The sequence below is a fragment of the Hetaerina americana genome, unplaced genomic scaffold (assembly GCF_022747635.1).
Source record: "Hetaerina americana unplaced genomic scaffold, ioHetAmer1.1.p SCAF_1, whole genome shotgun sequence".
Taxonomy (NCBI): Eukaryota; Metazoa; Arthropoda; class Insecta; order Odonata; family Calopterygidae; genus Hetaerina; species Hetaerina americana.
In genome coordinates, this window is record NW_027286069.1 from 2,873,360 (window position 1) to 2,945,448 (window position 72,089).

The 72,089-nt window shown below is 37.1% G+C and overlaps 1 protein-coding gene across 1 annotated transcript; it reads right to left on the bottom strand.

The window, feature by feature from the left end:
* Positions 1–10,427: 10,427 nt before the first annotated feature.
* AlaRS (alanine--tRNA ligase, cytoplasmic) lies at positions 10,428–56,288 on the bottom strand. The gene is made up of 22 exons (XM_071584779.1): positions 56,187–56,288; positions 55,819–55,980; positions 55,519–55,707; positions 53,039–53,184; positions 50,969–51,160; positions 50,334–50,478; positions 47,842–47,987; positions 45,577–45,703; positions 45,083–45,224; positions 43,806–43,930; positions 43,497–43,653; positions 43,108–43,277; positions 37,600–37,860; positions 36,453–36,706; positions 33,242–33,350; positions 31,142–31,312; positions 30,869–31,039; positions 29,935–30,048; positions 27,275–27,473; positions 15,552–15,694; positions 13,001–13,254; positions 10,428–10,752 (listed from the first exon to the last, which is right to left on the bottom strand). The coding sequence occupies exons 2-22, from the start codon at positions 55,960–55,962 to the stop codon at positions 10,569–10,571; spliced, it is 3,543 nt and encodes a 1,180-aa protein (XP_071440880.1). The 5' UTR covers positions 55,963–55,980; positions 56,187–56,288; the 3' UTR covers positions 10,428–10,568.
* Positions 56,289–72,089: the final 15,801 nt, after the last annotated feature.

A 72,089-nucleotide genomic window follows, 5' to 3' on the forward strand; every position in this document is an offset into this window, starting at 1 on the left:
ACCAGGAATGTTGTTTAACAATTATTGTTTGCATGTATTGCTATGAGTTGATTCAGTATTTGTATTTATGCTGTACATCTTGTGATATAGTTATTCATTAACTAGGCAACTAATATATTGTATTTCTGTTAGTCCCAAGATATTGCATGTCCATCATGTTAATCTTGGGAATGATAATTGAGGTGGTTTCCCGTTGCCGTCCTCAATAGTGTTTTTAACGTGACACCATCACTTACTGGCCGCCCCACTGGGGTCAGATGCCATCGTAGCCGCCTCACTGAGGAACAGACGCTGCGTGGACTAACTTTCGTCTGGCTCTTAACCTTCGACCTATCTGGCATGGGTGACCCTACCAGGAGCAATTATTATTACTCCCGCCAGCACAGCTCTAGATTAATTTCAATTCTATTCATGTGTAATTTGTGTAATTTATCCGTATGTTCAATATTGTAAATGTGTGAATAAGGGTTGGGTGGTAGAAGAGTCTAGTCTAGTCATAATCTCATTCTCGCCCAAAAATAAATACGACTATCTATCTATCTATTTATCTATCACTGGAGGAGATATGTTTCATAATGTGAAAACTCCTAGGAAAAGATGGCAACTGAAAGGTGAACGAGAAGAGGGGGTCTATACCATAGCGTGAAAAGTGGCGTATTTTTGATAAAAGTCGCGAAGAATAGTGGATGGAGTGGTCCATGTATGTAATTGCGTGGGGTTCCTGAAATATCGAAAAGTCAAAGAGGCTATCGACAGTGGAAAAGATCAAAATCAAGAAAATTCAGAGAGCTGTTAGCTCCTTCTTCAAAAGTAAATTGAGAGTTTGTGTTCGTTAAATTCAATTCAGTTCGTATTTGGGGCAATACCTTTCATGAGAACTAGCTCAGATCATCTTGAAAATGGCGAAACCGGAGGTTTTAAATAAATGAAAAGGATAGAATTTTAGTGTTGTTTTTTACCCTTGTGCAGAGATCCTGCCAAATTTCGCCGTCAGAGTTTATTTGATCAGAAAGAATGCTCCATTGACAGAATATATTATTAAATAATATGGGGACGAATCTGTAATCAAAGCCTGAATTCTATGATATGTAAATCAAATATTCAGTTCTGAATACTGAAAAATTGAAAAAAAGTTCTCTCGATGTTTTAGTTACTGGTAATGCAATAGCTTATAAACCAAATATTTTTGTTCAATATTACCAAATTATACATAACACATCTCCCCTTTACCATTGAGGATCCCACAGCGAATGCCATCCAAACTTTAAGAAAAAACCCTTACTAATTTGTTACACAGATATGCAAAATGTTAATACTTCCGTGTGGATCTAAAAAAAATATCGCTATGTTTTATGATCGTAACACTCCACATTGAGTGATTAGGTCAGATTTCTACAATCGTACTTTTTGCGGGCAGATTTGTACTAGATTAGAATAACGTAAAATGTCTACAGACCAAACCGTAAAATACACAGTGAGTGGTGGTATGGAAGTGAGTTTTAAGGGAAATGAAACCATTTACCGTTCAAGAATATCGTTATCAAACAGAGGTATAGTGGAAGATATCTGTGATTGAAGAAATTTTAGGATATTTTATCTCTTGAATTGACGTCAAAATCACAACGGGCATTATTGAGGCGCGTCATGATAGAAGAAGTGTAAAAGATGCAAAGCTTAAAGCTCACCGATTCGCTCAAGCGGGAACTAATTTCACTTAGGTTAAACAGATGTTATCATATAAAAATTAAACGGAAACTCTAGAAAGAAGTATACAAAAGGCTAGAGTCCTGTATGGTTCAGAGGGATGGAAAAGTAGTAATAGGGCAAAGGAAATGATAAATGCCTTTGGAATGCAGAGTTGGAGAAGATTAGAATGTACCTCTTCATTGAATGAAGTGAGTAATTCAGATGTCCTAGAGAGAAATAAGAAAGTAATGAAGGGCAGTAAAAAAGAAAAGGGAACTAGAATGGACCCATTTTTACACAATTTAGACATCAATTCATTAAAAGGAACAAAAGAAAGCAAGGTTAAATTAGAACAAGACAATGGTGAAGGATTTTGAAGTTAAACGTAAATACTGGCAAAAAGATTGGCGAACCGAGAGGAATGTAAGGCAAAAATCGGGGGTGGAAATCAAAGATAAGATTGGCAAGAAGAAGGAGAAGAATTTGATGAGGATTAAATTCGAAAAAAAAACACATGGATAAAATCATAAAAATGGGTGATAATCATTTTAAGAATATGTGGCCATTAGAATCGACATAATTATATCAAGTTAAACCTGCAATGATGTCCTTCTACCAGGAGTGTCATCTAGTCCTATAATGGAGAATGGTATCAGTGAGTTCCATAAACAGGGAGTTTCGGGTTGAAGTCCTACTGACCAAAGACAAAAGCGCAACGCTCGACCGACTGTAAGGTTTAAGTTATAATTATTTTGGGTGCATTGCATTTTCCTCTAGCTCTATTCCATATTTTTGCACCTAACACATTGGAATGGATCATCTTAGGGTAAATGTGTTGTAGGTACCGTGACATTTTAATAGTAATATACTGGATTTCATCATTCCAATTTTTATTTTATGTTCAAAATTCTACTTGGCCTGTAGCAAAAAAATCTCCATCTGATTCAAAATATTCATTGAACAAAGAGGTGTGAACTATTGGCTGTGGGTTTCTAAGGTGACAATCCCATTGCCAATATAGTTATCAATATCGTCCACAGAACCTGACAAAATCAAACTATAAATGACTGAAAAAAAATCGGAGTTAAAATATACTATATTGAGTATTTATCGATTATTTCACTCAACCAAGTAACATTAAATCCCAAGCCAAAATAATAATACAATTATCTCATCTGCGTTTGTATCAGATAATGACTCCAGCGGGACATAAATAGAGCATTAAAAAAATGAAATAACAAGAAATTCACTTCATTTATGTGTTCAAATGCAATTACGTTTAGTGGAACAGGTCCTTGCCTTGGGAATAATTTCCTGCAAATCATGCTCGTATGCCCATTTCACGCTCTCAAGGGTCACTGGAGTATTTTTATGTAGGTCAGCGTTATCTTAGTTTACAAAAATCTATTTGCTGTTCACTTTGGTAACGCGTGGGTGTTTGAGACTCGGGCCTTCCACTCACCCCACTTCCTCGCACCCATTAAGGGTACTGCCACGGGGGTCATCCCATTTATTTATTTATTCCTTCGTATACTTACACTCTGTGCGAAATTCGAACCTGCGGATCCCGAACTTCTCTTTCAAAGTCTGCTAACACTTTAAAACCCTCGCTGAAAAATACCGAAAAGAACCCTTTCGCCATACTTAATGCTGCAAATGAGGAACGGCGAAGCGAGCCCCCTGATGCGGAATGAAAATGGGAGGAAACCCTAAGGATGAGGGGGTGGGGGAGGATCGGAAACGGATTTATTATTTCGACTTTTCTGGAAACGTCATTCCTTGAGGGAGCAGGAGAAATGAGGTGACGCATGCATGAAACGGGGGAGTATGAAAGCAAAGAGCAGAGGGCAGAGAAAGAGAGAGAGAAAGGCAGGGCGATGGAATTTTAGGAGTAATTAGGAGGGAGAGGCCGAAGGATCCCTTAGCCCACGTAACCAGCAGCCAAGTCACGTCGTCAAGGTGTACGGCGACGCGCGGAATGGAGCGGAGGGAAAAGAAGGGAGCAGCTTATTCTTTCGTTCCACGGCATTTATTTCCGAAAGAAAATACGGAGGAGGAGGAGGGGCTCTAGCCAGAAGAGAATGCCTCCCTAATGAGCGTATACGGCCGCCTTCTCTCTCCTTCTCTTACACTCGCATCATTTCCGTCTCTTCGCGTTTGAAGCCCAGCCGCCCACGCGGGGGAGACAGCGCCTCATTCCCAACCCCTGCCGATCTCTCCCACCGGCGCGCTAATTGAGCGATCCTTCAGAGGTAGAGAGAGGGAACTCCCCACCCTCCCCCTCCCTCTAAGGGAAAAATGACGAGGGAAGAAGAGAAAATATTAGGTAGTAAGTTCCCCCGTATGGGCATCTGAATTTATTCCTGGAGAGGGGAAGAAAGGGCGTGAGACATCATACCACAGTGTGTGTGTACGCCTCCCCCCCCCCCAGAGTGTTCAAATTCATTGCTAAACAAAAAAAAATAATGTTTGGGGGAAGGATTCCCAAAGTTTCCCACTCCCTTATCCTCCCTCCCTCTCTCTCTCTTCGGAAATGAAAGGAGGTTAGTTTGTTAAAAGAAGTATTTGGGGAAGGTGAGCGTCAATCCCGCTCATTTTCCGAGTTTGTCTCTTTTTCACGGGCAATGATGAAGTTAAGTAGGCATCCGATTCTATAAATGAGGAGAGCGTGGGGGGAGGGGGAAGGGAGTATTCCAGGAATAGGCTTGCCTCTTTCGAAAACATTCCTCCCAACGGAGAAAGAGGTCGGGAGCTCTATAGGACTGCGAGACTACATATAAGTCCTTGGCATCGCGGAAAAAAACTTCGCATCCCGGCATGAATTTGAATACTTAAAAATCACGACTCACAAAGGATGAATATTAAATAATATTAAAATGTTTTTCATTTCTCGCAAAACCGGTCCCATTTCATTTAGATGAAACTTAAGTATAGATATAGAGAATATAAAGTACGCCATTAAAGCGCCGACATAAAAAATTAAAAGGATTGGTGAAAAAAATAAACATTCTTTCGATTCAATATGCTAACAACCGAAATAACTCCTAGTTTAGATTAATTTATAAAGGTAAAATCAATTCATGCTGTGGTTTTTGGTCTTATTTTCCCTAATCAATTTATGCTCTGGTCTCTGGTCTTTTTTCCCACCCTTTCTCCTTTCTTAACGTTAAGAGACTCGTATTCATGTGATTGCCACAGTCAGCTTGTTGCTCTTCGACATTCATAGTTTAATATCGCTGAAATACTGCGGTCAAGAAATCCTTCACGGTTGTAAGATTGGGTAATAAATACGTACGTTTGGTGATGAAGTGTCGCAAAGCAAGACACCAGGTGTCCATTGGCGAGAACTGGGAGAAAGCACAGCAAAGCAAGCGAGGGCGGAAAGAGGAGAATCAGGGCAAAACTGGCGTGCTATTATATTGAGGGAAAATTTTCTCTAAAGCAATTAAAGAGAGCGGAGGGAGGATATACTACCTTGATCAAAAAGTTCCCGGAATAACCACCGTGTGGCGCTCCCATCGTTCCGATTTGAGTTCTGTTTTTTTTGTTAAATTGGTACATCTGTTGTTGATATTCCCTTTAAATCTTAGTGTCATAACTTGACATTTGCAAAAGTTACGGTCGGTTTTCGATATGTCCATCAGTGCTTCCTGCGATTTTTCCATTACTTCCTCTCGGCTGCTAAAACGCGTTCCCCGTAATGGTTTTTTAACTCGATTGAACAGAAAGAAGTCACAGGGAGCCAAATCAGGTGAATTCGGTGGCTGTTGGATGGTATTTGTTGCATTTTTCGTCAAAAAATTACGAATAATGATAGCACTGTGCGACGGTGCGTTATCATGGTGCAAAATCCACGAGTTTTCTGCCCACATTTCTGGTCTCTTTCGGCGAATTGCTTCACGCAAACGTCTCATAACGCCCAAATAATACTCTTTGTTTACTGTCTGGCCTTCTGGCAAAAATTCATGATGCACTACACCGTTGTAATCCATGAAAACCGTCAGCATTGCCTTCTTTTTTGACTGAAAACGACGTGGTTTTTTTGGTCTCGGCTCATTTGGTGAACGCCATTCACTTGCCTGATGTCTGGATTGCGTGTCGTACTCATAAACCCACGTCTCGTCTCCAGTAATGATCCTTTTGATGAATGTGGGATCGGATTCAGCCTCGCAAATCATGTCTTTTGCGACGTCAACACGGTCTCTTTTTTGCATGAAATTGAGGTCTTTTGGCACCAACTTTGCTGCTACACGACGGAAACCCAAATCATTAACCACAATGTCTTGGGCGGATCCATAGGCAATGTTCAAGTCCTCCGCTATTTCTCTGATGGTTAATTTGCGGTTATTGACCAACATTTCTTTTACTTTATCAATTTTTTCACCGACTTTCGATGTCGATGGTCTGCCACTGCGTTCATCATCTTCGATTGACTCACGACCACTTCTGAACCACTCGTGCCACTGGTAAACGACCGTTTTTTTTAGAGAATCGTTGCCGAAACACTTTTCCAACATTTCCCACGTCCGTGCGCCACTAAATCCGTTTTTTACGCAAAATTTAATACAAGTTCGTTGTTGCAAATTTAAATCCATTTCTGCAATTGTAAAAAATCGCCAACACACACAGAGATAGATGTACTCTTGGCTACGTAACTTTTGCAAATGTCAAGTTATGACACTAAGATTTAAAGGGAATATCAACAACAGATGTACCAATTTAACAAAAAAAACAGAACTCAAATCGGAACGATGGGAGCGCCACACGGTGGTTATTCCGGGAACTTTTTGTTCAAGGTAGTAGAGGGGGCTAATATGCAGGGTTGTCTGTCGCGTGATTTTACTTTGCTTTAAGAAATCGTGAGAGATGAGAGAGGAGGATGATGATAAGATGCAAGTACATAAGAAGGCCCAGAAGTACCTGACCTGAACTAGAGATGGTGGTAGTTGTTTGAAAAATATCACCGTATTAGAAAGTATGCAATCTGTAAAACATACGTTTTAAGTTTAAAGACGCTACGTTGTTTAGTATTTGTTTGGCAGCCATCAATAGTGAACGTTTTCAGTGAATTTGTGAAAATGGAGAAAATTGGTCATCGTTATGTGATACAATACTTTAATTTGAAAGGCCTCAGTCTAACCAATATAAAAGCTGAATTGGATTCTACTCTGGGCGAGTCTGCTCCTTCGTTTACAGCAGTAAAATGTTGAGGAGCAGAGTTTAAACGAGGCCATACGAGCTGTCAAGATGAGCATCGCATTGGTCGACCAAATGAGGTGACGACTCCAGAAACGGTGAGGAAAATCCACAACAGGGATTATTGAACATCGGTGGGAAAAGTGAATAGAGCTGAAAGGAGATTATGTTGAAAAATGAATACGTTTTTTTCCTAAATTTTTATGTTTTCTTTGTTGGGTCTGGTACTTCTGGAATTACCCTCGTATGCATAGGGGAACTGGTGAAGTCGGTTTGGTGTACGATTGATCAAGCTGCAGCTTACCTAGGGATTAATGTCATTATTGAGCGCCTCATAGGATCAATATGATAAATACCAGATAAAGGTAAATCAAAAGATGACGATTGCAATGAAGTGATGAGATTAAATTAATTAATGATTTGAGAATCAAAATAGGAGGGCATAAATTATAGCACGTGGAAGAATATCAGTATTTGGGCAGTATTTTCTAGCAAATAAATCTTTCACAAAATAAACTTGTTTACTAAGACACCAGGGAAAGAGATAAAGAAAATATAATTGGTGTCTTTGATATGGATCATAGATTTATACCGTTCAGAAATTTTGGTCTTTGTAGGAAAGGGATTACTGTGAATCAGAGAAATTGGATATTCGGGATTAAAGAAATATGGTGACACTTAGCTGAGAGGAAAATGAAAAGCCCTGTTTAGGTATAGTTTCCATCCAACCTTCTCTTCTACCCCAAAATGCCCAGTACTTCGTTTTTTTCCTGTCCGTCCATTTCTATCCTTCTTATCTCTTCCCTTCTCCTCAACCAAATCTCAAAAGCTTTCAATCTATGCCTATCATTTTGCTTTTATGGTCATTTTTTCCACGCTGTATAAAACTACGATCCATGTCAAAACATCCCCTAGTCTTTTCTTAATATCGTAAATCAACATCCAAGGCATCAATTCCTTTCTCTTTGCGAAACCTTCTTCGCCTAATGCAATTCTTCTGCCTGCATCCCGATCACATAAGCCATCAAGGCCCATAACACTTTCAAGCCAGGTAAATGGCTCTGCCTGCTCTAGTTTATACCCTACAATTTTTTACATTTAATTCAGCCTTCCTCTTTCTCAAAAACGTCACAACCTTTGCTTTGTTTGCATTGATTCTCATCCTATCCTGATCTACCTGATATACTGACCAATCTACTGATTTTCAAATGTGCTCAGCAATGAATATCTAAGCGGCCAGCAAAGTTAGTCAACCCCTTGATTGACTGGCTAACTAATGCTTCATCATCCGCAAACCTAACTGATTTATAAATTCCCCACTGACTTTTATTCCTATCTATTATAGTTTCTCATGTGCCATTGTCACCATTTCCTCTACATGTAAATTAAAAGGCATGGATGATAGCTAATCGACACCTGTCTTAATTCTCTTCCTAACACTGCTCAATCCCACTATTTATACTTCACATGCACCTGAGTAATCTGAGACATGTGGATAAGCCATATATACGAGTACCTCCAATTTTCTGCAATACAGTCATTAACTTTATCAAAATCACTCCATTGGATAAATTTTCAAAATCTATGAAATAAACAAATATATCCCAATTGTACCTATGTTCCTTTCTATTAATGACCTTCTTACTGCTATGGCATCAAACGTTACTCTCCATCACTATCAAATATTTCCTGCCAGGGACACACACAAGTAATAAGTTAACCCCCACTGTATGCCCTGCCTATTTCTTCCTCCCTATGACTAGTTGTTGGCATGCATGTCTTAACAATCACCTAATTCGTTGGTTCAGATTTTATATATAATAACTGTATTCTACCTTTTGCCTCAGTAATGTTTAATACACTTCTTCTCACCACTGTGTTCAATACTATTACCAATTCTCAATGACTTTCTCCCCCCCACCCTCTGTAAATTACCCTAAAATTATCAATCCTATAATCCTTGATATCCTTCTGTCTTACTTCAAAAAGCCCTAACATTTTCTATCTCCCAGTTCCTGTTTTATAACTTCCTAGTCATTAGAATTGCCTTAACATTCCAAGTTTCTATTCTAACTGATTTGGTGTTCTTCCATCTTCTTCGCTACTGCTGAGGTCAACTCCACTTTGAAGAGTTTCTTGGAATGATGACCTTGGAAGACATACCTCTCCCCCTTCCAGGTCAGGGCCCCAGGGAGACTCATTTTCATATTGGGTTCAGTCATTATTTCCAAGGGTAAATAAATGAGCCGGCTTTTCTTTCCATTCCTCTGTAGAGTTTTTAACATGAAACCATCATTTAAATGGTTGCCCCACTGGGGTCAGATGCCTTTGAAGCTACCTCACCGAGGAACTGACGAGGCATAGACAACATTTTATCCGGCCCCTAACCTTTGACCTATCCACTACAGGTAACCCCACCAGGAGCAATTATCATTGCTCCAACCAGTAGAGCCCAAGGGGTCATCATGGCCATAATATAGTGTACTGTATTAGGTTCAAACTCCGCAAGGGTGATTATTTCATGTTGCATCGCATTCACAAAATGGTGAAAAAGAAACTGTATTGCATATTTACAAATGTTATGCATTTAAATTTTACTTGTATCTTAACCTTACATTTTTGCAGTGAATACCGAAAAACATTTCACAACCGAACTGGAAGGAACTCTTTCTTCTATGGATTCAACAATGGGGAACTCAATAGAAAAATAAAGAAGAGGTTTATACTTGCAAGGGGACTTTAAATTATGTAAAGAGCATGTACATCCAATTTAAGGTGAAAGGTTACTTGTAAACTTTGTTAACCCGATGCATCATCAGAGTTCCTTCTCTTGCATACCTGAAGCAGTGTGGCCAGTTAAGTCAGTCCATTAGCAGTGGATTTCCATTTTCAAACAGGAAATTCAGGCACACACATTCATTTATTGTGATTGAGAAATGGTAGTAAATTTACTTATTTTTCCTTCCTTATTTTGACAAAAAAATGTAAATGGAGAAGAAAGTAGAAAAGAATATGGGAGACTTAGGTAATGATGAATTCAGAAGAGAAACAGATAAGGCCAAATAAAAATGGATGAGTGACAAGTGCAGTGAGATAGAGCAATTAGATAAGGAAGGAACATGTAATGTGATCTATAAGGAAGCAAGAGACCTAACATTTACAGGGAAAGTAAGAAGTAGCTTTGAGATAAAAGACAAAGATGGGAAAGCTATTAGTGAACCAGAGGAGGTAATGAACAGGTGGAAGGAATACACTGTCTGAAATATCCATGAAGAGTGAATTGAAACAAGAGTAAGAAAACAAGATGGTAAATGGTGAAAAAGGGTGTGACATACTTAAAAGTGAAGCTGAAATAACTAAAAAAAGATGAGAAACAGGAAAGTAACGGGGCTTGATGGAATTCCAATTGAAATATGTGATAATCTATTTCGATGAAAAAATCTGTGATAATACTATTTTGTTTACCAGACAGCATATTATCACTTAAATTTGACAATTGCTCTAAAAATATTAAATATTTTTTGAAATTCTCAAATAGTATTTATTTACTTTTCATTCATCAGTACAAAATCGTTTAAATGAAAGTTTTGCCGTCAGTGTCAGAAAAAACATAACAATAATATTAATCCAACAGGAATCGTCAGTAAGGAATTAGCTTCAGCTCAGATATGACACTAATTTCTATGTCACAGAGCATGAAGGACTCTTTTTGCCATTTTATTGCTTTGGACAAAACTAAACCACCTCGTAAGATTTTTAAATGGACGTACAACATAAACAACTTCATATTTTGGGTCCTTCACCAATGGAATGAGAGAGCTGAAAAGAGCTAGGTCTGCAAGTGAAATCCATTTGCCACAAAAGTGCAACCTGGAAAAGAGAAATTTGGTATGCATAAAGCAAGAGAATGAAATATATACAACTTATGTGAAATTCTCACAGATTTGAATAATAATGTATACCAAGATAGCTTTTGTGAACAAAAACAAACACACAAAAATAAAAAATGTCCAATATTAAAGGCACGGCATAGTTGGCTTTTCAGAAGGTAAACTACATTGCTTACATTGCTGGAAGTACATGAGGAGTCGGGAATTGGTGAGAGAGTTAAAAAATGGGTTGGAGAGGGATGTGATTTGGGTTTTGAAAATAGGACATATTTTGCATCTAAGTTTATTGCAGAGAATGGGAGTGGCTTTGGGATGGGGTGGGAATTTAAGGAGTGGATTAGTTGATTTGAGGAGACCTGATAACTTGGACAGGGAACCACATCCCTAAATATTAGAATAAATAACCAACTCATACAAGAATTCTTCCCTGATTGGGATGCTCCCAATCCCAAAACATGCCTCGGAACATAACACTCCCTTTGATAAATGGAAAGACTCCATTCTAGCATTCCTCCTACTCCCTGACCCTCCGCTCACACTCAAAACAAAAGAACATGCACATATCCGGCTCCTTGAATCCTGGAATAAATCAGGTATAAATATTATACACTAATTACCCCATCTCCAGATATTTTCAACCCCCCCTCCACTACCAAAACCTTGCATATTAATCCCACACTAACGAAAATTACCCTCCCAAATCTTCCCCTTGCAAACCTTTCCCTTCCATTCAGAGTCCCCAGCCTTCACTGCTAAAACTTTCTTCTCAGCCCCTTCTCTCCCTCAAAAAAGGTGGCAGTGCCACTGAAAAGTTGAATTTGTGTGAGTTTCTTTTTTGTGTGTTTCTGTGTTTTTGTTCCCTAGCGCTATGAATACATAAACATATCCCAAACATAGCCCAATCAACCCGAAGGTCAATTCGGTAGGTGATGGTAGAGTTCACCCAGTACTAAGCCTACAGCATGTGAAATTCACACATCAGGTTGGGGGGGGGGGGGGCAGATACTTTCACTGTGCCGGCTATGGTTTTGCAGCTATTTGATCTGGTACTGAGAAATCAGGGCTGAGAATGCTCAGAGAGGCTTGCCTGGAAATCAAAGCCACAGTCCCTACACATGCCTTACAATCAGTAGTCCAATATGTTAAAATGAAATGCATTTCCACTGGTGTCAAATTTGTCCTACGAAAAAAGCTGCCAGAGCAATCTGAAATGCAACATCTAGAGATCACTATAAACCACTGAACATTCCAATATCATTCTCATATGAATATTTAAAAGTTAAAAATTAATGTCAAAAATGAAAAAATTGAAATTGTCAAAGTTTTTGCATTAATACACAACATTCTCAACCCATTCCAAGAAGTAATCCATAACCCATAGCCAATGACATACCATATTCATGATATCAAAGTAATGTACATAGTCACCGAGATTGACTCACAAAAATTTATATGCATATTATTACAGCATGACAACGTATGCTATGGATTTCCCTTGAAGTTATAATAATTCATGATAAATTATTCTCCAAAGTTTCTTGGTTGACGCCCCTTTACCTGTAATAAAATGTCTACACTGTTGAATATAATATCATGAAGAATCATAGATATTACTTAATATGTGATTATTAAATCACCCATATTAAATAAATCAACTGGTAATAAAGAGAACGCAATATAGTGAACAATTTTGTTGGCATTGTGACCTCTCATTATATTGAGTCTACACTCTATTTTGAATCCACATCATCTTATGTTACGTAACACACACCTTCAACTTCCATTGCTGAAGGGAATGAAGAAGTTGAAACAAAAGCAGAGAAAAACAATTACTCAATGGAATTTGGAATGCGTTGAAGTAAATTAAACAATCTCCATCTGAGCACACTCTCACAAGGCCAAAGTGGGGTATTTCATTTAAATTTTGAATTAAACTTACATTCCCCTTTTCATATAATCTGAATTTATGTACCGGGGAAATGATAGTTTTTAAATTTTGACAGAACCTTGCAAAAGTCTTTGCTTTATTTACTGAAGGAAAGGCTTTTAGCAAATCTCTCCAGATTAATTCTAGAGAGAGTTGTAATTTGAACGTCCAAGCTAGAAAATAACACTTATATCCCCAAAATGTTTTTCACTGTTTTTCATGCACTGCATTTAAAATATTTTTAGAAATTTGTGAGGGACAAAATTCATGCATCACTGTCACCTTGCAGAAAGAAACCAACCTTTTCTCAAGAACTAGAGAAAGTCGCTGGATGGATTTTTTGATGATCTGCTCCGTACTTTGTTGGCCATTGGTAACATTTAGGACGTATGGAAAAAGGTGATTATCTGCATAAAACACCCACTGGAGGACCTCAGCATTTACAGGACCTAATGCTTCTCCAATGAGATATACGGCAATCGCCACGGGACCCCGCAAGACAGGGACACCGTCCTTATACAAGGTGACCCCTGATGATGGGGATGCTCCATTAATCTAAGAAAGAGATGAGGAGTCAAGCAGCAAAGTAATTATTTTGGTGCCATGGCAATAAACCATTCAAGGATTAGATGGCAATTTCAATTTTTCAAAGAAAACATACCACTGTATAAAGGCATGAGAAAAACTGTGATATAATTCTGTTTTTGTGTTCATATTATCTAAAACCAACAAGTAAAAGGGTGCTAGCACATGATAAAATGAACAAAACATGAAACTTTAGGAATACATATTTTCCACTTAATTAAAAAGTGTCAAAAATGTAATTATCATGGAAATCTGAGCCATCTTTTAATATTTAAACTATTTACATATATTGCTTATATGCTCCTTATGATATGTGTGAACTCAGTCACATGCTTGGAAAACACATTAATCAAAAGAGCGACATATGTTTACAAAACTCACTGAATTTCATGAAAGCATATCATATCATACAAAATTTTAATACAGAGAAATTTGAAATACACTTAAATCTTGATTTCAGGCATAAATTTCTGTTTTTTCCACAATTTCTCTTTTCACGAAAAAACTGATGCATAAAAATTACAGGAAGGAAAAAATGAAATGGTAGGCACTTCATAAAAAGAAATAGCAAATTGCTGTCGAACGTACTTGTTAAGTACGCCAATGTCTGCCTTAGCATAGGCTGTGATGCTCAGCCAACTTATATTTAAATTTCAATTCATCCACTAGTGAATTAATATGACATTCACTCTTATATCCATTTTTAATGCATGTGCTGTCTATAAAAACTATCATAATTTTGCTAATAGTGACAAAGGGCTTTGCAGAGAGCGAAAGACCTCAAATAATACTTTTAACTAAAATAAAACTTGGAAGAGTGATATAACCTACGATAACAATGCTGATACTGATTCATTTAAGATATTTTACCTATTAAAGGTAGGCTTTGGATGTTCCTCACGACTATTTATATCTATTTATAGTGGAAATTTCTATTTTTTGACCTACATTATTTCTTTCCTCATATCTTTTTAATTTTTTCAGCCTTAATGTTTCCTATAACTCTTCTATTCCTTACTTTATCTCACTTACCCAACATGATGGCCTTGGCCTTCAATAACCCATTACCAATAAATATTTCCTCCAACTACTATTTCTGCCTTTATATGATTTCCATCAGCTACTTTCTCTCCTTATCCATCCTATTTAAAACTTCAACGTTTGTCTTCTTAACTTATTTTCTCCAATGTCAGCCACACCCACATCCCAAATGTTCCTTTCTACTAATTTTCTTATCACTACAATGGCATTATGAGTTCTCCTCCCCTTTCTAAAACCAAAGTGATCTCCACCAAGGTAGTTTTTTGCAATATTTTGTAATCTTCCATTGGTGATTCTTAGAACTAATTTTATTGCATGTGAAATTAAACTTACCATCCTCTATTCCTCACATACAGCTGCTTTAAATTTTTTGGATGAGGACCAAAACTGACATAAGTGCATAGGACTAATGGCTAACTTCCTTCCCCAAAAATACTGGAATATAAATTCAAAGAATCCCTTTCTTCCATTTTCATTTTGCCTAAAACTCTTTCATAATTCTATGAAGATATTATCTATTTCTACTGCCTTGTTTGACTCTATCTCCACTTTTTCTATCTCATTTTACATACTATAATTAGCATTCCTGGATCAAATCGAAAAATTGTGATTGGAAAGGATTTTTTCAATCTTTCAAGCAAAACAAAATAGACGGTCTGAACAGATCATAATTAGAAGATTTAATTCGTTCGCTGGATTTTAGTTATCCATTCAGAAGTTGTAGTTCAACTCATATTTGAAAGATCTAAAGAACATAGTTCTCCACAAAAAGCTTTTGATTTTCGATTACATATTCCTAATGGAGAACAATCTTTCCTGAGTTTGAACTCATTTTCCACATTTTTGTCCATGATTGATAGGAATATCCCCTGAGTGTCAAGCTGGAGTACAATGGCCAGGAATTTCAGTGAGTGTGTCAGTCAGGATGTATCTTTGTATATTAATTTTCAAGCTGTGCATTAATACATTTTAGCACCCTACCTTAATAAAATTTTTAATATTGAATTATTTTTGTTTTGATGCACATTTTAAAATATAATGATTTACTCTGAAGTCTTGTAAACACAGCCGTGAAAGCTATTGTTTATTGAATAATAATATGCTCTGTTATTCACACCACATCTAAACATTATCCTATAACTCCATCGGTTAAATTTGCGTGCATCCATAAGTATTTATGACTTTTAGGGAGCATGACATTTTAACCTTGAACAAAAAGGCTTTACCTCAAGGGATTTTCCTGAGAAGGATGCAGCCAGCTGAGGTAATAATGCCCGATTCTTCCAACCCTCTGAGAAATGTAGAGCTAAAGATGAGGACGGCTTAACTTCCTTTGGAAGAGGGGCTGCCTTAGAGGAGTCTGTACCAGCTGCAAATAAGTAAAATAAACACATAAATTTTTTAAGTTTGATTGAAGTCTTAAAAAATTGGCTTCAAAGTTAATTTTTTTAACCGCATTGTGCATTCTACAAGTTTTAGTAATTTTTTTAGGCATGTAAGAACAGGGGACATATGCATTACTAATAAAAGTTGGTCAATCAGGATATAATCAGTTTCAGGAACATGAGTAGGACAAGATACGTGAAGAAAAACCAGGCTACGGGATTAGTCTCACCTGAGTATGAAGTACATTTCACGTTAAGTGTTTTCTACCTTCTTGCATTTAGGGTAATGATTGACCCTAAAAGAATTCTATCTAAAGGGTAAACCCTAAGCCTAAGACATGGGAAGTTTACACACCGCCAACTAAAGAACCAGGTCTATTTAAACATCAAGTCTCCTGAGGGGAAAAATGAGCCAGTCACCGCCATTATTAAGACTGAACACATCCTGCATTGCATCCAAACTATTATCGGTTGAAGTAAGACATTAATCACATGAATTTTTTTTACATAGACTGAGATATGTTCACATTTTAATTTTTTCAGCAAAGTTTTCAGACTGACTTGGATACCATAGTATATAAGAAATGCCAGCTTCAAAAAATTATACATTTGGGTGTTACCCTACAGATTTCAAAGACCAAGTACATGTAAGTCTATATCTATGAAGGCACAAGTATATCGTGAGTGTTTCCACCAAGGGACCATCTTAAGCATCAAAAGTATTTAAGGCAATGCAGTGTTAACTCCATTGCAACTCAATTAATATCAATGAGTAGTCAGTTGCAAACTTCCATCATTCCACAGTTAATAAAAATCTTTTGATTTTTTGTGAAAGCGTAGGGACAAAGAATGAATATGATTAAGATGAGAAAAATAAATTGGGAGCCTGTATTCACAGTCTATTTCTGAGTATAAGTTAGTTTCAATACATGTCAGCTCAAACTATTGCTTTAATTTCTGGCTGGTATACATATACCAAACTCATTGACAAGAAGACGAGTAAGAGTAAGGTTCGAAATTTACAACAAAAATGCATGCAAAAATAAAGTAGGATTGAAATAACTAATACGTTTAGAAAGAAATTAAAAAAAGCATAACTTAGAAAGAAGTACTAGCAGTATCACGTAAAAAGCAAAACTGTTCATTTTTGTCTAGCAGTAAGCTAAACTACAAGCTAAAAAAAGTCACCTAAATTTGTTATGTGGCCAGAAGTTGACATTTGGCTTTCACCTGTATTTGAAAAAGCAAAACATTTTTCATGTTTTTAATCTAAAATTATAGTAAGTAAGCTTTGAAAATCATGTCCACCTGGAGAAGACCATCGCATCTTAACAGATACACAATCAATGATGTCCTCCTATTCATTCGTGATTCTATTAACCCATATCACCTTTATCATTCATCAGTGTCATTATATTTCAAAGGCTTCAATTTTCTTTCAATATCCTGTTGGAATGTTCCTTGTTTCACCCGCATGCAGCTCTACAGTCCAAATATACAGTCTCAATAATTTATTTCTTATTGTCACACAAGTGTTTCTTGAGGTTAGTAAGCTTTCCTTCATATACAATACTTTCTTAGCTTGTTGGAATTGACTTTTACTGCCCTTTCTGCTCCTCTCATCCTTTATTATTTTACTCCCTTATAAGAATATTTTGAAACATTCCTCATTTAATGTCCTACCATTCCTGTCCCTCTTTTTCCATCTCCTCTGATCACCATCACATTTGTTTTTTGCCCATTTTCATGTAACCTACTATGCATAACCTCTTTGTAATCGCCAATGTCATATCTGGATCCTTTTCATTGCTTGATATCTACACTACATCATTTTCAAAGAACAGCATATCTATTTTTCTTCCCCATATTTTTACCTGAGATGGTATGATAGGTCAGTGGGCTACTTACCAGAGGCCCTGTTTCGACTACAGGTGGTGCCTCTGGACCTCAACTTAAGGTAGGTACCAAATCTTACTGAGTTGGTAGTCCAGGGGTAGAGCATTGGGCTACTGACTGGAGGGCCTAAGATTGAATCCTGAACATGCTATGCTTCACTCAAGCTGTGTGATTTTTTGGGTACCAGATCTCCCCGTGAAATCACGGGAAAAGGATCTGGTCCCACTACCCAAATGTGTGATTTTATATATACATACATATTTTTTCCCTAGTAATGAAAATATTCCTGACTGAACTGAACAATCAACTCAAGCCATTGCAACTCTCGAGTTTGATACTTTATTCACACACACAGTGGTAAGTGTTGGATTTGATCCCCAGGAGCCAAATCAACAGATGAAATCACACCCTGACAACCCTTTTTCAAATTATCAGTGCAATCACATGAAGACATGCATGATAACCTGAAGATATTAGCAAACCAGCAGTCAAGAATCAAACTTTATCATTTACTTCATTATTAATGGCAAGATCATCTAGAATCTGACAAAAATCATCAAATCAGTTTTCTTTTACAAAACCCCAGGCATGTTTAGCTTTGTATTGCATTGAATAGAATAATAGCAAAGAACAAAAAAATGTTATTCAGTGATTTTTCTGTAATTCCCTGAATTTCCTAAGTTTCCCAGATTTGCCAGGTAGGTGGCAGCCCTGCCCGGTGAAGTAGTTTATAAAAAAAGTAGAGCTACTATTATTAACAAACATAATTGATTGTCATCTCCTCTCTAGTTTCTCATGTAATTTTATTCTTTGCAATAGACATGAGCATTGTTAGCCATGAGAACTTTTAGCTTTTTAATTGATAAGAAAAAACTTTAGTGCCTAAATGCATTGCAGAAAATAAATCAAAGGCATGCATCATAATCAACATGCATGGACTTTCTGAGAAAATTGCCAAACATGTTTATACGATGAAAAATTTGGTCTACAAAATAATATTTTTCTAAAGGCCATATTTGGAAGGTGTTTACCTATTGATTCAGCATATAAGTTTAATGATACTAAAATATTTTACGCAATGTTCTATTTGCTAGCCATTACTTCAAATGATAAAGCACCCATTTTAGAGCAATTATGTATATAAGGTATGACTTTTCAACAGTATTACTCTTCTAAGGATCTCGCTACAATAGCTTACATATGCCAAGTGAGTTCAGGATGACTGATACAATCAATGAAACAATATTTTATATGCAACAATAATTCCCTGCAATATGAACATTAGGACAATGTAATTTGAAATGAAAAATGCAGATATCCCTGAATTTAAATCCCAGGCTCATCATAGACACAAAGATTTTCATGTGCAATTCATTAATTTGGATCCTGTTCAGTAAGAGCACATTCCTTTGCCTTCAATAATTTACAAGATGCCATGGGTAAAATATGCTGTGTAACTTCCAATTAGGGGGGAGGTTTTATTTTTTTGCATCTATCAAAGCTGGGCTTTGTGAGGTGGTGATAAGCCATTAGCTGATGGGGAAGTCGAGGGTAATAAATCCTAGGTAAAGTTCCACGGGCATGTAGTTGTAAATCTTACCTTAAAAAGTTTTTAGCTATTCCTGCATGAATATTTTCTGTGCTATTATTATTGTATGGCACAACAAAGCCATATTCAATTTGATAACCAATGCAACAATTTCAGAGTGCAAAAATCCACATTAGCGGATGACTCCGTTAAAAGTTACTGTTGCGGCATCTCCCGCAGTTTTCTTTGGAATTTGATAACCAATAGTGATGTACATAGGTCCAGGACATGAGGGTGTAATGACTTCAGGATAACTACTCACAACTCAGCTGTTTGTTATGGACCTTTGCTATGCTTAAGTCAAATTCCTGAAAGCATTACCTAGAAAACTAAGGTAAATAGAAAATGTATTGTCATTTAAATCTAAACTTTATCTGTTCCTGCATCAACATCGATTCTATAATGAGGACGAATTCATCTCTCTCTGTAGTTAATAATTTTATTCTTATGTAAGATGTTACTGCTCTTGTCCACTATTTTTTCTTTTTTATTTGTGACCATCATTTGTATTCAAACTCCAATTGCATTTGTGTTTGTCTGGAATATTTACAAGTGTTCCATACATGTCTTTTAAGAATCAATCATCAGGTTAAAAGTCAACCATGCACCAAAATTCTCAAAGCAGAGAGACCTTTGCTCTAATTTTATGCAGCCAGGTTGGGGGACAAAGAACTCTTTTACATCTCCAAACCACCTAGAGTCAATCGATCACCCCTTCCCCTTGGTGACTCCCCTTACATTGCTTCACAAGGCGATGCGTTTCTTTGAGCCGGTGGTATCCTTCCGACTATGTTTAGAAATGTGAAGAGTTCATCTCCAATAACCAGATGATAGTTTTAATAATAGACCCAAGTCTTGAGTTTCAGAAAAGTGCAATGCCTCCATCAATCCATGTGCAGTGTTAACAAGTCCCGGGAAAAGAATTTCCTCTTACAAATGAATATGTCAGTGCTCAGATATTTTGTTCTCCTAGAATTCCACAAAGATAGTATTCCAATTCGGACAATGGTTTCTAATGTTTCAGCCCCAAACCACCTTTGGTCTAGAAAGCTTATTAAGACAACATTTGAAGTTCTCGCGTAAGTATGGAATAAAAACCTACATGAACTAGAGAAGATACTTCCAGGAAAAATGTTGCCCCCCAAGTTCATCATGGTATCATTTGATGTCACTAATGTATTTCCCAGTATTCCCTATCAGAAGCTTTAAATTTAGCCAAAATTAACTTAGTTAAAGCTAAAGTTCCAGCCCCAGTTATAAGTGAAATGTGTTCTTCCTCAAAAGTGTTTGGAACAAAAGAGTTCTGTTTCCAATGACATTATACACCACCAACAGGATGGCTAAGATATGGGATGTCCACTTTCTCTGCTACTGGTGGATGATTATGTGGACAATTTTGAACATCTAATTTTTGCTTCTAAACACCCCCTTGTATGGAATATTCTCCACTGGTATAAATATGTAGATGTTTTCTGTGTTTGGACGGGAACACCTAGGGAGTTCTTAATGTTTTGCATTCCCGGGATAAGGATTTGAAATTTACCAGAAAAATAGAATCAGGTAGATCCCTTAATTTTTTAGATCTAATCATCTTGGTGGCTCATAATAGCTAAAGGATAGGTTTGATTTTTCTGTGTTTAGGAAAAAGGCTACACAGACTTGGTAATTCCCAACAACTAACTGAGCACTATAAAAATGATTGCCAGGAATAATGGCTATGGTGAAGGTTTAGTTTAATTTGACAAACTCTACAGGGGAAAATTGCCCAGGCTATCCAAGCTATTCAAGTCAGCCATTCATGGCAGTTCCATAAAAAAAATCCCAGTGGAGGAAATTCCCTTTCTTAGGACAAGGACAAGGTGAAACCAGCCTTGTACAGCAGGACTAACCTAAAAAGCCTTCTTTACCATACCAAAGATAAGTTTAACACACTACACAGGAGTGGAGTACATAAACTGCACTGTGGTGACCGTAATGGGGTATACATAGGCAAAACGGGAAGAAAGATAAAGACAAGAGTAAAAGAACACCAAGCCTGGCAAAGGAAGAATGATTCCTCATCTCTCTTCGCCAAACATCTCATTGATTGTGGCCAAGGAAGTGACTTCTCCCCAGTCATTCTACATGTGATGAGGAAGGGATGCCACCTGAATGCTCTTGAACAGCTAGAGACCTTACACCATGCCAATTCGGGAAAGGATGTTTTAATCAATGAATTTTTATATCCCTCTTACTCCCCATTGTTGCATTTCCCAATTACCTGCCCTTTAATCCCCCCCACCCAACCAGCCCATCACCAATCCACGATACATCAATGGTCTCGTGTAGTTCTCCACCTAATTACCATGCCACCAACTGGTAGACCATCCTATGACATTCATCAAGCCTTCATCCCTTCACTCCTTTCTCTTCCCCCCCCCCGAGACCCAGCCTTTTTTCCCCAACTCTACCCAATTACCCTTTGGTTGTTGTCCTCCTCCCCTCCCCTCTTCCCGAGCATTTGTGTATATGTGTGTTCAAAAATTTTCCAAATTACCTATAGATGTTATGCTATAACAAAACCTAGGTCTCAAGAAAACAATTCTTTGTGGAAAAGGAAGTGACTCCTTTCATCATTAAGGATTTCTACCATGATATGCCTGAAACTGTGTCACTTATTATCATTCCATGAATTAGGGGAACCTTGCACCTTCATATACAAGGGTAGTTTGTAAGGTTCTCATAATCACTACCAGATGCCAGCGCTAGCGCAACAAGTTTCCCACATAGTAATAGGGAATCCTTCATGAGTAATGTGTCAGTACTCTGGGAAGAGATCTCAAGTGCCCATGCCTCTGTTTCAGTTCGGTGATTTGCCTCTGTTGCGGTGATTTGTGAAGATGAAAAAAATTGAAATTTGAGCAGTGATTAAATATTTTGTAAAGAAAGGTATGAAATGAAAGGAAATTCATATAGACTTTCAGAACACTCTGGGGGACTCAGCTCCTTCATATTTAACTGCTTCCATGTGGACAAATGAGTTTAAGGCTGGTCAGGTCAGCTTAGATGATGATCTGAGTAGTGGTCAGCCACAATGTGCCACTACCCCATAAATTATTGTAAAAGTGCATAATATGGTCATGGAGGATCACCTACGGAAAGTGCAAGAAATCACTGAAGCGGTAGGGATGCCATCTGAAAGATCATATTGTAGTCTAACAGTGGAATTGGATATGAAAAAATTATCTGCTAGAAGGGTGCCGGGAGGATCACAAACACACCAGAATGGAAATTTCTAAACAATGTTTGACCTGTTTTAAGAAGAACCAACAAGGTTTTTGCACCACAGATTAAACTTGGGTCCACTACTATTCTCCAGACACAAAACAGCAGTCAAAGCAGTAAAAATACATTGATTCACCACCACCAAAGAAAGCAAAGGCGATATGAATAATCAGAAAGGTGATAGCTTTAGATTTCTGGGATACAAAAGTGATTCTGCAGATAGATTATCTTCTGACCGGTCAAACAATTACTGGAGAATACTACGCTAACCTCCTGGATCAACTACAGCAAAAGATACATGAAAAGAGGACAGGTTTGGCAAGGAAGAAAGCCATCTCTCATCAAGACAATGCACTCCCACACAGGGGTCATTACCATGGCAAAAATACGTGAACTAAGATACAAATAGTGCCACACCTGATTTGGATCCAACAGATTTCTATCTCATCCCCAAGCTCAACATTTTCCTAAGTGGACGGAGATTCTGTTCAAGTAGTAGTAGTAGTTTTTAGGGGAGGCGACCGACAGCTAAGGTCATTTGCGCCATAGGGGATGGACAGGAAAGGATGAAGGGTGGAGAGAAACCCGGCGTCGGCATTAGCCTACTCTTTACGAAAGGCGCCAAGGGGTCCGCAGCTTAACGTCCCATCCGACGGACGCCGTACTCACTCAAAGTGCCCTCCACAAAGCACCTCAAGTAGGGATCGAGATACCTCTGAAAAATATTCAACACCGCCGGGATTTGAACCCGCGCCCTCAGGGTGGGAAGCCAGTACGTTAGCCCCCGCACCATCTCGATCCCCGATTCTGTTCAAATAAAGAACTGAAAGCCAAAGTATTCGGGTATTTTATAGGTTTGAATTTTGAGATGGGATTAAGACATTGGAACATCACTGGACCAAGCGCATGAGTGTGCAGGGAGACTACATTGAAAAGTAATAAAGTTTCACCAGGGTAAGTCATTTATTTCTATTCCATTCCGAGAACTTTTCAAATTACCCTCTCATAGCTGACAATTGATGAGCTAATTAACATTACATCAATGCAACAAAATTGTTGAGTCAACAGAAATAGTGTAGAAGACGAGCCAAATGTCAATCTGGACGAAAGGTGTTAACCTCAAAACGAGGAGAGAACTCACTGCATAACCTTAGCTAAACTCATGTCTACCCTATTCTTCAGCACCAGTGACAATTAACTTTCTCTCTACCCTGCATGTTTCATGGGCATATGAAGCAAAATATTTCACCCAACACACCAGATTTCAAGGGCATGTAGATATTTCATCAATGAGGGATGATTCGGTGACAGACTTAACACATTTCACAGCCTGATTGAAATGAGGTTCGTAAAAAGATAAATTTTCTTTAATAAAAATGAACTGGCATCAAGAATTTCTCTGGCTCACGATTAATCCCCTTTTTATCATTCTCGATTACTTGCATGGTGATACACACAACAAAGAATAATTAATATTTACAATGACTGCAATGGATTACATTTTCTGTCACTTCTTACATAATGGGAGCAGAAAGTGCCTTTTCTGCCCGGTGACATTGGCCCATTAGTATTTACATCTTAACATATATATAATATTATAGCTTGTAAAAATACCATTCCTGCCCTGGACACCTATGAAAACCTTCAGAGTTCGAGTTCCGTGTCTCAAAACCTGCTAGTACTCCCCTTGATGATGTAAAAACCATTCCAGCATTATTTAGTTTTGAATGTTTTCAGCATGTTTCATGGACATTTTTACCTTCCTTAATTTAGTCTTCCAGCTCCATCCAATCTTCATTCTTCAATTCATTTGCATCACATGGTAATAATTCAAAATTACTTATTTCCAAAATTGATTCTCTCATCATGCTCATTTCGAATAGTTAATTTATTATGTTTTACTTTTCAAATCCCAATGTTCTGGATTATAACGAAGAATATTAATACCAAGTGACTGTGGATCAGTGCATCTGAAGATTTGTTTCGAATGTCAATAAGCAGGAGCATTCACATTTTCACCAATGTGTAAGATCAATGGCATAAATCCAATTCCTATTATGGCTGCTGCATGTGCCAGATATCAGGGAATGATGCTATCACATGCTGCGAATGATGAAAGAAAGGCAGGTTGGAGTTAACATAAGGCATCCTTCCGTCATCATTCATGAGTCACCCAATTTGGTGTAACTAGGTGGCAAACCTACCAATTCATTCAATGCCATAAAAACCAAATCGATTGGGAAATGCCGCAATTATGAAAATTATACACTTTTGGGAAGTTGATGATGCTGGCTGTTCCCGTCTGCCATTACACTCCAATAAAAAAAAAATTGATGCAAATCAAGTTGCCATTCCATGGCAAAACCAAAATCAATTAATTGTAAAAGATGGCAATGATAAATCATCCACTTATCATAAAAATGCAGTAAATTAAGTGGGTAAAAATCAATGGAAGGTAATATTTGAGAATATGGATAGGGGTTTATAGGGAAAATATTTGCAAATTTGTAATTTCCAACATGAATGTCAATTCATTGCATTCAATTCATACACTCTCAAGCTACCACAGAAGGATACTCATTACTAACTATTCCAAGCAATCAACAAAGCACTATTGTAGCAAACTAATCTTTTCCTACATTCATGCATTTGTTTAAATAAAAAAACTTTTGGTACTATTACAATCAGATAAGCAAAGAAAACCGAGTTCAAAATCATTAAAACATAATAGCAAACAAATCAATTAAGATGCAACACTTACAATATTAATACACTTAAAATTGATTTAAAAATCTATTATTGTTTCATGCTAACTTTAAAATGCCCTTTAAGCATTCAACTGTAAGTTTTCAAACTGAAGAAAAACATCAGCAAGGAACAAAGATAAGGTATATATTTACTGAGGTTGAAGAATGAGGAGTTCTGAAGGAGGCGTACACACACCGAGCATAATTGTCACTTATATCTTCATTTTTTTTAATGGTGTGGTAACATAAATGCACAGGAACACATGCCAGTGAATGCAGCAAATTAAAACACTAAGAGGCAATCTTGTAGACTACCCAAAGCATAATTTACAATTGCTGAGAAGGGATACCTCATTGAACCAGTTAGAAAACTTATTCGGATAACGATGGGCACCATTATCTTGTTCGGAATCTGTGGCTTATCTGAGACCTCCACTCATTTTAATAATTTAATGCGAATTGAGAAAAATATAAAAATCACAAAAGGAAAGAAAAAAGAGAGACAATCTTGAGGAAAGTAGTGAAGAAATTTGATTATAAAGTGCTATTAATTGGGCATCAAAGGGTTATAAAGTGAGCATCAATTGACAGCTGCAATCCAAGTGGAATAGATTTATAGCGAGAGATAACCTAATAGATACATCAACCTACGAGTCAAAACATGAACCAAATAAGAATCTTATTTAAAAAATATTTCTTAGCACTTATATGTCCATTGTTTTAAAATAAATCTTAGCACTTATATGTCCATTGTTTTAAAATAAAGTCTTTATATGAGAGCTTTCTGACTGATGATAATATATGCAACATCTGTTCTCTCTCATAAATGTTGACAGAATATTAGACTAAATAAATAAATATCAAGATGCAATGCAAGCAGCTTTAGGTTCCTCACCCATTAAAATCTAGTCTACAAAAATTCTAAGAGGTTTCTAGCAGAAGCATACCATATTTCCCCGCCCATAAGATGCACCAGGTGAGAATTCATGAAATATTTCAGGTGAGAATTCATGAAAAATACCATATGGATCGGATAGATAAGATCAAAGTAATTCAGCGTTAACGCTTAATATGAAGAAAATGGAATGGTTACATTAAAAAATTAGCAGCTACACGTATATCAAATATTACTCATCATAGAATCCCATAAATCGTTCATCTCTGGACAAAATTCGTCTTTTCTGGGCTCTGAACTGTAATTCACAAATTAAAGTTTAAATTCTATACTGTACGACAATCTTCTATCTTAAAATCCCATTAAGTTATTGTCATTTTAACTTTTTGCCTGACACATAATTTATGTTTCTATTTTGATACTATAGGCCTTTTTATTAAAAGCAAACATTTTCTATGTCTCTACGACAATCTAATAAAACCTAACTCTAGGTTTAACTTTTTAACAAAATAGTAGCACTCTGTTTCTTACTACTGGCTTGAAACATTGGTACTATCGAAATTTGTGATCAAGGAAACCATTTTTATGACCAATGTAGGGAAAAATACTATTTATAATACAATTTTTACAGCAAATTGGCTGGCCCTTATAGGTCAAAGTTCTATTCATGTACCCCCAGCCCATAAGATGCAGACAGATTTTATGGCAAATTTTGGAGTTAAAAAATTACCAGTATTTATACATGTACAGCTTTTCTCTCACATATGTTTGGACAATATTAGACTAAATAAATATTGAAATGAAATGCATATCAACTTTAGGAGCCTGACACAATAAAGTCTGGTCTAAAAAATTGTGCACGCCAACATAAAAATAATTACATGCATTCAGAGAAGGAAACTAGACAAAACCAGAGTAATGAATTTCCCTATTTAAAGAAGATTAAGTAATTGCCACTACTGTGATGGTAAAGCATAATTAAACACTGGCCCAGTATTTTGATATATCAAGTAAAGTAAATATGCAAAAAAATTTTGATCAATGTAAACTTATATTCATGTGAATGTTGGGTATCAAAATAAATTATCATGAACATAAATTTGAATAGTGTTTGACGTTCACAGAGTTAGAAAAACAACCATGCATATCCCTAGAGGATATCACCAAGTCTAACATTTTATCTCAGTGGATGGCTGTGAGCTTGTTAGATGAGTTTTAGCAAAAGATAGGGCAGTCTCCATGGCTTCTGCAAGAGCATTGACGTTTGGGCCGGATGCCTGGGCAGACTCAGGTTTTCCTCCTCCCCTTCCGCCAAGAAGACCCGTAACAGAGCCAACCCACTCCGTGGCCTTCAATCCATTCTTCACGGCAGACTGCAGGGGGGAAAAAATGGACTCACTGAGAATCACATTGATTATATTTTGAATGAAAGATCAACAAACAAAACATTTTACAAAACCACTTCCATCATTTTTATCTTTTACTTTGCCTTCCGATTAATGTAAAATTTTAATTTTCCTTTAAACCCTAGAGGTCTTTTGTCATTTTAGTATTAGAAGTATCAAAGAGTAAGAAAAAGTTTTAAAATATCTAATGTTGGGCTTCATCATGCTAGAATATTTGAATATCTGTTAACATTCATTAATTAGCCTAGAAAAGTGGCTTTTATCATGATAATTAATGACTCTTCTAAGCTGATGAAATACATTAGCTCAACTTCACTTAACTACATGTTAAGCTCCAAAATACATTGCTCCCTGGTTGGACTGCAAGGTTTAAGGAGCCAGGTTAAGATCTACAGCATAAGAGGACCTTGCAATAATCAATGATGACAATTTCTCTGAAAATTATAAATTTTCTGCAAGTCTTACCTATACATACTATATATACATACATATATAAACATAAATATATATACATACATATATATAAATATATTATTATTATTAGGTAATCTACCGGTTAAGGTAGGTTTTTGGATGGACATAATTACCAATTAAATAATTTGTGACCCCTAGCAAACACAACATCCTACTCTACATCAGGTCCCTTTTCAGCTCTGGATACTTTCTTCCTCCCTTCATCCTGTCCAACATCCCTATCCTGTTCCTTCCCTTTCCTCGTTTGCCTAAAATTCTCCCCTCAATTACAGCCTTCAACATCCCGCTGCCGGTCAATACCCCCTTCAGCCACTTTTCCTGCCTCCATAGGATGGCTCCCAACAAACCCCTCTCTTCGCCCACCATACCAAGTACTTCCTCATTTGTTTTCTTCTCTGTCCATTTAACCTTCTTCATTCTTCTCCACACCCACATTTTAAAAGCCTCCAGTCTACATCTATCCTCCTGCTTCAATGACCACGTTTCCGCGCCGTACATAGCTACGCTCCATATCAAAGTTTTTACGAGTCTTTTCTTAACATCCTTACTCAAGGTCCCCGTCATCAACTCCCTCCTCCTTGTGAAAGCCTCTTTGCCTAGCGCAATTCTTCTCCTTACGTCCCTACTACTTTGACCCTGTTGGTCCAAAACACTACCGAGATACGTAAACTGTTCTACCTGCTCTAGTTTTTGCCCTCCTATTTTAATGTTAAGCTTGGCCTTTTCCTTTCTAGAGAATCGCATAACCTTTGTTTTATATATATATATAAAACAAAGGTTATATATATATATATATATATATATATATATATATATATATATATATATATATATATATATATATATATATATATATATATACGTATATACATACAAACACACATTAAATGCATTGCATTACCCAAATAACATCACAGCACATCTACACCGTGTATCGTACAGGGAAGCGATTTGCATTATATTTTTTCCATGACAGCAAAAACAAACTAAGATGATAGAAAAACTGGGTTAGCACATACTAGTTCTAGCAGGTAACTAAAAAAACAAAGCAAGGTGAACGCATGACTACTGTACTGCAATTAACACAACTGAAAGAAATTCTCAACAATGCACTTCAATATGAGCAACTTCTCTTTTTGTACTTTCCACAAGTTCATTCTTCTTGGCTTACTGCTCTCTCACTTACAGATCAGCCTTTTTCTTTCATTGCCTTTTAAAACCATTTCAGCAGCAGCTTCCTTATCTGCAAGAGCTTCCTTACACATGACATACACGTATGGTTTCCAAAAGATATGAATCAATTTCTCACACACCCATTCCCTGAGTCACAAAAGCCTTGATTTACACAAAATTACACGCACATAAGTGGCCTGACTGTTGAAGAAGATACTATTATGCTTTCGCTGTTTTCAAAAACCAGAACAAAAAACACTTCACTGTGCCTACATTAGCTGTTCCTTACAATGCGCAAATCTGGTGAAATATCAGGATGAAGAAAAAAAAACAAGAGAGGTTTTGAAAACAACTGTCTCAAGTTTGTGGATATCACAGGGTTTTTGACGAAGGATTGTGACCAAGTGTCATCAAGTTGTTGAGCTTATTATGGCCCTTGACCTTAAAGAGGAAGTAGAAAGCAGACAGCAGCTTTGATTGCATAAACCTTTGTGCCATGCACACCTTTCTTCAAAGATATTGCCCCACTTACAAAGAGGGCGGACGCCTTATGGCAATTCAAATCCCTCACTCTTACCTCTCTTCCAAGCCACTGGGGTGGAAGAGACAACTCCTCGTATGAATACCATACTACTTCCTATTCCTATGACTACCAGACCCTTATGGCACAGCTTGAGATAGGAGGAGAGTTTTGCTTGTTTGCTTGAGCAGAAGAGCATTCGCAAATGTAAAGTGTGAGTAGTTTGGACCAGAAATATGATTACAATAAATTATGATATACCTTTGGAACAGCACTAAGGCACATGATTTTTCCAGCATCATGGTCCACAGAGAAGAATAATGCAGCAGTCTCAGGTGAGACAGTCTTCACCTGTTTCAGAGCACCATCCAGAGCCTGGAATTGACACAAAGCACGGAATCACAGTGCGCACATAATAACTTCTTTCAAAAATGGAGCCACACAAGTTACGTGGAAACTGCAAACTGGATAGGCGGGATCAATAAATAGGTATAGATAAGCACGGGGGAGGAAACACTGAAGGAAGAGTATTAGATATGAGAAAGAGGTAGAAAAAGAATAAAGGCATTTTAGAATGACATCCATCCTGAGTATGGAGGTATCTTCCAGTTTCTGTAAACCTCTGCTTCTCAAAGCAGGGTATATTAATCTCTTTCCAGGTCAACCAAATGAACATTAACCTAGTTTGTCCCCAGCCAAAAGAATTCCTGAATGGCATGCACCCAAGATGCGATAAAATCATGAATATGTGCAATGCATTCATGTTAGACTAAAATGAGTAGATTTTTTCAAAATTGGGTTATCAGGAAAAAGTAAAAGAGAATACCTTTTTGCTGTCTTCTGCTTGTGAAAAAGATATCAAATATCAGGACACCAATGATTATGGAAATAGTTTCACTCCCTAATAAGACAAAGTCATGGTAGCAAATGAACAGAAAACAACCCAAAAGTTAAAGTATCACAGGACATTATAAAAACATTTTAGGATCCTTGACATCACTACTACAAATATTCAGGAAAATTTAAAGAAAAAACTAGGAGAAATGAGAACTATTTAACCACAACCTTTGCTCATTCTTTGCCAGCTTCACATGACACTTATTGAAGAACTTTATCACTCAACAGCTTATCATAAAGACGATGGCCTATTTCAAAACTACAAAAAAAAACACATTCAAATGCTGATATAACAAACCTTTCCTGAAGACTTTGCAGGCAATTCAGCCACCAAAAATGGAGCACCTTTCTGTGCTTCTGCCATCTCCTTGGCTTTGGCAGCAACCTTTGAGGCCATTGCAGCCATGGTTGATCTTTCCTGCTCATCCAACTTCCTTTTCAAGTCACCAAGAGTGGTGCGCAACTGGTGCTGTAAAATGATGGAGAGCCACCAACATTATTACAACAACATATACTCCAACAACTGCGTTTAATGTTACAGCAGAGTCCTTGCTTTGGATAGCACACCTACCTTGTTCCAGTAAGGGATTGGAGCACGAGAGACATCTTCATTGAGGTCGACAATGCTGCGTAAAATATTGCCCCGCCCACTTCCTTCTCCACGACCACCCTGAGCAAATTCTTCTGATCTGGCCTCCAACTCTTTAACTGCCAGCTCCAGTTGACTGCTTTTCCTGAGGGCCTAAAAAAAACCCAATTATACACTATCACATCCAAACTTGAGCAATAAATTAAGCAGTGATCACACCCGTGGCACGATTGACTATGGACTAAAGCTATATCATTCGCAACTCTGTCTTATTAGGTTCCCTATTTACCTTCACTCATATCCTAGGACTTCCCCATGCATCACTTCAAATTTCCATTTTTGCACAATTTAAGGGTGCTTAACTTGTTTTTTGTATCGTGCCTATTAATTTACATCAACACATTCACAGTAAATTTAATTTTGGAAAGTAAAGTTCCTGCAATATTTAAAATTTATAGTTTATTATTGATTGTAAAGCTTCTTTGTCTTTCTCTTTGCACCATCCAACATTTTTGTGCCGAGTGTAATCAAATTTATACAAATCTGCAATTCAAGATTTTCCACTTTTTGTGCAATATTATTCCTGAATTTAGAATGCATTTACTGAGATGATTAACCCTTTAAGTGCACTGGGCCGAAAAATGGGCTCAAACGTAAGCTATTCTTCACGATTTGTACACTATATCAATTATTTTGTAAGATGATGCAAAATTCATTCATAAATATTACTGATATAATATATTAATTGATATCTTTATAAATGGCTTCAAAAATAATTTTTCCCTCAGATGATAAATTTGATTAAATTACCCTCAGCACTTTCTGCTAGCACCCCTGTTGCAGGATGCAGTACTGAGGGGGTTAAATATTTTCCTATTAATGGCACCATCAAAATTTCAATTTCCCTGAATTTTATGACAGTGATGAAAAGAAAGACTGAGAAAACCATACTATTCACGACTTAAAAGAGTGTTGTTTGTGGTTCACAGCAACAAACCAATTACATTGTCACAGTGATTAAACTTATTATTGCAATTTGGAATACATGTGTGCAGGGTTATATAAAAAACACATTTCAATATTTGATGGTGAGGCAGCAAATTTAAGTAAATCCTGTTACATCAGAAGTGGGATTGATCTTTATTCAAGTGAAAAAAATATAACTATTACTTTCATTTTAAGGTAAAATTACATTTTGGGAAATTCCCTAGAATTTCCTACATTTGGTAGGGTGGTTTGGTTATCTACTTGAATTTGAAGTGTTGGCTTTTGCCAGAGAATATGATGAAACATGCTCACCTTTTTGGCTCCATGAAAATCCATTATAATTATAATAGATGTTATCAGTGTTATGTAGCCAAATCTTGATTCTGACTACATATCAAATTTTATCTTTGAAACCATATTAACAATGCAATACTCAATATTATACACATCAATGGGGAAAATACTATTATAAGTTTGGTTTTGAACAAATTCACATTGCTTTTCTCCTTAAACATTCAAAGATACATCGATTGGTATGCTTCTACCATTTAGAAAATTTTTCAGAGATGAGGCTTAGAAAATAATTTAGCTAATGATAACTAATGAATTATTATAAGATCATTATCTCCCCTGCATTTGATCATGGAGGACAGAAAATTTGGTTCCATTACCAGCTGGTATAAATATCATATTTTCATGAATTACCTCCAGCATCAAACGCTGCTTATTGAAACCAACTTAAATGTAAAGTTAATTATAATGTATTATATGCATGATGATGCGAGTGTGCACTATTGGTAATGCAGATGATATTTAGTTGAATGAACCCTTCCAAACTACAAAATATTTCCACTGATGCCCAGTCCTTTCTCTCTGCCACCTCAGGAAGACTCAGTACGTGAAAAATCACACAGCTTGTGTGAAGCTGAGGGTGCCCAGAGGCATCACCCGGAATCAAAACCCAGGCCCTATGGCCATAAACCCAGACCTCTACCCACTGGACACTCACACCCACTCATTCCTCATTGGCAAAAATAAAACCAGTACATTACACAACTTCTACTAAGAGAAGAGAAAAAAATTCAATACACTCACTTTTGAAGCTTCAGGTCCTGTAAGAGCGACAATTCGACGGATTCCTTTAGCAATGGCCTCTTCACTAACAATAGCAAAATCACCAATGTGACCTGTTCGATGGACATGGCTGAAAGGTAGAATTTTGAATGCATCACTTGACGTCCCCATTCTATACGTTGGAAAGTGAAACACTGTGCTTACAACAGTCAAATTTAAAGAGCTTCTCAGATACACTGTTACTTTACAAGTAAGGTGCATTGCTATGGCACGATTCACCTCGTCCATTTATTCAAGAAGAGGGAAACACTAAGGATTCCACTAAAGCTACTTTTTTTTAACAATCCAATCCACATTAACATTTTACTCTGGATCTTACATTACTGATGGTATTCAAACTGGATATCATATTAATTACCAGTGCTCAAAAAACTAATCCAAATTTTTCATACATTTACCAGGGTCTATCCCAAAAATTAAGCCAAACGATTTTTTCCAAGTGAAGCAGACAACTGGAGTGGAACAATTTGTGGCAGAAAAAATGGCAAGAGGTCCTGGGAAAGTAACATGACCCATGTCAGTTGTCTGTGGGCCATTAAACTGTGTGGATCTCTGTTAGACTGGATCCCTGTTTGAGCACTGCATCACAAATTCATTGCTCCATGGAAAGTGACATTGCGTATTCGTGATGCTATTCTCGAACAGGTGTCCAGTCTAGCAGAGATCCACACAATGTCACGGCCCACAGACAACTGACATGGGTCATGTTATTTTCCACCACGACCTCTTCCCCATTTTTCATGCCAAAAATTTACCCACTCCAGTGGTCAGCTTCGCCTGGAAAAATCATTTTACTTACTTTTTAGGACAGACCTTATACATCAGTTATGTAAACTAAAATAGGGGTGGCCTTGGAGATTATTAGTTAATAAAGTAAACATAAGTGAAACACAGAAATATTGTTTTAAATAAAAATGTACTAAATGTAGAACATAAAATGCTTAGGGTAAAAAATAAGAGAAACTTTGCACTTCCACACACTTTTAATGTTCTACGACCATGGTTTCGATGCTGCACATCATCATCAGGTGAAGTGCAAAGTTTCTCTTATTTTCTACCCTCATCATGAAGGAATTCCACAAAGTTAAGCCTGAAACTGTTAACTCCATAAAATGCTAGCTATTGACTGGGGTCATTGCTCATTCAGAAACTACTCTGGTTGGCAGTGGTTAAACATGGCTTTTTATCATTACGGACAATTTTCAGGATACCATCACACAGCCTGCTTCACTTCATAAAGAACTTCAGTAATGAATCCCTAATGGATTGAAAACAGCCAGCCTACACTTTTGGAACCTCGCTTAACTAACATAATTTATAATGAGTCATTCACATTATTAGGAAAAACATTTCTTCAAAAATGACTCGCTTAATGAGTGATATTTTGTATAACTAGTATGAAGAGAGGGGGATTCCCAGAATGATTCCATACCGGCTGCTTCGGTTTACGTTTAGCACCCGTTCAAATAGTGCTATTAGTGATTACATACTTGCCCAATCTTGTGTCCAGGCATGTTGTGTTTTTTAAGTGGTTTAATAATATTTTTCACTTAGTTTTTAACTACATCGGAAAAAAGCCCCAAGTAGACAGACATGTGGGAATAAAAATAACTATATAGAAATAAAAAGCAAAATCAGTGAAAAGCGAGAAGTAAGTGGGAGCACGGCTGATTTGGTGGGCGCAAACAAATGATCAACATCAATGATTTGCACTATTCTCAAGAACAAGTGCAAAATAAAGAAAATGGATGCTTCAAAGGGAGTGACAAGAATAACTAGACAATGGTTACATATTCTCAATGATGTTGAAAGGTTGCTTCTGACATGGATAAACAAAAAGCATTTGCAAGGCGAGAACAACATCTGTGAAAAGACGAAAAAGATTTCCATTGAAACTGCCAAAAAAATGTCAGGATCATCAATTGCAGATGAGGAAGTATTCAAGGGAATCTGCGAGGGGTTGAAGAAGTTTAAGTGAAGAACCAGCATCCAGAGTGTTGTGAAGCAGCAAGCTCTGACTCAAAGGAAGCAGAGAATTACATCAACCAATTCAAGAATTAATATTAATTAATAATTATTTCAATTACTTTATTTTCTACAAATCTAATTCACATTCCAGGTTGGCTCATGTCCCAATAGAGGAAAAGATGATCCATTCTCTGTTGCATCACACACTGCAAAGCATCATTCTAACAAGGCAGTTGCTAAGTGCACTACGCATTTACAGGATGATAATGCTGGGTTGAATTTTCACAAAATTTTGACCCGTTGGCAAAAACAAATGTCTCCGTAGCTCTCTAGTAAAAAAGAGGAATTTTTCATAAATAATAAACTAACAATTTCTATTCTTTTTTGTTTTCCACAAATCGAATCCACATTCCAGGTTGGTTCATGCCATGATAGAAGGAAAGATTAAGATGTTTAATGATCCTAAACAATGGGCACAATTTTCTTTGAATAATTCTTGTACGTAATTTCTGTTTTTCCGTATGGAATGCATTATTATATTCTACATTAATTTATATGGGAAAAATTGTTTCACTAAACATGTGCTTTGCTTTATGAGAAGGATCTCTGAACGAATAATACTTGTTGTATGATGTTCCCCTCTAGTACCATTATTAATCACAAATACTGCAGTGTTACTCCAAGCCAATGCAAGAGCTCTACGAAATGTGCTTGTTTATACTATGATTTCATACATGTCTTCAATTTTATTTTGGTAAAGAATGCACAAAATTATTTCACTATTCAGTCATTTAAGACAAATTAAATGACTGATTTATTTAAATTCTGCTCAGTTTCACTCTTGAATCTTCAGAATTTGTATTTCGCCAACATTTTGTTTGTGAATGTTTTGAAAACAAAAAAAAACTGCTGGAAAGAAATAAAAATGAGCACTAAGTGTGAAACCTGTTAATTAAAGGAATGGTAAGGCTACGATAATGGGGGATGAAATTTTGACATTTGTAACTCAGTGCATGCAAACTACACAGGTGACTTCAAGAAATATTTATAGATATTCAAAAATATTTTTCTATACACTGCAAAAATGTGCATTCCACGTGAAAGTTATGTATGAGGAGAACAATGGCTGAGTTATCCTTGCAATGAACAACGTTTATGAAATTATATAACCTCAAATTTCTACTTCTATATCTTATCAACTCACGTTCCACCACAGAATTCAACAGAGGAATCCTTGGCCACAGGGTTGGAGGGATCGGCAATGAGCTTCTCCACGGACACACCAACAGAGACGACTCTTACAGGGTCTGGATAAGTCTCTCCAAAGACAGCACGCAAGCCTTGGACTTCCTTCGCCTTGTACAATGGTGCCTCGCCAAAATAGACTTCATCATCAGATGAAATATCCTTCACACAATGCTTCTCAACTGCATTCACTTGATCCGGAGTCATTGCTCCCTGTAAGAGGAGAAAATTATCAGCATGATCCCACAAATAAGTATTAGTCAAATTACATCACCAGTTTTATCATAAAATATTAACCAGTGATTACACATTTGAATGTCATAGCTCAAAATCTTATCTCTGGCCAAAATGATTGGAGTGCAAAGTGTTTGAGACTGATATTCATTTTAAAGGCAAAATCATATTTTTTGCTAAGAGTTGATAAACAAAATCAACTACTGAATTAAAAGAAAAATGATTTTCACAAACGAAAAAATGAAAAATCAGTTAACATTAATGGGAGATATTACTGTATAATCTTGCGAATTGATCGACCCTTAAAAATCAAATTTAAATGAAAAAACTCAATGGCCAACCTTATATGAGAGAAAGGTATCAATGGTAAGTTAACAAAAGATTATTTAAGATGCGAGCGAAACTTCTATAACGTCCAATCTAAATTTCATTGCAATGTAATTATGACACAGTTTTAACTTGTCTTACTGCAATAGCTACTGCCTGTGTGTTATTGTATACTTACTTATGTGTTCTGGCATGGCCTTAAACAACAAGTAGATGCATGGCAACTTTACAATTAACATACAGCATAATATGTGATTTAGTGCCAACAGATCATTGTTCGTATATCGATTATCAAACAAAATAAAGAAATTGAATCTGGTGGACTTCCTGGTATCTGAAGCAAGTAAAGATATTGTCATGACGTAATACATATTGATTTTGTGGAAAGAATTGTTAACTTTTGCAACTTAAATCTGATGTTGAAAATGTTGAATCATCTCATTTAGCCCTCATTACTTGAAAATATACAATTAACCAAAGTTCATGAGTTATAATTAAAATTATTCTGCTGGAGCTAGCCTAACAGCAACTGCCTCACAGCTTACCCCATTTGAAAAATCAAATCTGAGTCGATCAGGAGCAACGAGCGATCCCTTTTGGTCAGCCACTGTACCCAGCACAGAGCGCAAGGCGCAATTGAGCAGGTGGGTGGCAGTGTGGTTGGACATGATGAGCCGCCTCCTCGCACCATCCACATGCGCCATCACGCGGTCACCAACAGACAGGGAGCCTTCTGTGGAGATGGTGCCACCATGAACCACAAACCCACCACGTATTTGGACTCCTCTCACGCAGAATTCCACCGCCTGTGGACAGAGCAGATTGATTATCACTGCACAGATTCAAAACATGATCAATGATCCACTTGACATGCCTGGAATAAAATTTCAATCAAACACAATGTTTTACAAATAGCACTCTGATCACCTCTAGATCTCCTATGATATCACTCATGATCACTTAAAGAGGAAGAAGCATCATGGCTTATTTTATTCATTTAAGATTGAATATTTTGAATACACCTACGTCATTTCATCCCTTAATATAACTGTCTACAGTTCCACAGAGAAAACTAAAATTGAAGGGCAAACAGTCATTTTTCTGGCATAAACGGAAGACATCTAAAAATATAGTGCTTTTGTACTTGCATGAAACAGAAATTTGGAGGAAAATTAACTTTTTAAAAACTGAGTTTTGTGAATTCAGATTTATCTTCCTCCATATTTGTTATCAATTAATATTACTGCTAAATTTTGGAGAATCAGCAAGTTGCACAATTTTATCTCCTATGGCCAATATGAATAATATTAGTAGACGATAACCTGAAAATAAAGTCGGTTCATCTCATCAAACTGCTTCATGCACTCATAAAAGGGCACCAATGATTGCCTGACTGTTTCAAAGCATTATACATGCCTTCCAAATGACCAGTGTTAGTGGCTGCATTATATGCCGTAAACATACTACTTAACATAAATTATCATTAAAAGAATCAAAGGGACTATCCGGGAGGCTGATTATTGAGTGAAATGTGATAATATCACTGATACCATCAATAACCAAAGATCCAGAGCACACAAGAAAACCTCAATTAAGAATGGCACCTCTAAGTGCCATTCTAACTTTGGAAGAATGACAGACAGTATATGACAGAATTTTGATGGTCACTCCTTTTATAGGCATCACATCTTTTGAAACTCCAACCCCGAGTTAATACCACTTCAAGTTTATGTATTATTATTATTATTATTATTAAAAATACACATGTGCTGATAGACATTGTCAGGTGGCACACAAGTCCCAAATAATTGCAAAAGATAATACATAAAACTAGACTTCAAAACACAAATCTCTTTAACAAAACAAGTGAATCCCCATCCCATTTACAACCATTTATCAGCAAGAAAAAAAAAGATAAATAAAAAAAAAAATTAAGCTATTACATATAATACCATACACCACACATCAATCAAATTATTACATATATGCCTTACATCTATTCTTAAAAGTATACACTCTGTTAGGAAAGGGCTCGAATATTTTTGCAGGTAAAGTGTTCCACTCAACAATTGTTCTATTTAGAAAAGAAAATTTTTTTTTATTTGTTCTCTGTGCCCGGCATTTTATCTTAAATTTGTGATCATTTCTGCCTATAAAATTTGGGTTCCCCGCCTCTTTCCTAAGATCTGCCCAAGCTTTCTCCCCCTTCAAAATTCGGAACATTCCACAAAGTCTGCTTACTTTTCTTCTAGATTCTAGAGGTTCCCAGCCCAGCGTTTCTAGCATGTCAGACACACTCTCCATCCTCCCATGCTTCCCCAGTACATATCGGGCAGCCTTTCTTTGCACCTTTTCCAGTTTTTTAATATGACCTTCTTCATGAGGGTCCCATACAAGAGAAGCGTACTCTAAAATTGGCCTTACTAGGGTCTGATAAGCCTTCTCCTTGGTTGCTCTAACGCTCCCTTTGAGGTTTCTCATTACCCAATGAAGAGTTTTGAAAGCTTTCTTATAGATGCACTCCACATTTAGCCCCCACCCTAAGTCCTTAGTTAAATATACACCTAAGTATTTGACAGTATCACTTCTAGGAATGACATTTTCTGAGAATTTATATTCCCTATTGTTTCCAATTACCTTATTGCTAAAAGTGATTGATTTGCATTTGTTAACATTAATATCATCCCATTTTTTGTCACCCAATCTGCCATTTTATTAATGTCCCTTTGAAGTTTGTCACGGTCTCTGTCATTTTCGACTTTCCTGTAGATAATACAGTCGTCTGCAAAAAGTCTTATCTGAGAATTAATATTTATTGGGAGATCATTTATATATATTAAAAACAAGAGCGGGCCAAGTACGCTTCCTTGTGGGACTCCCGATGTTACCCTTGCTTTTTCAGAATACACTTCTCCTAATTTGACCCTTTGTGTTCGACCTTCCATGAAATTTCTGACCCAAGAGATTACTCTTCCATCTGTGTGTAGTGGCAATTGGCCCATCTTAAGCATTAAGAGATCGTGGTCAACTTTGTCAAAGGCTTTTGACAGGTCGACTATTATAGCATCCACCTCTATTCCCGCATCCATAGAGTCGAACATTTCTTGGCAGAACCCTAATAGCTGAGTTTCGCAAGAGTGCCCTTTTCTAAAACCGTATTGGCGACTATACAACCAATTCTCACTCTCCCACAAGTCCCAGAGATAATCAGCCATTATCTTTTCTAATACCTTGCATACAACTGATGTCAAGCTTACCGGTCTATAATTATCAACTAGTGCCTTATCTCCTCCTTTGAAAATTGGCGTAACATATGCCTCCTTCCAATCATTTGGCAGGGCATTATTGTTTAAGGTAACATTGAATAAATGATTTATATAATTTGAAACTACACTACCGCCCAATTTAAGCAAGTCAATTGAGATACCATCTGGCCCTTTTGATTTATTTGCCCTCATTTTCATAATTTTTTTATAAATTTCTGCGCTGGTCGTTTTAATACTTTTGGTATTTAATATTTTTTCGCCTCCTTGTTGACTCAGAGATGAATCTACAGGATCCTTTTTATTTACCATAACCTTAAATACACTTGCATACCAATTGTTAAACGTATTAGCCTTTTCCTTATCATCAACGATTAGTGTCCCATCCTCTTTTTTTAAAGCTGTTATGTTTTCCCTGTTGTCTTTCCTCCTCCGGAGGTACTTGTAAAATTTATTTCCATTATCTATCCCGATTATTTTCTGTAGAAAACTATCTTTGGCTATTTTCTTTTCTCTATTTAATTCACGAACTAATTTTTTGTAAATTATGAGCCATTCCGAGCTCTCGTTCCGTTTTTTGTGAATCACTCTCAGTTTTTTCTTCAAGGATCTAATTTTGCGGTTGTAGAACTCTGGATCAGTATTTTCTTTAAGAATTTTTTTCGGGACAAATTTATTTAATCCCTCCTCCATTATCCCCTTAAATGTTTTCCAGATTTCTTCTGCATTCTGCCCACCACTTACCCATTGCGAATACTTTTCCCTTAAAAAGGTCTGGAACCCTTCCCTATCACCCCGTTTATATTGCCAAACTATCTTTTTGTTTACTAGCCCCTTATACTGAGCCCTCTCCCAGTTTAGATACATACGCACAGCTGAATGGTCACTTATTCCCGGAAGGACATCGACTTCCCCTACCCACTTATTCGGTCTCACAAGTATGACGTCGAGGATGTTTCCCCCGCGCGTGGGTTTTTCCACCATCTGTACAAAACCCTCCTCGTTTATAAGACGACTAACGATTTCTTGGGCCTTCCCACCCCCCACCGTGACCTCGTCTGCCGACCATTGAATACCTGGAAGGTTCAAGTCCCCCGCTATGAGGGGTGTGATCCTCAGGGTTAGCCGAGCATATGTCTGCTAATACCTCGACTGCGTACATCCCTTCGTTGGGGCTTCTGTACATAGCAACTATTTTTAAAATTTTCCCTCCATTCCTACCTTTAACATGAACACACATCATCTCACAATCATTTCTTACCCATTCCAATGTACTTATTAGGTTTTTATCTACACATATGAATATCCCCCCTCCACGACCATCCCTATCCCTTCTGTAAACTGCCAAATTTTGAGGAAAAATCTCGTTTGACATAATATGATCACTTAGCCACGACTCCGTACCTATCACAATATCCGGATTACATGCATCAACTAACGTCTCGAAATGGCATACTTTATTTAGAATACTTCGGCAGTTTACCAGCAAAACTACTAAGCCCTTACCTTTCTTTCCTTCGGTATTGCGAGGTCCACCTCTTGTGCCCATTACAGGTTTCCCTGCTCACTGAACTTTAGTGCGACATTTTTAAACAGATTTGACAAAACCAGGGATCCCTTCCTGTTTAAATGCACTCCATCGCGGCCCAAGTGTCTATCACCGACCCAACAGTTTGGGTCCACAAATGTCAGACTTTGTTGCACGCAAACCCACTCTATTCCTTCGTTGATGGCGTCAATTCTCTTCCAATGTATGTCCCTTCTACGAAGAATTCCACTAATAACAATTTGAGCACTTTTGAACTTATTTTTGGCCGAGGTCGCCAAATCCCAAATAAAACCGATTAGATGGTCTTCTGACTTAGCACTTTTTACGTCATTTGTCCCTACGTGAATTATGACAACACTTTCATCACCATCACTAGCCATATTAGCTATTTTATTATCCAATTGTTCCACTCTTATCCCCGGAAAACACTGAACGCCTTCATTGATACTTTCGCCACAATCTCCGACGAAACGTATTATGGAATCACCAAATATTTTCACTTTGGGTGGCCCTGGATCACCAAGAGACGTCCCCTCCCTTGACACTATGACCTCCCTCATCGGAAGCACTTCCCTCTTCGGTCTCACATTTATCCTATCCTTCCTTCCATCTCCTCGCTTCTTTGGCTGCTCTCTCCGTAGGATGCTTTCCCGTATTCCTCCAGCCCGATCGGCATCCGCGTCACATGAGCTTGTTCCACTTCTGGTCGGCCTTAAATCTTCCGGTTTCCTCTTATCACACCTCCGGACAAAGTGGAGATCATCTTCGATTTGCTGTTTCACCCGCCGCCTCATCTCTGTTAATGATGCTTTCAGTTCCTCATTTTCAGCGGAAAGACTGAAAATTGTCTTCCGAGCGATGTTTAAATCCGCTTGCAGCTTTTCAATTACCTCCTCCTTTTCTTCTAAACCTCTTCGATTTTTCTGACTTTCACACTTACTGCACTGCCAATTATCACTCACGCAATCCTCCAGTTTACTCTCAGAGCAATTAAAGTGGTACCAAGAGCAACACCCACTACACTGGACTCCATTTCTCAATTTTCTACGGCAAATAACACACTTAACATCCACCGCCATGCCCTTTCCCATTTCGCCCAAGGCACTGTGCCTTCTAGCGGTCACTAAACCTCTCGAGCGGTCGCTAATGCGCAGCTTGAAAACACGTCCGTCTCCCTTGAGGGTCCGTGAGTGAGTGAAAATACCTTATAAATATTATAAAATACCTTAGCAAACACTCACCTCATCCCCTTCCTTCACCAAGAACCCCTCATCAAATATTTGACCTCCTTGCTCGGCATAAAAACAAGTTTTGTCAAGGATTATGCCGCACTCCTCACCAGGCCCCACGTTCTGAAGAAACTTGCCACCCCTCCATATGGCAACCACCTTCCCAACACACTCATCAAATACTGAAATGAAAATTGGATTTTTAAAATCTTCAACAGTCATAACTTTTCCACAAATTTGAAAGAGAATTGTTGAAACAAGTAAATAAGCATTGTTGAAACAAGTAAATAAGCATTGTTGAAACAAGTAAATAAGCCTTCATAGTATAGAGAGCAATTCATGCGATTACTATAATTTGGACATTCATATGTGATGAAAAACATGTTCCGTAATTAATTTACTGTATGTAGCATCTTGTCCATTCCCTGACACTGCTTTGTAGCTGTACTTCATGGAGTCATCTGTTGGAGGAAGGCCTTGATTTTTCAGCTCCGTAATGGCATGCACATCTAGAGAGACGACATCCTCCACCCCACAGCCCTTGGCTTGTGATGCCAGCTGAAAGTTGAGCAAACATGATTATTTTAAGGTAACATCCAGTTCACAAGCATATTGATTAAAAAAGTGCAAAGATTACACTTCCTTTGACTGGGCATAATAGCTTTATACTTTAAAGGGAATCTCTGGTGGGCAAAAAAGGATGCACTGACCTGAGCCTTCTTTTTTGCTTCTTCATAAGTCTCTAAGTCTACAGTTAGTCCCTTTTCTTCTGCCATAAGCTGGGTTAAGTCAACAGGAAATCCATACGTGTCATACAAACGCCATGCAACATCCCCTGGAAAGCATATATTATTAGAAAACTATAGAATTATTTGCACAGGATGATAACATAAAACTCTCACTGAATTATTTCACAGACATTCATTTAACCTAAGACATGATAATGGAAAATAAGGAAGAATAAATGAAGAGGAAGACTTTTGGATCAGTTTTGCAAAATTTGCTCCCAAATTATGAAAGATAGGAAAAAATAACTTTGAGTGAAATTAGTTGTAAACTGCTTGTAAAAGCATGGAATGTAATATCAATGGAAAAATTGTGACACAGCCGGTTATGGATCATCATATATCGATTTAAATGGATGTGGAGCAAATCTTTATGCCATCATTTCATGAAATAATAATTATGTTAGTCATTAAGACAATCTTTGAGGCATATGAACTCAAAAGCATGGTCTGTGTGTGGTGTGGATAGCCCATAACCTGAGCTGGGATCACATCCCAAGAACTGGTGTTTCATTAAATGAATCACCATGAATAATCATCCAATAAACTGCCATTTCAAGATCTGCTCCAGCAAAATTAGTTATGCTGGTTTCATAAGTTGGTTCATAGAAAAAAACTGACTTTTGACAGATCTATGATCACATACATTTATGTTCCACATGTTTAGGCATTTAGTTTTGTATTTTTTTTTACAAATTACTTGCGGCAGGGCATGCCCTTTTAAGAACAAAATGTTACAAACGAAATTACAAACTTACTAAGCCAATTTATCTAGTATATTAATGGAGAGATAAAATGGCACTGCAACTTTAGTTTGAATATGAAACCATAAGAAGACTTTTAATTTATTTTCAACCTGGATATTTCAGTCAAATTTTTGCTCACTTGGATTTGGAAATAAGGAGGTTTTATTGTATTTGAACATCTTAACCTGCTCATGCACATTCCTAAACGGATTACAAACTTTAAAATATGTGTATTTTTGGACTTTGCGTGGCTGGCAGAATTTTCTATTCCATGTAAACTTCGAAAGTAGGGAATTTGAAGAAATTTAATCGGTTTTATTTTGATTTTTTGTCAGGATGACAAATTGGATTTATAAAAAATTTAACCCTATATATTTGAAATAATTTGGGATACACTTACACTTGGTGATGAAGAAGAGATGAATTTAATGTAGACAATGGTATAGTATGACTCACCCGGAAGCACAGTTCCACTGGATCCCCCGGTAAGTTTCTCCACAGTACGATTGAGAAGATTCCGACCACGACTGAGTGTCTTCAAAAACTGCTCCTCTTCTTCATTGATAATTTCAATTATACCATTAACGTCTTTCTTCAACTGCAACAAAAAGTAATATAATTCAGTCCATGACAGGGCAGCACTAAGGCAATGAACTTCACACAACACATTGCCGCAATGAACTACCGGCACACCTAAAGTTAGCCAGGTATGCAAATGATCGGATTTCACTGCATACTGATCTGTTTTTAGATGTTAATAAATAACTTGAAGTGGAAAAGAATTGAAAGACTATTCTAATGTAAGAAAACAGTCATGCACAACAAAAACAACCATTATGACTTGAATAAACTGTGGAACTCTGATGAATGCATTATCGGAGCAAGACCATATTTTAGTAAAAAATGATCACTACTATGGTCACTCTTGTTAAATCAATGAAAACTATTACCTCTGGAAATGTATCTCCAAGTAATTCCACAACAGTGTGCACTAAGGTGCCAAAAAACTTTGGTTTGGCATTGAGCTTCTCTGTGGCATAACGAATCCCACGACGCAAAATACGACGTAGAACATACCTGTAATGAGGAGAGCAATCAATATATGAAGCATATCTTGAAAAAGAAACAAAATGAAAAATAAAAACATTAAACCAACGTTCACAGCACCATTCGATGAGCAATGACAAATAATCTTTTCTTTCGAATAATCTTCACTTCATGCATCTTTCATGTCACATCATCTTGTTTATAAACCACAATTGGAACCAGGTTAATAAATGAAATATCATCTCTTATTTTATGAACTTAAAATTTCTTCACTTTATTTCTTTATCACTTTCCATCTGTGCTAACCTTAGTAAACCCAAATTCAAATTTTTATGTTCACAAGGATGATACACGAGGTTAATCCCAGAAGTACCCGACCCAACAAAGAAAAGACAAAAATTGTGGAAAAAAAGGATGTATTTTTCAACATAATCTCCTTTCAGCTCTATACACTTTTCACAGGGATGTTCGATACCTTTTTTATAATAAGAACTTTCTTGCTCCTCAAAATAGCCATTAACAGCAGACATCACCTCTTCACAGTTCGAAAATCTTTGACCACCAAGCCATATATTCAAGTTTGTGAACAGAAAATAAATCCGATGGGGCTAAATCTGGCCAATGAGGTGCATGGGGTAGCAATTCAAACTTTAATTCATGAATTTTGGCCATCGCAATAATGAATTCTTGAGCTGGTGCATTGCCTTGATGAAACAACATTTTCTTCTTAGCCAAATGCGCCATTGATAGTTTTTCATTTTTCAAGATAGTCAATGAAAATTATCTCACGTGCATCCCAAAAAACCGACGCCATGACGTTGCCTGCAGATAAAACGGCGTTTGCCTTCTTTGGCGGTGTTTCTCCTTTTTGAATCCATTTTTTTGATTGTTCTTTTGTCTCGGGTGTGAAGCAATGGACCCATGTTTCATCCGTGGTTATGAAACGACGCAAAAATTCTGCTTTGTTGCTGTGAAACTTTGCTAAACACTCAATTGAAACATCTTCATGAAACTGGGCTTAACTATGAGCTTTCTTTACATGACCGAGACCTGCACTTGGGTGCAATGATGACAGCATAAACAATATAAGATTTTAAAATAATCTATAATATGCCAATGTAAGAAGATCAACTATTCAAGGTTGATGAGCTGCTTCTTTCCGTGCCATCTCTATTGATTTTTACAATGACAATTGACCATGCAAGAAGTTACATTTTAAAGTTCATCAAGGTTTTGCAAGAAATGGTAAGCAAACATGAAAATTCTTTAGACCGCTCATGCCTTCAAATTTAGTTGCAGACATATTTCAATTTGTCTGAATAAAAATTGAGCACAGTTTTATGCTTTTGGTTGGGGTCCACTCATAGATTTAACTTAAATGCGATAAAAAAACTGAGATTTTAATGTAAGACGAATGAAAGGAAAATGTACCTAAAGGCATATTTGACTGCATCGCCAGATATATTTTAAAAGTGCACTTCTGATGTTCTGTTGGGACAATTAAAAAGAAAAAGAATTTTTTGCATCCTAAAAGCTTGATTTAATTTCTGAGAGAAATGATTCTTGAATTTCTGTGTCCAATTGACAATCAATAGTATTTGCTATACATCTGATGGAAAAATCCAAGCAACACACACTAGTTAAAAGGATAAATTTGGTCGGACCTGCTCATAAATCAATTAAAACTAAGGCATTACATTAACTTACAAATAAATTCAATTATTACATGGAAATGTAGTACATAAACACATGGAATATATGGTCTGAAGCAAAATGTACATTATAACACTGTAAAAAGTATATTTACTGAGAATATTTATCCTGCAGAAGAAGAGAAATAGAATATGCACCCATTATAATGATGATATTCAGGGAAAGAGAAGAAATAAGGTAGGAGATACAGAGGACATATAATCCTCGAGCCACATACATGTATTATTTGCAAAATATTAGGTTTGCCGCTGACATTTAATTCAAGAGACAATTAATTTGATTAAGTCCATTTCGATTAATACTCAATTAGGGGTGAGAGTAAGGCAGATGACCCTTACAACCACTAGGGTAACCGTTACCCCTTAGTATATGAGACAAGTAATGACATCAATGAATCAATCTAATCCCTAAATCAAATTTTTGATGACATACTAATGAAAGCATTAAATTCTTACCCTCGGCCAGTATTATCAGGACGGCCACCATCTGCCAGTGCAATTGTCAGTGTCCTTGCATGGTCAGCCAACACCCTGTACGCCATATCCTTTCCATCCACATCATCTGCTCCAACCCTACCAGTATATGGAGGGGCATTTGTTCCCTGGAGAATAAAAATAACAACACTAATTTATAAAGTGATAAAATCCTCCACGTAGGGTCGAAGTAAAGAGTATTATTTAACAATATAGGGAAATGGAAACCACAGTTTTGGGAAGACAGTTAGCGTTCTACAACAGGCCCTACATTTGATATTCTAAAGAGATTACAAGTTTTTCAATAAAAAAAGGAAAACATTAGGCACTACCATATATATATGTCAATCACTGCCACATATTTTGTTAAGGGTGTGGGGCATACAGAAATAAAGTAATCGTTAAAATTTAATTATTTTTATGAAAAAAAGAAAAAAAACATCAGACCACACCAGACTTCGGAAAAAGATTACTTGCTACATCATTTGGAATGAATGAGGGTATCAACTGTTAGTAATTAAAGTTATTCACCATTTTTGTCAAGATTAACTCATTTACATAACCAAATTAAAATTAAAAAAGTGAAATATTCCAGTGAACTTCCTCCAGGAAAAACATTTTATCACACAATGAACTAAAATAATCCTGAAAGTTAATGTGGCTAAAATAAGTCTTTACATTAATGAGAATCACCTAATGCCTCTTCTGCATTTATTAGTACCAAGATGTACAACCATGTTCGTCCTACAGTTTCATGAGCAAGATTTGAGCACAGCATACTTTAGTCCTGCAGGATGATATCCAGTTTCTTTAATGCATTTGATTTATTTTAGTTTTTCACCTAACTTAAAATTCTAAAAATCTTCTCGCCCTTAATTATTTTTTCAGGAATCAAACTGAACTACACGCAAATGGGCACAAAGCTAAAATAAAGCAGCAATGCAGCCAGTTCAAAATATGTACAAAGCAAGCATGACAAATTGCTGAAGGACTGTTAGAGAGTGCTCGCTGGTGTATGGACGCCCTTGAAAAGAAAACACCTCCCTCTCTGATCTCACGCTGTGCCATAAGGGCCCAGGATGCAGAAGAGGGATTAATCAATCTCATTACTTGAGAAGGGCAATGAGACAACGGAGGGCCTCGCACTCATATAAGATGTTAACACTTGTTATTTTGGTGGCAATATCTAGGAAAACAGTGCACATTGGACAATGGTTAATGCAAAAGTTTTCTCTTACTCTTCCTATCATTATTCTGGGCACGAAGGGTGGAAAAATTAACCACTAAAATACATATTCAATGCATCTGTTTTTGGAAAAAGGGTATATTTTGCACTTCAGCAGAAAATGAATTAAGCAGAACTAAATAAGAATTAAGAGTCAATCACTCTTATTTATATTCTTCAAAATCTATTATACACTTGTCATACCATGACAATAAATGATTTTGCAGACAACCACCATAGAGCCTTACCATTACAAAAAAAATAGTAAGGCTAATGGATGATCACTAAGGAGTTTTCATAAGAGCAATTTTTCAGCTCTATGGTTTTTGGATTATGTCTAGAATTTACATTTTCTTATACTTCACATGCTCTAGCAACATTAGCAAAACTGATAATATATTTTGCTACAGTTACGTGCCTTAGGTTGCTAGCAATTTCATCAAGGTTGACCGTTATGACATTATTTTATGCTCAACCTCAATCTTTCCCACAGTTTACTATACTGATACCCAAGAATAAAAACAAATGAAGGATAAAAATGCCTAGGAATCTTAGTGGAGAAAAAATAATATCTTCAATTTTCAGATACATCAGAGTGGAAATATCTAAATCTTACGTCAAAAATCCTGAAAGTCCTCAGGTTTGACACCTGGGGTCTTCTGGTAAAGTCATCCCTCACTAGTCTCACACTTTAACACACATGTTTCTTTCTCAGTGTCCACTGAATAAACCTAGAAAGGATATAAAAATATCGATATTCCACCTCTAGCATTATCAGCATTAATTTGCCTGTTGAAGATCCTTCCCAGGCTAAAGGCATTTCAACTCTTTGTATCATTCAAGAAAAAGCAATCTGGACACAATAAAGCAACCCAGATCATTGTAGGATGCAAGCAAATATTTACTGGATTATCAATAAACTGCTTCATTTACTATAGTAAATGGGTATATCACCACATCCTGCTAAACAATGGAGGATGACACCCCAATGTTCCTAAATTCATAAGGAGAGATACACACAAGAGAAAACTAATTTGATTAGTTTATTATTGATGCTGGAAGATGAATAAATACTCAAGTGAGAGCACTGGATGTGGCCGTAACCATTTGAAATTAGGAATATTTTCTTAGGTGACAGTGATGGAAGATGAATATTACCCAGAGGTTATGAAATTATTATAGAACCTATCTCATTTCATTGCATAAAAAATTTCCTCACTTATGCATAAAATAAAACTTATCTACCAACCTTTTGAATGGCATCAAAGATGGGCATGAAAAGATCAGTGTCATAATTTGATCTCTTCCCTTGAATGACGGATACCAATCTTTCAAGACCCAATCCACAATCAATGTGCTTATGAGGCAACAATTTGAGGCTTCCATCAGATTCCCTAGAAGTAAAAATCACAATGCATGACATAGGGCAAATACAATAAAAAACAGATCATAACATTTAAAAATTTAAGGTCTTGTGGCCTCAAATTTTGTCGCATATTTTAGGAATCCAGGTAAGGACCCTTGTACTATTTTTATTCCCACTAGTCACAATAAAATAACATTTGTACAAGTAGAACTTGGGCGAAAATAATCCAAAATGGACCAAGCTTCAGGTCCAGAAATTATTATTGACCTAAATGCAAAATTATCATCAATTTTAAAAAATATGAAGGCATAATTAATACTCAATACTGAAGCTAAAGCAAATATTTAAAGAGATTTAAAAATTTGGCACTGTGAAAATAAAAGTCAATTGAGGACATTATGGAAGAAAATAGCACTGAAAGCAATATTTTTGCACCAAAAACAATTACATTGAATCTGAAAAAAGGTAAATAAGTGACATGATTGAAGCATCAAGGAACAAAATAAAGCAACTGTTACCTATTAAACTGGATAAAGACGAGATTCCAAATTTCCAAAACATCTGGATCATCCATATTGACAAGATGGGCAGCATTCCTCCCTCCAATACGATCAAAGTGTAGCTCAGAGCAAGGCCCACAGGGCCCCGTTTCTCCCATCTCCCAGAAATTGTCCTTCATGCTCCCAGGGAGAATGTGCGCTTCAGGGACCCTGAAATGGTGGGATGACATGCAATAAGAGTCATAAATGGCATCGTGGTTAGGAATTTTTAGGATTCTAACAAAAAACAATTGTGGTTTGTGTTTGCATTGAGAACCTTAAGGTATCCAAACTACCCAATAAAATACAATGTGTCAAAAACTTAACAATTCACAGCTTTTTTATCATGACTTTAAACAATATATTGAGCAATGACTGATAACAATGTCAACTAATACAAAGTCGAATAGGATCTTAGTGTACGGCTGAAGGGGAATAAGGTTAATTACGGGAATTGTCAATGAACATCAATTACCATTTATCATCTTTTGTCTCTCCCCACTTCACCATGGGGAGAGACAATTTATATGGGTCAAGTGGCTATTGAAAATGCCCTAATTTAATCTGATTGCAAAAATTCCTCAATATGTGTGACCAAGATGAGTTTTAGTTAACTGTTTAAGCTTCAAATAAGGTTTGTGGAAAGATTCTGCTTTGCTGCATTTTACCCTGAAGAAAATGGCTGAGTCAGCCATTAGAATATTGGTGCCATTGGGAACCAATGTGTCATCAAAGAACTTTCAAATGACTACATGAAAATTTCAGTTTCAGCCTTTGATTTTTTGTTTCATACATAGATATTCTTATGTGCTTGTTAGATGTTTTTTCCATGAATCATGTCTGAAATAGAAGCAGGCCAGAGTAATGGAAATAGTAGTCAACTAAATTTATATGACTACTTTGTTAAATGGTCATTAGAGAAGTCAATATAAATCTGTTGAAGCAGAGTAACTTTCATTGATATTCTTTTACACTTACACTCTACTCTTTGAATTATAGACTGAGATGTTTTCATTGTTAGAAACTGGAGAATTCAAAACGCTACTGAGCAATCTTCAAACCCTTCCTCATAGGAGCAATCTTCTAATGTCTCTACTCCTCTAATGTCCGTTTCCATACACAATCCAACCATGGCTATAGATTTACCCAGGACCAACCTAGAGATACTGGCCATTAGAGTCAATTTACTTACTCAATGGTATTAGTGCACACTAATACAATCTAATGATCTCCTCTCTATTGTTCTAATTTGATTAGATGCGGTTCACTAAAGTCAGTAGCAGAAGCAGTTGTTAGGGGAGGTGATTGGTAGTTGAGGCCATTTGTGCCATTACGGTAAGGAGGGGGTAATTTGGTTGGGTTAGGATGTTCAGAAAATGGAGGAAGGGTGGATAAAACTGCCATCAGAATTAGCTGATTCTCAACGAAAGGCACCAAGGATCCTAAGTTTAGTTTTCCATCCAATGGATGGCATATTCTACTAGAAGTGATCTCTCCACACAGCATGCCAAGTAAGGATACGGATACCACTGAAAAATGCTGTCACCACCAAGATTTGAACCCAGGCCCTCATGGTCGAAAGCCATTGAGTTAGCCGGCACAAAATCACATGTAATTAAATTCAGGCATAACCTCGTAAACAAATAGATACAAATTGAAAGTTCAATAAGTCGGCTCCTACCCTCAATCATGGGTCAAGGCCACATGCTTGAGGTTTGTGTACAGGCAGAAGAATCAGCTGAGCACATGCCACATAGTCTATTGGGATACATAACTGGAGAGTAGGCTTTCTCCAAAGGGACTTAATTTCAGTGTTATTACTCGTTTCTTAATACAGTCACTTGTCCATAAATTAATTGAAAACATTCATTCACATAAATACATGCCCGAATGGCACCAAGTCATATTTCAATACAAAAATTTGTACACTCATACAAGATCACACTATTTCTCAAATAATCTAGATGCAAGGGCAGTAATTTCAATAACAAAAATAACAAAGACATGGACCTTCAAATCTTGAGAAATGCAACAAAACATGGAACTCACCCAAGGTTTTTCCAGATGAGACGACATTCATCATCAGGCTCAAGACCAGCTTTGGCATCACCCCCAAAATATGTCACATAGAGACGATCTGCTGGAAGGTGTAGGACCTCGGTAAGCAGCTCCCACGCCCAAGAACATATTTCTTTCTGCATCAAGAGAAAGCCAAATGTTCAGTCATTTGAAATGACCTCATCCAACTGGTTTTGGCAACAATACTATACGCAAGGAATCTTGTCTCAGAAATTAATTTTCTGGTCTTTGTACTGGCAAGGTTTCATTTTCATCGCCAATTTTAGATTTAGGAGATGTAAGCCAATTTTGGTACAGTGAATCCATGATATACTTAATTAGAAAATTAATTTCTTCCATTTTATTTTTATAGCTGGATCAATTCTGTTAGTTTATTAAGACTAAGGAAATTGACTGCTGTTGATGAAAATTTGCATCAAAACATAAAATACTTTGATTAGAAGTCAACAGAACAGCCACTACATCACTCCAAATCACTCTGATGAGAATTTATCAGTATCCACACATTATAAAAATGGTCTGTTCCAAGAATCATCGAAAGAATCAGGTGATTTAGAAGAATGATCATTACATATGCCAACACAGTGGTCCCCCTTCTAGCCCTCAACTATATTCTTCTCCTTCCTATCACAAAAACATTGCCAATGAAGTGAAAATAAATCCAACAAAGGGATGTAAGATAGTGGCCATTACCCTAGATGCATTTCCTGTTTCATTTAAAATTTTTCTTCTATATCTCCCCAGTTTACATATAGGGCACCAAATGTGCTCATAGTTTCAAATTAACTATTGTAAAATATTACGCATAAAATATTCATCAATAAACATTGTTTTAACAATTGACTGCAGAACCAATCACAGATGGCCTTTGTGCTCAATTATTAGCCTAAAAAAAGTATCAGTTTTTTAGTGCCAACTGGTGAAAAAGTGGCTCAAACATTTTTTACAATACCTAATAAAAATCATCACCAAAAGGAAGAAACTGTAAACAATGATTCAAGATAAGGTTTTGGTATAGGACAAGAATGTGATATGACTTTTACTTCCTTCTGAAAGGCTCATTATGTATCCATATTCCTGTTTTATATTTACAGGAAGTTACTGATTTCCAATATTTTAGTTTCATTATGAGAAAGTGGGTAACTAAAAGGAAAATTGGACTTCACAGAGTTGGAAAGACAGGGAGGGGGCTACAATGTGGTTGCGTAGATGTACAGAGAGGTCACTGCCCTGGGGTTCACAATTCAAATTCAGGCAATAAATCTGGGCATCTAAAAATTCACAGCATGTGTGGTTGTCTGGACATCTTCCTGAGGAATATCCTGAGAAATAGCAGATGGCACAGGGAAAAAATTGGAATGAAATTCTGAGCTCCACTAGGCTTCAAGGGACACATGATGTGACCGCCTATTAAAATCAACCTTCCTATTGATTACTGTGATGTCGACGAAGATTAAAGAGACACTTCTGGAAATGGGACCACACTTAGTATAAGACTCGAGGGGAATCACAATTTAATGTGCTATCCAACAGCTTGGAATTAACACTAGAATTTGAACCCTGACCCTTGCTTTAGAGCCATCAACAATAATCCTACATCTACCAACTCTACCTTCTTTCTTTCCAACCAACTTCTTACCATCTATAAATATAAAATTATTATAGAATGTAACAGAAAAATATCAATGTGTTTCCTAAGATATCTATAGAAAACAGAAGGAGAGGATTTGGATGCTTAACCAAACTGTTGTTGAAACGAATCGTGACAAAGCGCGTAATGGACAACAGGTAACCTCTCATTACATAAAGGTCACTATATTGAGAAAATGCTTTTAAAGGAAAAATGTAAAGATAACTATAAAAAATCTAAGTCTTATATTGGAAGATAAATTAGCTTAAGCTTCAACAGATTCAGGCGAGATGTAGTGGAAGTTCGTCATTATGCGAAAAAAATTGCGCTTTTCCACAGATTTATTGTAACGTACAATGTGTTTCAGTTCATCGAACCATCTTCAGGTACAAGACAAGATTCAACATGTGATACATATTTATACCCGTTTGAGGAAGAGGGGGTGGAAAGAGTGAGGAGTAAGGTTGGCGGGGACAAAGAAGGTCATTTCGGAAAAGAAAACACTCCATTCCTCCACATACCATCCAAAAATCATGACCCAGGCCTCGACTTACAAAGTCATCATCTCTGCTAGTCGAAACCAAGGTCGCGAATAACAATTTGTAAGTGGAAGAACAAAGCATCCTTCATTCCGACGAGAATCGATTCTACAAAGTGACGCCTCAAACTATTCTGTTGTGGTCATTATTTGAGAGGACGGTGGCAGGTAATTTGTGCCCTGGCGGATGGAAGGAGGGCAGAATAAATAAGGATTGAGAGGGAAGGAGACATCTTGAGGTCTCCTTCCCGCTTCCCGATATTTTGACAACTTGGAACGAACCTTAAAATAATCTCCAAATGACCAATTTCCCAGCATTTCGAAGAAAGTGTGATGATAAACATCCTTTCCAACATCATCCAGGTCATTGTGCTTTCCTCCGGCTCGTATGCACTTCTGCGTGTTTGTAGTTCTCTTCCAGCGTGACATGTCACTTCCCGGATCAACTGTTCCTAAGAAAATCGGCTTGAACTGTAAAGGTTTACAGGGAATTAATGATATTGAATATCGCTAATTTCCTTTGGTATCGTTTCATTGTAACACATCGAATGTTTTTTCTTTTTGGCCTTTTGTTGCACTTACCTGGTTCATTCCAGCATTCGCGAATAATAATGTTGGATCATCTAGTGGTATCGTAGATGATGAATGGACATAGAGATGATCCTTTTTTTCAAAAAATTCGATAAATGCCCGACGAATTTCCTTCGCTGTCAATGAAGAATTCATCGTGGGGAATATTTTATCCTGAAAAAATAAGCAGAGCATATATTTCACCAAAACAACTTAACTGCGAACACGAAGTAAATACATTTGCCAGAAGTTGACTGTATACATGATGTAAGTCCACACACAATTGCATAAACATTCATCATATGGAAAGAGTAATGCACGAAAAACCCTCACAAAACAAGATTACTTAGGGCTAAACGAGAAATATTACGTGTAAATACCTTGCTGTAGAGATGATTAAGAATCTATTTACAGGCAATCCGTTCCCTTACGGTTAATTCTACTGAATCTCAAATCCACACGTTTACCCTCGTGGAATGGTGTGGGGAAAGGAATTCGTTATTCAAATTTATCAAAGTCCATAATTCAGACATGAAACTCAGACCATGCTCGACGTTCGTTGCGCCGTCAAGGGCTAGAACAAATAACTAAAAAGAGCGCGTTCTGTTTGAACACTTAAACTTAAAGCTGCTATTGGATCTTCTTTTTTTTCGGATTAACTTTCTTCATTTCAGTCATAAAAAGCATTGAGTAATTTTTTCAGTATTTTAATAGTGAGTGCAGTCAATATGGCGGAACAAATAGCGTAACGTTTGCAGTCGATTGGCTGTAGTACCGGAAAAAAATTATATGCTGCTGAAAGAATTACGCAACCTTTGTTTAAATATGCTTACTGCAAATTTCACGCTTTTAAAACATTAAATATGCCACGAATTTTCGCCATATTTTACAAGGTCGACCAATTATACGTATTTTTGATGCCATTATCTGGTTGTAAGTGGTTGTTGGGATACTATAAAAAAATGAAAACTATTGTTGGAAGTAGATTTTTTACAGAATACCACAGATGGTAAATTAAACAGAAGTAATATTAAACAACTTGAAAAAGACATTAAAATCTATCGTAAACACATGTCTTATGGACAAAATGTTTTAGACTACCTTCCTCTAATGTACTGAAGTTGCTTTTTCACGGTTAATTAAAGCTTGAAGTTCTTACTATTATTATTGCTTTATTTATTTCCGCTGATATTTGCATCAATTTAAGTTATTCATGACCTTTCGAGCATTCTGTTTACAATATCTGGTGACAGTTAATTGGCTCTAATTGATATTCAATGAGGAATCTCTTAACATCCTAAAAGTAGTGGGCAGCAGCAAACAAAAGTTAATCCATAAAGTATCATTCCTCTAAAAGGAGAGTGTTGTGTTCCCACGGCCAAAATATGAACACAATACGAGGCCATGCAGCATAATCGTTAAAATCCGAGGAAAACTTTTTAAAGATTTCAGGTATCATAAAACGCCAGTTTTGACGAATTTTTTCATCAATATTCAGGGGCAGCTCAGCGCTCACCACAGACGGGCGGCCTCGGTGTCGGGGAAGGAGCAAAAAGATCTTTACTTCAAATCAATTACATTCATATTGTTAATGACATTTTTTCAAATATTTCTTTTTCATTGCAGACGAAGTTGCGCATACATTAGTTGTGTAATAAACATTTGAAATTATGACTATTAGATAATCGAAAACTCCAAATCAACATGCAAATCCTAATAAAAGTAAAAACGCGTGATATCAAACCTTAATTTTCATTGGATTATTCTTCTTAAATGACTTAAATGTGATGCACGCATGTAGAAACTCCTCATGTGTGTAATAAGCTGTCTTGTATGACGCCGAGGGGATTTTCGAGCATTACGCCGTTTGTCAGTGATGTGATTTCTTACAGTGGATGGAAGATAATTGTCCAATGCAAACCAACGTAATAAGAGAGATAATTTGACCGCTAATGGAGTTCCTAGTGAAGGGATCGATGTTAAACAGGAGTAATTTCCTGGAGGGTCAGGAAATCAGGACGGTAGAGTCAGCCAACGAGGCGGCGACAGATTATTATCCGGCATGATGGAGGACTTCTCTTACAGTACACGTATTCGGCAGGAAAGCACAAAAAGCATTCATGGAACGTTTTCGTCGCTGTATCCGTGTTACATAAAAATTGGATAAAAACTTTACTAATTGCTAATCAAGCAATTGCTAATCAAGCATAATGTTAAGTAACGACATTTTAGGAAATATATGTATTGTTTTTGCTTTGACAATAATTCTACCTCTGTCCACCAAGGAAGAACATGCCATCATAAATTTAACTATGGATATTTGTAATGCAAATGCATCAGCCCACGCGAGGGAATGTTAACTTATTTAATGAACAGTTAAACATCGGAAAGTCTTTTAAAAATGTACACAGCCTACTACTGGAGACTAGATCACTTTGAATGAAATCTGAATGCCTGCTGCCTTTCCAGAAAGCCCTAAAATTCGTGCGAAAGATTGCAGCTCTTCAAGGAGCACATGCGAGAAATCCTGAGTGAGGTGACACATTTTTGTGGTTGGATAATCGTATTTAACTGACTTTGCTATCACAAAACGAATCATAACTTTTTTCGTTTTTTTTACCGAAGACAAAAAGAGCACACCTGCTGCAGAAAAATGGCGGTGCATAATATTTTGAACGCGGCGAAACATATCAATATCCCATTCGCAATTATTAGTACCATTGCATTAGTCATAAAGGCCCTCACCTGTGACCTGCTCTATCTCTTAATCTCAATTCTTAGAATTTTTTCTTCAAGAGCGCAAACTACCAGCGGAAGACTGGATCTCCTGAGTCAAACCAGCAACAATACGACGATGACGAAGGTCAGAGTTGAATTTATCAACAGAGAAACCCTTTTATGAAGCATCTGTTTAATTTAAAGTTTTCAGCCTGATTATCAGCGACTCGTAGTTGGGTTCTCACAGGAGCATTACCATTTCTACCGCTCACATACAGGGCCACCAAACCCTCTGCTACGGCGTGCTGAAAATCACATGGATTTTACTATAAGATATTGTAAACAATAACTTGACTGATTGCTTTCAAGGTCGTTACTGAAAACTGCAATTTTTGGGTATAAGCCATTTTTAATTTTCAATATGGTAACTTTACACAATGCATTTTGTTTAACGCCGCTCCAGTTGTGTCGATCCCTAACAAATAATGCGATTGTTCCCACTCTGAAAAATAAGCAAATTTCCTCAACGACCCACTCGTTTGAATAAAATCGCTTCCCCACCAGCCATTTCCTCATCCTGGGGGACAACATCAGTAGCAACAGCAGTATCGTAGTCCGAGAGAGCCAGATTCGGAGAATAGAGGGAATGGAGAATTAGGTGGTTGGAGTTGTGACTCCATCAATTTTGTGATCACAACTGTAGAAGGGGAAGAGAATTGGAGGATTAGCAGATGTCCAGTCTACGTCATTTTCACATCCAAATTCTCTTCTTTTGTTTTTGGACCCATTTGACCTATGGTTTTCTGGGTCAACGTTTTATTTCACTTCACAGTAAATTGGGGATTTATATCTTAGTTCCCCTTTTTCAAAAATATTAGTTAACTAATAAAGAATTTTACACGCACAGTAAGTACAGTATACTTTAGATTTTATAATACAAACATCATGCATAGTCTTTAAAAATGTTCCGAATACATGTCTCTTTGCCAATTTGTGTGCAAAAATATCACAAAAACACTAATACAATGGGTTATCGCAAACACTTAAAACGTTTCGTCAATCAGTTCGTTTGTAAAACACCACTAACTCACAGATATTATGTATATCACAATCGCTAGAGTTTAATTCGTGGCACATCTGTTATCCAAGAAACTAAAATAACAAACAGGTTTCAGGAATAAACATTAGATATTCTAAAATTTTAATATTCCACGGGTTAATATATATTTAAGTTATACTTATCACTTCAAAAATGCTGGTTCATTTGATCTTTTCTGTAGCTACTTATAATAAGTTATACAGCAATGTTAGGTGTTAAACTAATTATTAAAAATTTAAGAAATAATCACTCAACGGGCAAATAAAATAGGAGAATACATAGCTACATTATACACAGAGTATTTTCCAGTTAGTTCACTTATTGTGGTTCAGTATTTGCCAGTTTTCTTATTGCAAACTTTTCAAGTGTGGCCGCAACTGTAGAGGAGTGGGATGGAACGTTGTCATGATGAAAAATGGCTTTTATTTGGACCAATGCTGAAGGTTTTTCGTGCCGCTTAGTTTTATAAAAGCCAAGTATCGAGGGATAGTATGTACAGGTAATAGTTTGACCATTTTATAAAATGACATTGAAGATTATTTCTTGTGAATAGCGAGTCGTCATAACCTTCCCAGATGAAGGAAGGGTCCTCGCCTACTTTGGTGCAGATTTCCATCGTTCAATGCTCATTGCTTGGACTGCTTCTCGGTTTTAGGAGTGTAGGGATGTATTCTTGTTTCATCCGGAGTGACGAAACGACACTTACAGCCAGAGAATTCCGCTGAAGCAGCCGCAAACCAGTCTTAGAACATATCAACCGATTTCATTTTTGCTCGACTATGGGCAATCACAGCACCCATCTTGCGAATAGCTCTCTCATGTCCAAATACCAATCCAAAATATTACGCATCTCTCCACTCGAGATGCCTACAGCTTTATTGATCCCATCTACCTTCACTCTCTCATCATCCATCAACATTTTATGGATTATATAAATAATTTCTGGAATAATGGCCGAATAGGGCGTCCAGAACGTTTAGTGCTACTGATACTCATAGGGTCACTCCAAAATATTTTAAACCACTGGTATAAACCATTCACCATAATGCTTATGAGGCATTTCTTAAGTCTCCCGAGACGATAACATACCTTAATGCAATAAAGATCGATCCATATCAAACCATAGTTTTTCACCCGAAGACCAGTTTGCCAGACGAGTTGAGCTAGCCTAATAGACCTAGCCCAACGACGTGTGAAATTCACACATCAAGATAAAGGACCAGATTCTTGCCGCCTATGGTTTCCCTGGAAGATTTGGTTCCCGGAAAATCACACAGCTGAGAGTGCGTCCCGGGGAATCAAACCCGGGCCAGCCGGCCTGTAGTACAATGCTATACCCCCTGGACTACCCTGTATTAGGTGTTTTAGATGGAATTAAGAAAGGGAGAAATTATGCAGAGCTAAATAATGTTTTTTTCAATATATAATAGTTCAATGTAATGAGATTAATGAGTACTTTATATTTTTTGGCGAAGGCGTAGAAGTGCAGTAGTGTGATATCAATGATTTCACATGTTTGAATTTATCGCCAAATTAGGTTATTCATAAATGGTAAAATACTGGACTCTGACCTTTTTTTTCTAAATGCTCGCAATCCATAAACATATGTTTACGTCGAATCAAAGCGCTTCCTGCCACCAGGAAATTTGTGCTGGACCCTCCTTCGGTCTACACGGGGAATCTGAATGACAAAATGCATGAAAGCAAGTTGCAAATTCTTCAATGATTTAGAAAAAGAGAAATTTAACATCGATTTAACTCCAAGATAGCATTATTATTAATCAAACTATGAAATTGAATCAATCGTTTAGTAATTAGTTGGCGCACACCATTTATCATAGGTTGACTCTGGATTAATTTCGGCGTAATTGATTAATAATTTTATAATAGCTATCATAGACTCTAATTTTTTAAAGAAATATGAAGTCAGAATTTCGAACGCCGTAGGTGACAATATAATATTGGCGATCTTAGTTAGATCAAAACTATTCCGGAGTTGAACTCATACCACCTCGGTAAAAGTATCTTTATGGCGACAAGTACGTTACCGAGGAAAGGAGAAATTAGAAAAAAGGAGATTATTTCACCAAACTAAGAAAAAGCATAACATGCAATGGAAGGAACTCTATGGACATAAAGAAGCAAAGAATCGCTCAAAATAAGAGGGCAGAGAGGAAATGCTTGATGGAGATGTTTGTAAACAACTGGGCAATATGTGCAAGCATTCGTGTTAAACATGAATTCTATGGATAAAATTTGTGAATCCCTCGGAAAATTAGAGCAGAGGGCCCTTCGAAATCTGGAGTGCGGTCATGGATCATTTTTTGTTCGCGCCATCATTATCGCTATCCATAAACGCTTCTTAGGTCAGTTGGCGATCATGGATCTGGCTTCAATGATTTGGGGTAGCGCCAGAAGTCACGATACATTTGGTTCCGGAATGTTAAATTGGAAGAAAGAAACAAATGTAGAATGTAAAAATCATTCTCTTTGACCGGGATCGAACTCGGATCCCTCGATATCCAACCGAATGCTTTAGCCTATTACGCTACCGAGGCGTCCATTTACTCTCCAAAATTTCCGGGTGTAAGTGGACGCCTCGTCTAGACATTACCGAGGCTAGTGTGTACACATCGCATATACTACCCAAACTGTATGTCAAGCTTCATTACTGCGTATCTTGCGCCATTCACTCAAAGGTAGCAAGAAACAGGAGCAAACCCGATCACAGGAAGAGGCAACCGCCTATGACAAATTTCCCTACGGAAATGCGCCCAGGTGGTCTACCAGTATGGAAATATGATAGGCGCCGGTGGTGGATGTAATTTTCAAGTCGTGAATCCTACACCTAATTCACTGAAACTTGGAACCTTGCTCTAAATTAAAATGGTAGCTTAACTGGCTAAAGGACTCGGCCGAACACCGAGGGATCCGGGTTCGAATCCCAATCAAAGCGAATTATTTTTACGTTCTGAAATGTTTGCAATGAAATACACACTTAGCGAATGATTCCGTTAAAAAAAACTACTATCACGGCATCTCCCTCAGTTTCTTGGGATTTGTGGAGGAAAGCAGTAAGAATATTCAGCCATCGCGTAAATAGCGGTAACGATAACGCGCCTACGTTATTAAGAACCATAGCAACGTCCAGGGTACCGTAGGATGCTGAAGATCATGTGGACTGACAAAATAAGAAAATTATGAAGCATGCAGAAGAGTAGGGGACGGAAAGAGAACAGGTCGACGGAGTTGGATGAAAGATGGGATAAATATTAGATGGATTGGACACAATTTGAGACATAAAGTGAATTTATTAGGATCGACTTGGAAGGTCGAGGGACAAAAGAGTAAGGCAAGTAAAGAAGCCGGGTACCGATGAGGAAGCGTCAGGGAATGAGCTCCGTAAAGGAAATTGTGAAGGGCTGTCGTCAATCTATCTTCGGATTGAAGCACTAACAACGATTATGTTGCAGGAGCGCAATAATTGGGGCCGACATTCCCCATTAAAGCTTCAGGTGTGTACGCCATGGCATTATTAATTCTTTCTCCGAGATTTCGGAGTTTTAGAGTTTTGTTTTTGTGAGGTAAGGGAGAGATGCTGACGTTTAAGAGGAAACAAATGGCTCACTCCCTCCTTTAATATCTCGCCGTACCAATTAGCAAAAGGGGTGGGGGTGGAGAAGGGCGTCCTTTCTTCCTCCCCCCATCCCCTGGATGGAGGGGTCGCCGCGGAAGGGGTTGAGGGGGGGTGAGGGTGAGGGAAATGCATTCGCTGCTGTGCAACCGTGGCTAGTACGTCCTGGCCGTGTGTCGCCGTGCCAGAGCACGTAGCCCCGGCACCTGTTGCCTTCCGGGGGGGGGGGGGTTGGGTGTCGAGGAGAGGTTGGGGGAGGGAGAGACAGTTATTGGAGGGATCGATGGAGAGGGAGGGAGGAGATCTTGCTCATTAGAGGAGAGCGGCGGAGGATGGGGCTGAAAGATTGCGTCCCGCCCGGCCGACACCCCGCAAAGGCATGCAATAGTAATAGGAGGTACTTGTGGAGTCTACCGAATCGGAAACACGCGAGCGACGACTGAACATTTTCATTTGGGTAGGTCCGAAGAGAGTGGACGATTGAAATAAAGGTGAAATCCAGTTCCGCGACCGTTCGTGAATGATTATGAATGACGGAGCAACATATACGCACGTATAAGAGAACAGGAATGAACAGTATCGGAACATAAAGTTTATTTTTTCAAGATCCTTCCTTAAATATGAAATATATACCGACGCTTCTAATTTAGGAGATATTTGGAGTTTAAAGTCGTTTTTAATTTTACAAATAGACTGGATATTGATGAAATCCCCTTGGTGCAAATATGTTTGCTTCTCGATTAAGTGTCCAACCATCAGAAAGGCACAATCCTGAAAATTATTTAGGGAAACTTAGCTGACCCTAAACAATTGATGCATCTACACAATAGCATGGGATGAGACCTTATAATTTGAAATGGATTTAAATATGTATGTAATTCACGTTTTGCTAGTGGGTTTTATCTATGTTTGACCTTGACTAACGTAGGAATCTGGCTGCGATTAATGAGAAATTAGACAGCTCACATGGAATTTCCATTTCATTAGCCACCAACACACATCAATATGCGCTTCAATGGAAATAAAAGTTTGAAAATAGATAAAATCAAAATTATTTGACCTCAAGTTGTGAAGGATGACATGAATGTATTAGAACCATATTAATTTTCCACAGAATTGTACCATCAGCCACTGACCACGGTTTCAAAGTCCATTCGTAATTATCACGGTGTTTCACGCAAAAACGTTTGGTGGGTACTTTAATAACTCATGATAAACTTCTTGAAAAGAAAGGGGGGACTCTTTTGATCAAATAATAAAACGTATTCCCTAAATCACCTCCCCTTACATCCTATTTCATGTTTCTCATCGAGAAACCCAAAAACTTATTATCTTCGCTTCTACCCACATTATTACTACAATTATCGTAAACTTACTTTTTCTTGAGGTACGTTTTTAAGGGCTTACTCAAAACTTATTAGCGCCTTGAGAACGACGCATTTACTTCGCAACCGCGGTCGGAGGCCAACAATAAAATTATTTGAACATTTGAAATGATTTAAATCCTAACACTAATTTCATTCAAACACCCAATTGCACCAAACTTCACCCGATTCAAACACCTAATTTCCTTTAAGTATGGCGTTACAAAAGGTTACAGGGTATCCATAGTTGTTCTGATGTAAAAGATACTCTCGTTCTTAACAACATGACGGAGAAATTAATGCAACAATTTCAGAGTGTAAAAATCATTCGCCTTGACTGGAATTCGAACCCGGATCCCTCAATGACCAGTCGAGTGCTTTAGTCGGTTAAGCTATCGAGGCGTCCACAGTTTAAGAGGCCTCTGTTCTCTCTTTGAAATGTAATGCAAACTGTACCTGTGTTAATTAATTACGGATTTTAATGAATATTTAATAATTTTTCTTCCGTGATCTGCAATACTTCAGCACTTATAATACTACGCAGTAATAACGCTACCATCACCACATGAAAACCACTACATTTTGTAATGACAATAAGAATGATCACATTGAAGTAACAATATCCAAGTCATCCAACGGTCATTTAGAATATTCCCATTTTTACGGTTTTAAGAAAGCGTTCAGTTGTTGCCAAAAGGGTTAAATCTTCAGGCAATCATAGAGTTTAATTAAGTTGGCGCAGCAAATATTGCGATTTTATAAGATCGCATTTTAATAAGATACAACGAATAAAAGTTTTGAAATATCTATTATTTTTCATTTAAAAACTGATCCGAAAACTGACAAGATGAATTTCAAATCAGATCACCGAACAATAGATACCAACTGGGGGCATCACATACTCTCAAACTCTTGGGGGAGGGAATTCATCCAGGGTCAATCGAACCCAACAGCTATGGACTAGCAGCTGAAAGCGTTAACCCGCCCAGACTGCCAATTTTAAATCATTATAACGGAGAAATTCAGAGCTGGCAGAGTTGGCATCCATATTTTCCAAAATCTGCTATTCGCATAACAAAATCGATGTTAAATTGGTTAAAAACTTATTTTAGAAATTCTATTAGAATTTCTTATTGATATAGTCAGGATGTATATTTTTATTTCTGACGAAAGTTTTTGAGAGTTGCACTGGAAAGAAATCAATTAAAAAACAATAGTTATGAATTTATTTTATCAAAAATTTCTCACAGTGACATGCATTTTTAAAATTCTCAGAAATACAAAATAATTCCCACCTCCTACCAGAAATAATATCAGATTTTTACATTTTACTTTCTGGAAAACCATCGTTTGTACATCGATTTCCGTGGAAAAAAGGTAATTTTTCTGTGGATTCTGTGGATGTAAGTCCTGAGAAAATTTTTAGTGCTCGAGTGTGGGTTGTTTTCTTTTAATAGCGCCCCTATCGTGCTCCAACTTCATAAAATAGTTCGTGGAAGAGTACACGGTTCCTTTCATCGGGATTTCTAAATATTCTTTCCACCTCCTCATAAACTGTACATCCAAGGGAGTCCGAAGCACCACCAATAACCGCAGAACTTCCAGTTGGTAAGTAGGTCGCGACTCCGCGTTCTCCTCCTTTCATTGAGTTTATCGGAACAGAATGCCAAATTGAACATTCCTTTCTTTGACATAGAGTAAATTTCCGGAGACCACACCTAAGGCATAGAATGATTTTCGATTGGTTGCGATTTGTTTGCGATCGTGCCCCAAGCATGAAGAATTAATCATACGGCATGGATTGGCAAAATTGTGCCCTTCTAACTATCATGAATAGATTTTGGAAAAACCAAAAACATCCAATCTCTTTACCTTTTCTTTTATTTATTTGCAAGATTTAAATCGTGGACATTTGTCGACCGAGTGACTATCAAGAGCACTTCATCTTACTCCGGTATTCGTCCAAACAAAGAGATCTATCGAGAGGTAAGTGGATAATTTAGCGTAGAGAAGAAATTACAGCAAATTTTTAAAAACAAATATTATTAAGTGATATTAACACAGTATTTCGGCAAGAAATAAATACATGCATATCGTGTAAAAAATTATTCCTGACTTAAGCTTAATTTTTTAGCGTTTCGCTCTGCCAACGGCTACGATGTTAATTTTGTGAAAAAATACTTCAAAAACCCAATCATCATAATTGATAATTTAGATGAAACAATGCAGTTTTTGGGCGGTCCTTTGCAAATATTGCTCATTACATCGTCATGAACCCTACAGCGTGTGATATCACAGTTAAGGATAGCGTCCCTTCCGCAAAAAGTAATGCATTATATTTTAGTTACTAATTAGTTTAAATAATTTATTATCCTATGAACGATGTGTCAAAACTTCAAATTATTACGACGATAATTTTTGCATATTTTTCCAAAAAAGACCACGGGTAAACCAACTACAAGAAAATCACCAAAAAACGCCCAACTACACTCTCTTTACATATTCCATCACGAGACGGAAGAATAAATTTGAGTAACCTAGAGATTATTTACGCAAAACAAATAAGTTGGGTAAGGTGAACTTATTTGACGCAATGAGCACACTGCCGCACGCTGGGAAATCGTTGCCACGTTTCTCCCTTCAAAACATAAAAAAAGCTGAAAATTCATCTATCCTTGACTCACATCTAAGCTAATGCAGGGATAAATTTTAATTTTTGTATAGGGTACATATATTTGTACAGATTGGCGAAACATTTTAAAAGACCAAAAAATCCCATGGGAAAGACATTGATTCAAGTGCTTTAACACTTAATTTTATACTGGGTTTGTGACTTAAAAATAAATATAGGACGTGAATCATATTAGACATTTAAAACTACATGGAAGAAGCACGTGCTTGCAAATTAAAGTGGTGGAAAAAAGGTCACTTATAGAGTATATAAGACAAGGTAAGGGTATAAGATAAATAATATATCTAAAATAAATAACCTGCATATCGATTAAAATTAATATTAAACGTTAAACAGACATATGAAAAGTTTTGTTTGCGTAATAAATCTTGAAAATAATTTCGTTACCCATGGTGATAGCAAAATTGTATTTTAACCTATAAATTATGAATCTCAAATTACACATTTCAAGCCAGCTTAAATGGATTTATGACAGAATTTAGATGGGATTTTCAGAGCAAAACGGAGGCATGGCCTCATTTCATTGTTCTGGGAAGCGGTATTTGCTACTGCGCATGAAATGGCGCTGGCACACATACTTCTCTGTCTAACGCGTGTTCCTAGTATTAACACAGATTTGGCGGAGATGCTGAGACTTATGATTATTCATGAACCGTCGTTCCTTTAAGGATATTTGGCACGAAATGTCCGGAAATATTTCGTCCCATAAGCAGCAAGCTGTTTTCCTCGGGCATTAATTGTAAGCATGACATTACCGGATTGAATTTCAATCGAATTAGTATCCTTTCATTGGGAAAATGATTACCGTCACATAGACGGAGATGATCACATAATTGATATACTGTTCCAGAAGTATTCCCCTTAAATGTTTTGATTATCTACTATTATAATTTTCCGTTGATATGCTCAAATAGATTTGTTGCAATGGCATAGCAATTTAGCAGTGTCATGCAAACATTCATCATTAATTAATTCATTTAGTGATTGCAATGGGAGCAACATCCTGTAGCACAGGAGTCAAGGAAGGCATACTCTACCAAAGTGCCTTGGTAGAAACTATAATGCACATTGAAAAAAGACATTGCATGTGTCACCTGAGGAAAGACTGAAAATTTCTAGTGGAAAGGATAAATAGAGCACAGTGACAAAACTTAAAATGAATCAAAACGACCGAAGAGTAATCAATTAACTCTACAAAAACTATCGCCATACTGCGAATGCGAACTGAGAATGAAAAACGAAAGGAATGTAGAAGCTAGCATAAGAAAAGAAAGCAAACTTTCACGAAAAATGGCGATAAATATGCTTAAAAGAGGCAATAAAATGGTATAGTTGTTATGATATGAATTTAGTTGTTTAATGAGAAAAATAAGGTACGTTGGAAAAAAACCTCAACATATTTTTCGTTTCGCTGATGACTTCGCAGTGAAAGAGAATTGAAAAGACCTCATGGCATTCTTGTATATGTAATGGATGAAGCACTTTCAGATATAATATTAAAATCAATAGGAGGAAAAGTAAAGCGTAGTATGTGATTTGTGGGAGCTGAGGCCGATGGGACTTCCAAGAGAGATTCGTGGGATGGAAGAATGTCAGCAGGCATCAAACACAGACAGAAAAGCTCAAACTAGAAAGGCACCCATGATGAAAAGGAAATCACTGCACTCAAAAGAATAAACGACTACAGAAGAAGAAGAATGTCTTGAGAAAATGTTTGCAGCATGAGTAAAAGTGTAATCATATACATAAGAGAGATGAGAAGTTGGTAAAATGGACCAAAGAAGAATAGGTGCGCTTGAAACCTGATGCTGCAGTCGAATGCTGATGATAAAATGGACAAACAAAATGGGAAGGGAATAAGTAACCGGAGAGCAGAAGAGAAAAAGGCCATATGAAGAACCATAGGGAAAAAAGAGGAACTGCGTAGATTGATTGGGGGCACTTAAGCACAATGGATTTTCCAGAAGGGAAAATAAAAGGGAGAATGTAAGATAAATACCGAAGAGAAATAAATAGATCAAATAAAGAGGGAGAAACGAAGGAAGGTCCATCAGGGAGTAAGGGAATGATCAATGAGCTTATAATGCATCGCTTAAATTGGAAAGTGAAGGATTCGGAAGAATAACAGAGATATTTTAATGAAGTTTGCTATGCTTTTTGCATTTTCATTTGTAAATTGTATAAAGTCCTATTGCCTAGTCTCATAAAAGGAAGATTGTTTGAGTTTATCTCTCCACTATTTCATATTTATCGTCTTATTAAACGAGTTAATGCATTATATTATAAAGTTTAATTAAAAAAATACTCATCCTGGAGGGAATATTGAGCAAATCATGCTTATTGTTTTGAAAAAAAATGAAGCATTAATGCATCTCAGAAAACACCTTAAATAATAAAAAACGCGGTAAATCGACAGTACTGAATATTACTGATATAAAAATGAAGATTTGATTCAAAATGACCGGCGAATCACTCAAAAGCGTATTGCAAACCACATTGGAATATCCAAGGAACTTCATTATTGAACAAATGGGATGCCGTAAAATCTGTGCACGATGGGTAGCACGCCGTCTCACAGAAGAGAATAAACAAAACCCTCCTTATTGTGACTTGCGTTCTTTATTTTTTCCTCAAATCAAGAGACACCTCAAGGGCATTCATTATACCTCGAACGATGAGGTGAAGGCAGCTGTCAAGTCTTGGATTCGAGAGAAGTTGCGTTGACATAGCACTAGGACAGGGATATGGAACTCGTGTGTCAAGGATTTCTATATATTCAAAAGAGTCAATACGGACTTAATATACTATTGCAGTTAAATTTGATTGATACTATTTGTGATTACATTTTTGTATGCACTCATCAAAAAACTGTTTTTTTTCTTTTTGATCAATGTTAATGAGCGATCTGGGAGCTTTGGAGGAGGTGTTTTTTTAAGAAGTACGTTAAGCCGAAATCAGGGCATGGCCCGGATCTTCCAGCTCGTCTGTTCATCCTCTGCTCTCGACGCAAAGACTTCGCACCCTTTGCTGCGGGCCGAGGGACTGTTTTGGGGGGGATGAGGGGCGCTAGGGCGGTCGCGGGCCGCATTTGCACATGGCGTGACACGCTTCCCACCACAACGGGGAAGAGGCGCAGTCGTCGTCCCTGCTCCTTTTCTTTAGAGACTCCTCCAAAACCCGCACGTTCGACTCACCCCATTCAACTCAATTCAACTCAACCACGTCCCCCTCCGCAACCCCCACCGCCACACCACCGCCATATACTCCGCGAGTCATCTTCACTGTTCCGAACCGTTCCGTTCCTTTCGCCCGGAATGACTTTGCCGCCCTCTTGTTCCGTTCCAAATACTTCCACCCATAAGGAGGTGGCGTACCTAATGGCGCAGCGAGCAGATTTATCCCTTCCTATTTTTTTCATAAAGGGCCGGCTCCTTTTTTCCCTCTTTCGTCCGTCTTAACCCTTATTTCCCTGCGAACATTTCGCTGCGATCATACCATACCTAAGGACAGTAAATAATTTAGGCTTAACCATAAATGAAACATTATCTTGGACTGATCATGCAATTGCTATCTGCAGAAAAATTAACTCATCCCTGCATTCACTGAAAAGGTTAAAGCACATTGCTCCCCCCTCCTTAAAGATGCTTCTTGTGTCCACTCTTCTCATACCCCACTTTGATTACTGTGATGTAGTATACCAAGACCTTTCAGGCGAACTAAAAACCAAACTCCAGATGACCCATAATTCCTGTGTACGGTTCATATGTGATCTTAGGAAGTACGATCATATTTCCGACTTATTTAATAGAATATCCTGGTTAAAGCTAGAAGGCCGCAGGCATTTACACATTCTTTCACTTCTCTACGGAATACTTTCAAAGCACACACCTAAATATCTATACAAAAACTTCCTCTTCATCAACTCAATCCACAACAGAAATACCAGGGGTAATAATAAAATTCTTGTCCCACACCATCGCACGGAAATCTATCACAAATCTTTTCATGTTACAGCATGCCGTCTGTGGAACTCTCTCCCAGATGACATAAAAAACTCTTCATCAACAACAACATTTAGAAGAGCACTTCACAAGTTCATTTTCCTCAGGTACTTAACTTAACCAGTATCCCTCCGTCATTCCACTCAGCTGTTATACAGATCACTGTGTCTATTTTGTTTTTTTACCCTGCTTTTTGTTTTGTCATCTCAAGCGGTAGGAGTTTGCATAATTATTTTTAGAAACATCACGCTTCTCATTACTCCGCATGTGTTGTCAATGTATTTAATTTCTCCATTTCAATTTCAGTAACTTAATAATATGTATACTCTGTAAAAATGATTGTTACAATGTACATGTATCTTTCCTCTAAATAATAGGGTTTTCGCAGGTTTTTCACACCCCCCCTTCTCTTCGTGGGTGTTTTTCCTGCGTGGGTTTTTACTAGTTGAGCAATGCAACGCTCTCCCTAGCTTTTCCCACAAACCTCATTCTTTGCTTAGACTTTCCTCATTTTATTGTACTCTATCTTCACTGTCATTTAATTTGAGTACTTGAAGGAGTATTCTTAATTTATATATGTATATGTATGTATGTATGGGTGTGTATGTGCGTACTTATGTATGTATTTTATGCATGTGTATGAATGCATATATGTATGTTTTATGTGTGTATATGTATGTGTGTGTGGATATGTATGTATATGTGTATGTATGTGTATGTGTGTGTCTATATATATGTATATACTTTTTTCTTTTCGATGTGCAAATTTGGATTA

What these genes read in the sequence shown, in the direction of transcription:
- AlaRS (XM_071584779.1), bottom strand. Translation starts at nt 55,962, where the DNA reads ATGAATTCTTCATTGACAGCGAAGGAAATTCGTCGGGCATTTATCGAA. An exon ending in TTGGAGATACATTTCCAGAG is followed by an intron (nt 45,225 to 45,576) that starts GTAATAGTTTTC and finishes TTTTTGTTGCAG; the next exon opens with TTGAAGAAAGACGTTAATGG. An exon ending in TGGTGAAGGAAGGGGATGAG is followed by an intron (nt 37,861 to 43,107) that starts GTGAGTGTTTGC and finishes CTCTGTCCACAG; the next exon opens with GCGGTGGAATTCTGCGTGAG.